Below are 72,089 nucleotides of genomic sequence, written 5' to 3'. Positions count from 1 at the left end.
GATTGTTGGGTCCAGACTTGATTATTTACAGACCGCCGCCATATAGCTGGAATATTGCTGAGTGCGGCGTAAAACTAAACTCACTCACTGACTCACTCACTTTAGTCATCATTTCGTTAACTTGCCTAACTGACAGAACTTGACTGGGATGGCAGGTGCCCACCTGTTGTTACCTTGATAGTGAACGAGGGAATGAGTATTATTTTACGTTGTGTTGCAGTATGCATTCCAGTAACACTGGAAGATGGAGACCAGAAATGGGATTACATATTTTACTCATCTTTGGCATGACTAGCAAATGGTTTAGACACTAGTCTCATATGCTAGTCTACCTTGATAAGTGAGTGAGTAAGTGAGTTTAGTTTTATGCCATTTTTAGCAATAGTCCAGCAATATCACTGAGGGTGACACCAGAAAATGGACTCCACACATTGTACCCTAGACTAACAGCTAGTCTCCGAAATGAACATATTTTACTGAAAAAAAATTCATAGTGAAAAAAATAATATAATGAAATGGAACCCTGAGACTTTCTTCATTTTCAGAAGCTGAAGCTATGGAAATCTAGACTTGCCACATTTTCTACACTTGCGTGGGCTTTCTTGAATATATATACTTCAGGGTCTGTACGACAGACTAATTGTACCCATGTGGGGAATCGAACCCTGGGTCTTTGGTGTGACGAGTGAACGCTTTAAGCACTAGGCTACCCCACCGCCCTGCTGCCGTGATGAATTCTTCTGATGTTGTTGCAGGGTTTTACCAGACACATGGATCTTATAACTAGTCATAGAACAGACAGAAGTATTGTATGCAGTGTGTGTCACGTTGTATGTATTGACATTTCAGTTCTGATAAGAAAATACATGATCATAGCTGTGATACATGTCCAGAATCCCTTGATCATGGGGTAACCTAGTGGTTAAAGTGTTCGCTCAACACGCCAAAGATCCAGGTTTGAACTGGTCTTCTGAAACCCATGTTTGTCATAAGAGCCTACTTACAGGTATGGCTCAGTGACTTGGTTCACACGTCATCATATTTCAGTTGTGTAGACTGATGCTCATGCTGTTGATCATTGGGATATCTGGTCCCCTTGTACTGTGTCACCTTCACATTTGTCCACCTGTAACATTATTCCTAGTGCTGAGAAACAGATAGGTCAAGGGTGATTTATGATTTGCATGATGAATATCTCGGCAGCCGTACATTGTGCATATATTTCAGCTGGTGTACCTGGATTATGGCATGAAGGACAAGAATCCAATAGAGAATGTCCGCTTTTATAACAAGTCTGACCCAAACAGAGCTGTTGAGGTCCGCAAGTCAGAGGTATGACATCATTGTTTGACATATACACTCTCTGGTAATACTGTAAAGGACATCTGTAATACTGTCTATGGACATCTGTAATACTGTCTATGGACATCTGTAATACTGTGCATGGTCATCTGTAATACAGTCAGTGGACATCTGTAATACCGTGCATGGACATCTGTAATACTGTCAATGGACATATGTAATACTGTACATGGTCATCTGTAATACTGTCAATGGACATATGTAATACTGTCTATGGACATCTGTATTAATGTCTATGGATATCTGTAATACTGTCTATGGACATCTGTAATACTGTCTATGGACATCTGTAATACTGTGCATGGTCATCTGTAATACTGTCAATGGACATATATAATACTGTACATGGTCATCTGCAATACTGTCGGTGGGCATCTGTAATACTGTACATGGACATCGGTAATACTGTCTATGGACTTCTGTAATACTGTCTATGGATATCTGTAATACTGTCTATGGATATCTGTAATACTGTCAATGGACATCTGTAATGCTGTGCATGGTCATCTGTAATACTGTCAATGGACATCTGTAATACTGTCTATGGACTTCTGTTATACTGTCTATGGATATCTGTAATACTGTCAATGGACATCTGTAATACTGTGCATGGTCATCTGTAATACTGTCAATGGACATATGTAATACTGTCTATGGATATCTGTAATACTGTACATGGACATCTGTAATACTGTACATGGACATCTGTAATACTGTAAGTGGATTTCTGTAATACTGTCTATGGACATCTGTAATACTCTAAATGGTCATCTGTAATACTGTACATGTTCATCTGTAATACTGTACATGGACATCTGTTATACTCTATATGGACATCTGTAATACTGTAGGTTGACACCTGCAGTTTTGTTGGTTGATACATTAGATAGTGTTGTTGGGCATACTGTTGTGCTTAGGTTGATCATGTTATAAAGCGGAGAAATTCAGGACTGATGTTAACAAAATGTGCTTATTGTGTATCCTAACCTTATCGGTTTTCAGATGCCTCGAGATATTTTCTGTATTAATCACATGAATGGTGGAACGTCATACTAGCTTTCAAAAGGCAGCTCTATCATAAAGACATGATATCAGCTGAGTAAACTCTGCCATCTTTAAAGGAACACTGTTGGGAAATACCTACCTAGATATCATTTCATTAAATTGAATTAGACCTCTTCGTTCAGTAATAACTGTTTTAAGTAACATTGGTGAAAATGTGTGGGAAAGGGCATGCTTGTCTCGCATGTATGTGAATCATAAACTGATTTTATTAAATAATAGGTAAGTTGTATTTTTCTGTTGTAGGTCTCACAAATGCTTCCTGAGAAATTTGCTGAGCAAATGATTTTGATTTACTGTAAGGATCCCCAGCAGAAGGCCAAACTTGGCATTGCTGCTCGGTGCTTTGAGAACTGGTGCTCTAAACACAACATGGAGACCCCTAAGGTAGACCCACATTGTTACAGAAAGTCTGAGCTGCTGACATTGTTGATTAAGACAGTTAGGTAGCCAAGTGGTTAAGGCATTTGCTGTCCACAACAAAGACCCAGGTTTGATTCCATGCATGGGTACAATGTGTGAAGGCCACTTTTGGTGTTCCTCGCCATTGTATTAACGGCATTGTGCCTATAATTGGCAAAAAAAGCTCACTTTCTCAGTCACAGACTCTTGTAATCGTCCACCTCTTGTGTCAAGATCGTTTAGTTTAGGTTCAAAATCAGCTTTCAGTCATCTTGTAGAAATAACAATAAGGAACTGATGGGTGTCATAAGTGGTGATCAATAGGCCAATCACCCATGATTATGTTTAGATGAAGTTTTTATTGATTGCAAGCGATGGTATCATAGCAATCTGAAAAGCAGGCAGGTGGGGTACACCAAAGTATCCAGCCTTGTCTAGATATATTGTACTGTGAAACATTTAAAAAAAAATCTTGAATCCTCGCAATGACACGAGTGCCTGTGGGTTTTAACCCAAATCTACCTTTTTTGTTTCCCTTCCTCAGACACTACTTTGATTTGGGTGCCAAGTGGAAAATGTCTACAATAAGCCGAAGAGAGCTGCTACATTTATCAGACATGTTATCATAGACATACACATCAAAATGTTTTGAGTGTAAAGTACTTCTGATTAACAGCAGTATGAGTGCCGTATGGGACTGCTGTCCATTGATCTTTTATGTGTTTTGCCAAGTGGCCCACAAGTACCAAAAACTTTATAGCTGCTCCATTTCTGCTGTTTTAATGGGGCTACATGTGTACTACTGTCCACTGTGGAGTTTCAGCCAGCTATCGTTTGTTTGTTGCAGCATTTTGGATGGGAGTTGACTCCAGTTGTGAAACGTGGTGCCTCCCAGGATCCTGCCTCCACCCCGCAAGACAGTCGATGCCCAGATCAAGGGACAGAGGTCACACCTCACAGTGCTGGGAAGTTCAAGCAAAGACTGTCATTTTAGGGGCTCTGAATTACCTAAAGAGTTATTGGAATGAAAAACATTCTCAATTTTATGCATGCATTGTTTCATGATACAAGGTGTGGAAAAAAGATAAGTAGAGGAAATTCATGGTCTTTTGACTCGTTACAACTCAATACCAAACTTTTACTTAAGAACTCTGAATACTGTTAGTTTATATGATTTACTCATTAAAAATGGTATAGTAACAGAGCCTTGTATGTCAAGTAAATGACATGTCTTGAAAATGATGACCAACAAAGCAGGCTATATTTGAGTAATTGCCAATATTTCAATGGAATCACAACATTATGATAAATTATGATGAGTTAATTTTCCATACCTGTTACTTCTAGAGCTGTAGAAAAGTAAAATGTTGATCTCTGAAGACATCTCAACAGTTCATGCATAATGCTTGTATATTTCCATCTCATAATATGCTTCTTCCCAAGTAGGCCCGTGAAGGTACGCGGTAGAATAGGTCTTCAGCAACCCATGCTTGCCGGAAGACCCCTGAAGGTCCCGGGGAAGAATAGGTCTTCAGCAACCCATGCTTGCCGGAAGACCCCTGAAGGTCCGGGGGTAGAATAGGCCTTCAGCAACCCATGCTTGCCATAAAAGGCGACTATGCTTGTTGTTGTAAGAGGCGACTAGCGGGATTGGGTGGTCAGGCTCGGTGACTTGGCTGACACATGTCATCGGTTCCCAATTGCGCAGATCGATGTTCATGCTGTTGATCACTTGATTGTATGGCCCAGACTCGATTATTTACAGACCGTCGCCATATAGCTGGAATATTGCTGAGTGCGGAGTAAAACTAAACTTACTCTTCCCAAGTAGATTAGTTTTTCATGTGAATAAGCTGGTGATTGGATGGTCAGGTGATCACTGGTCAGTCCTGTAACTGGCAGGTGTTATATCATCGCTATGAGTGCAATATGTATTAAGGATGTCTGATAGTATGTTTGAAGAGTATTTAACATATACTATTCCAAAAAAGTAGGGGATGTTCCAGTTTGCAAGCATACCACCAGTCAATGCCAATGTATATGACAAAAAGTAATAAATATCCATACAGATGAAATATTTCTAAAGGAATGGAACAAACTGTCACATTTTCCCTTAATTTCTCTTCATCATTTGTTTCCTCTTTGACTTCATCATTTACATTTTATTAATCTTGTAAATCATCCAATATCCCCTACTATTTTTTATTGGTATTTTTTGTTGAAAAAAGGGAATAGCTACAATGCTTTCCACAATGCGAGACAAACTTTGATTAATTCACCACCTCGAGAACATTATACTATGGTATCATTGATAGTAAAAAGAAGATGGATGGGTAAAACATTGATCTTGTAGAACACATTATAATGTCTATATGTTGATGAATGCTTGGGAAAATTGATTTGATGATGAATAATTAGATCAAATCTGTCTTATATGCAGAGATGTGCACTGATTTCATAATACCATGCTCCAACTACATACCCTGTCAGAGACTAAGGCAGTGATGTCACTGGTGAGTGAACATTGCAGCTTTTCTCTGATTCTCAGCAATTTTTCAATAATGTAAGAGTTGTTTGTTATGTTCATTCACACGTAATGATATGATCTTGTTTTCTTACTAGTCACCTGAACAAAAAGTTGGCGAAAGTGTTACAGATAAGCAGCCCCTTCTACAGGTTGTATTTTTTTTTGTCTTCAACATTCTACTAATTTACAGTACTATACGATAAATAAAAGTAATTTGGTCCTTAGAGTAAGATCCTCTAAAGTTCTGCTTCATACAGGTGAAAGTTGAATTAAATCAAAGCATTCTTGTACATACAGTTTGAGTTTTACAGAATATGTATTGGTAGACATCATTAACTGAAGGTGATTATGAAAATATTATGTGTTGAAAGGAAATGTGTTAAGATTTGATTATGTCACTGCATTTAGTGTGTAGGCTTGTTGGTGCATAGACTATGGTGGCAAATATGCATCCATAATATATATTTTACTTGGCTTTGACAAGAATGTTTTTAACATCTTTTATTAGAAATACTCACCATATTTGCATCCACAGGGCTTAGAATGTTCAATGTTGTATTTACTCGTATTTGAAAATGTTGATGACATTGGTATATAATCCCTAATTTCAGTGCTGCAGCCGGACTGTATAATTGTGGGATTCGTGCTAATTGTACCTATCTTGGTGCTTCATTTATAAATGTATGCAACAACAGTAGTTCAAATTTACTGTTTGTGACACGTTTTTTTTATGTTTTTGGGCAATTTCCAAATGTGACTATTTTTATTGAAAGCAATGTCAAACATTAGGTAATCAAAGTCAAAACTCTTGACAAACTTAACACTTCTGGAAATGGAAATGAGTCTTCCTGAGCTCTGCACATTTCTAGTGCATCTATTTACATATGATACTATAATACTATAGTCACTGTAAAGAGCTTATTTCATTGTACAGAGCTAGACTTCATGTACAGAGTTTATCATCAAATCTTTCGTTCTGTCAAAATGTCAAAGAGAATGCTAACAGATTTTTCACTTTTGGTTACTGGTGCACATTCTTTAAAGGTAAGGGACAATGAGATCCTTCAAAAAAAGTCCCACCTGCAGCACTGAATTTTAATTCCCCGTTTTACAGCACAATGTGTTTGTGTCTCCTGAATATCACATTGAACTCAATGTGTCAGCGTGGCACAGAAAAATGCCAATGTACTTTTACATTTGCTTGTTACAGTGTTTTCGTTCACTCATGTAAGCCATCCTGTTTCTGTTGCTATTTATAACTCTTGTTGCCATAGTGATGCTTCCAGGGAACACACTATTGTTTGTTAATGTTGGTCAGGTGACAGTTATGTGAGATACTGTGTCATTGTGTATGTGTTGTTCCTGTGACTGTATTCCACCCATGCTGTGATGGAGATGAAGGTCAGGGTGGTCCACTTGACAAAGGTCAGTGCAGTTAACTGTACAGAGTTGTCTCCCTGTGGCAATGACACTGCCATTATTTGTGCAGAGTTATGTCCCTTTGACATGTCGCAAACCTAGGATTAGGTGTGATTATTTTATTTGACGCATTATCAATGCATGAAATGAGGCCTGTCCAACTGCAAGAGATGGGCTAGATTTCAAACAGACAGTCTAAATTTATTGCTGTCCAGTCTGGCGGTCTGGTGCAAATATTAGATGTTCCATACATCTGAGTGAATTCTTGCTGTCTGGTCTGGTTAGATCCATTTGGGGCTGGTAGCATTTTGAAGTTACCAGCCCTGTCTGGTTTTGGCTTATTTCATGCACTGGCATTATGTGTGTAGCTTAGTACCATACCCATGTTCCTGGAGTTTCCTAAAATAGTAGAAGTTGTCAAAACCATAATGGCCGTGATCTGGCAGATGTTTACAAATGGCATTGTGTTCAGTCAAAATGTAAAGGAAGTTGTTGCAATACTGACATGCTGTGCCTACTTAATAGTAACTTTATCTTAGCTACTTCTTGTTAGTTTGTTTAAACTGCTGTAGTCTTTGAGTGTTGCCCAACCAGACATCTTAGATTCAATTTGCAGAGCGCTGTGTATGTTGATTGATACACACAGTGCAAGAGGCCTTATCTTTCTGATGATTGAGAATATGCAGTGTATAAACCTAATATTGTTACAATACATTAGGTTATGTCTCAAATGTACTTTTATGAATGTAGAGATGTTGGGCTGAAGTGACCTGTTATCTGTAGTGTATATGCCTTATGTGTAAGAGCTTTGTGTTTATAATACATGCCATAATGTTGTTGGTAAACCAGTGTCCCTCTGTAAATGTATGGAAATAACAAAAAAAATAATGAAATACGGTGTACCCTGGTTATAATGCCATGTTTGTCGAGGAGAAATTATGGCACTATGTCCAGGGCAGCATTATAAACAGGTAGGACAGACCAATGCAATAAACCAAGTGATTGAGCTGATCAGTCAGGGGTTGCAGGTTACCTGTTGTTGCAGAGGGCAGGAACTGTATTATCACCTTTGTAATACTGTCTAGGAAAGCAAGACTACAATTTGTTTGAGTCATGTCAGTTAACCAATTAAAGTATGTATACTACACGCAGCCAGTATAATTGGCATTAGAACGAGGGTAAATTGACTTTTTGTTCCAAAAGTTTTAAACAACTGGCATTATATCCAGTTTGGCATTGTAACCAGGTTGATAATTTGGCAGGAAATCCATTCATTACATTGAGTGTGACATTACAACCAGGAGCATTATATCCAGGGCGGCATTATATCCAGGGTGGCATTATATCCAGGGTGCACTGTAATTTCCATTTAGGAACTGAGGAAATAATCTGTTTTAGACAATGTGCCAGATTGCAGAGCTGATGATAAATGTACAAGCCAAGGAAGGGACTTGGATTTTATGCCAATGGTTAAACCTGCCAGATTAGACTGATGCCGGTTTTGACATCTTCCACTGTATTCGACTCTGTACTGAACAGAGAATGTGTAACTTCACGTATAATATGTTGCTTTGGAACACTTTCTGAAGGTACAGTGTATTGATTACTTTTGGCAATGGAAGGCATGTGAGTTTACCCTTATCACAGAGGCACACAAACCATGTGATCTGTATCATGAGTTGTCTCACTTCCATATTTGTTGAATCGGAGCCGGCTAAGTGGGTTAGATCACTAGCTTTGTGTGATGGCATTTCAGTGCTTCTCTATGAGAATGAGGGCAAAATTTCATTGGACGGTTTGTGCAAGCTACCTTCTGGATTGTCTGGTTCAGACTCTATTATTGTTAAACAGCCGTCATAAAGCTGCTGAGTATTGTGTTAAACATCATGCAACCTTGTATGTAATATTCTGACTGCATAGTCAACAGACCAGTGATGTCATGTTTGTAACCTCTAATTGTAGCTGTTACTGACATGTCTTGTTTGCATTTTTAGTGAATACCGTATTAGCTGCCAATATATCCTGCCCAGAAATCCACCCATTATAGGATATTATTATTATTATTATCAAATCCACCCAATATATGATCAGCAGTCATATTTCTCAAATACACGGTGCTTTGGAATCAGCAATACATCAGCAGTGTTGTCCTGTATTATATACTACTCCACAGAAGTTAAGGACACAGATTCTTTCATATTTCTGTAGTTAGTGTCTCCACAGCTGATGAATGTTTAGACATGCATTTCTGATTACTAGGAACCTATGGTGATCTCTAATTTCTTTGGAGTGGTATACAATGTTTTTGACTTCTTTATACAGAAGCCTTGCATAACACCCCAACGTAGTTCCATAGAATTATTATGTACAGGTGTTTAGCAACTATCATCCATTCTTTAGGGGCTGTGTGGGTAGCCAAGTGGTTAAAGTGTTCACTCGTCACCCCAAAGACATGGGTTCTATTTCCCACATGGGTACAATGTGTGAAGTCCATTTCTGGTGTTCCTGCAATGATATTGCTGGAATGTTACAAAAGCTGTGTAAAACTAAACTCACTTCTCAGTCCATTACCATTTCTTTAATTTATTTTGGATATCATTAGTTGAAGTTGTAGCATAAACTAATCATTATATTGTGTGAAATCAACCCAGTGGAAAGTCTAGATTTGAAGTTGTCTGCTGGTAATATGCGTATTTGGTAGACTGGTTCAGTGACTTGGTTCAGTTTCATCTTACCCACACAACATAGATAGCTGCTAACAATTTGTAACATTGTTGTATGCAACTAAATATCATTAGCAACATGTAAAGATTATATTGGCATGCTGCAAGTTTATCATTTTCTTGAAAGAAAGAAAATCTCCAAGAAATCCTAAACCCAGACTACCTCATCCATTTCAGTTTGACCTGAAATAGCAATTAGCAGCCATGGCTCTGGTTATTCTCTTAGCATTCTGTGACAGTGTATGGGCATATCAGATTATCCCAATCAAAAGTTGAGTAGTATAATTCAGGGCCTAGTATTCACTATGCATCCTCATAGTCAGTGTGTAGATCAACGGTGGTGGCAAGGATCTGCACTGTAGGTTAATATGTCAAAGCTTAATATAGCCATGTGTCACTGCCAACAGTTTGTTGCAGGTATGCTGATATGAGAAAACTCATGAGTGATTGAAAATGAATTGCTGATTTTACAAATATTGCTTACACATGAAGATAATCAAATGTCACGTGGTTTTACAGTCACAATATTTGCCTTTTTTGTTTTATTATTTTATAGTGATGTTCTTATGTGTTTTATGTAAGAAATCAAAATATCATTTTATGTATTGGAATGAGGGAAATAGTCCTATAACATGCTTGGAATAACTTGAAGTTGTATTTTTAGTGTTTTGTTTCATAGTATTTGACATCTGTTTTTATGATTCATACACGAATGGAGTTTTCATGAGATGACTCTTGAACACTGTTAACAGAGAACTCATTTTAATTTAATGTTATTCTCATTGACATAATTTCTTTAATCCATAATGTAAGGGAAAGGAATATAATGACTGACTGTTATCCCACAAGATGTAGTCAGTCTGTATGCCTCCTGTTTATTGGCACTATTAGTTCAAGTTGTATTAAGTGGCCAGAACTGATGAAGGTCTGGGGTAGAATACGCCTTCAGCACCCCATGCTTGCTATACAAGGCGACTATGCTTGTTGTAAGAGGCAACTGACAGGATCAGGTGGTCAGACTGGTTGACACGTCGTCATCGGTTCCCAATTGTGCAGGTCGATGGTCGTGTTGTTGATCACTGGATTGTCTGGTCCAGACTCAATTATTTACAGACCACTGCCATATAGCTGGAATATGAGTGCAGTGTAAAACAACTCACTCACTCATTCATTAAGTGCCTGGTGTCACCTTAGGGCATTTAACTGATGTAATGTCAATATTGATTCTATTTGACCCAGTCAGATTTTAATGTCAGTATAACAACTGTATTGACTGCTATTTTATTTGTTGTGGATCTCCCAAATCCATTGTTTTGTGAATTTCATTGAAAAAATGTGTATTATTTATGATGATCTTTATTTGAAAACATGTGTTATTGATAATGTTATTAATATTGAAAATATAAGTGCTATTAATAATGTATAGATAAAATGTATCGGTGATAGGTTTTATGACTAGGTAAACTGACATCACACCCAGATTTTGCTCATAATATCAATCACTGGATTTTCAGTTCTTGACTTGAATATTTAAAGACCACCTCCTGGATTTTGTTTGTATATTGTACAACAAACAAATTACCTATATACCAGCTGTCTCTACTGGCAGACCATTTTTCGTTTTTCTTTGCTTGCATACTGTATTGCTAAGTGGATGGTACTATAAGACTACAACTTGATGTCAGTGTCCTCCTCATGAACACACTGTTGGTTTGTACCATTGTAGGGCTAAATGAAGACTATGTTGATCTCATCTTCATGCAGTTCTTTTGTAAATGGGTGTTATGACAAATATGCACATTGTGCTCATGTAGAAATGCCAACCTAAGTGTTGCAAATAGGAGTTTCAAGAATCAAAATTAGTAGTTCGACCATAAAATTAGTTGTCAGTTAAATACTGAAAAGTTGTGATGGGATTCTGAGAAAGATAATATGACACTAATCAAGAGTGAAGCTTTAATGTCTCATACCTCCATCAGCAGATTTCCAAATTATCAGCATTACATTTCTTTTTCATGTTTTTTTTTAATGAAACATGAACATATATGCTTTTGTCTATATTTATCAAAATTTTAATTAATTTCATAGACTCTTTAGTGTAATCATATTGACCTATTCTGAGTCAATAATTCATAGGGACAACAATCAAAATTGTTAAGGTTGGCGTCTCTGCTCATTGAGGCAGAGGACAAGTATCTTGGTGTAACCCATTTTATGAACAGGATGACACCACAACTGAAAATATATCCTAAAATGCAAGCGTTAGCTTCAGGGAGGTTTTGAAAGTTGATTGCATCAATGTTCAGAGAGTCCAGAACACTTGGTTCATGTGAGCTGTATTATCTGGAACTGATTCTCCGATTCATGAGCTACCTCTTCAGACTTGCTCTTGTTGAATCTCTTCTGTAAAACCACCCACCACTCCACAAACTGCCATGGGCCAGTATCCTCCAAGGGTGGGTAGAGGTTTTTGGTTAATCTGGCATTTGTATAGATGAATGTGTTGCAGAGAAATGCAGCAAATTAAGAAACTTGTAGTCAGGCTGTGCATTTGTAATCATAAACATGATATGTAAATGTAAATGTATATTTTGCATACCTCATTTGTATACCTTCACACACATAGCCATTCTCTGTTGGTGTGTGATGATTACACATTCTTGTTAATGTAGAATTATTATTCTGGTAATTCAGGTGACTGAAAATTGTCAGGATCATTTGGTCAGGATCGGTGATTTGGTTGATGCCTGTTATGTTACACAAGTTGACCAGGATTGTTGTTCTCTTTGATCTAGATTCTGTTACTTGCTTATTGTTGGTGTTTGGCTGGAATACTGCTGACTGCAGCATTGAACAAATCAGTCCTAGATTTGTTATAAGGGTCAGAACATATCTTTTTGTTTCTGTTTTGAAGTTTAATTGTATTTCTGCATTTGACCGTATGCAATAAACTGTTTTAGCGTTTACTTGTGTTCTCAGTCCAGCTTTATAGTTAGTATGGATTCAAAGTTACAACAGGTATATACGGGTAATCTTTCTGTGACAAGATGGGGGCAGTGATGATATGTCTTAATAATTGTTTTATGTCTTGCATAGTGTCATATAGGATATTTATATAGCGCACATATCCATGCACTAGTGCATGCTTAAATCGCTGGTATATTACCCTCGATCATTGGATGTCAATTTCAACAGCACATCGTATTCAATCTCAACTCCCTGGGGAGTATACAACTCTTGCTACCACTTGGCGCACCGAGTTTATTGAGGCTCTCTCATCCTATCGAGGTACCCATTAACAGCTGGGTGGACTGGGACACATAGTCACAGTACTTTGTCCAAGTTCACTGCACGTTGCTGTACCCGCAACTGGGTGTTTGCACGTATTCATGTGGCCAACATCTGGTCATTTACCAACGGATTCGTGGGTACTTTAAGTGCACAGTGTTGTATACTGTACACTAGGGGTTGTGACAACACTGAAAGAGTTTATAGACAAAAGTGACTACAAGGATTTTACACCCGGTAGAATAGGCCTTCAGCAACCCATGCTTGCCATAAAAGGCGGCTATGCTTGTAAAAGTCGACCGACTATGGGATCGGGTGGTCAGGCTCGCTGACTTGGTTCGCACTTGCCATCGGTTCCCAATTGCGCAGAACGATGCTCATGCTGTTGATGACTAGATTATCTGGTCCAGACTCGACCGCCGTCATGTAGCTGGAATATTGCTGAGTGAGGCATACAACTAAACTCACTCATTCTATCGTTGGGGGCGACTGGGTAGCCTAGTGGGTAAAGGGTTCGCTCATCATGCCGAATATAGAGCTGGGTTCGATTCACCACGTTCGTATAATGTGTGAAGCCCATTTCCAGTGTCCCCAGCAGTGATATTGCTGGAGTATTGTTAAAAGCGCCGTAAGACTAAACTCAATCACTCATTTTTCGACGTAAAATCTTCCCTCATAGTGTAGAGAGTCAGTCCTTTACCTTTCAACTTGGTTTTCTCAGGACAAGACAGCCCTTGCATTTAGTATTGTGTATGTAATTTAGAAGGTTTTAGCCGTTTGGCACGTTGTTTAAACAAATTTTATTTTGATATGATATTTAGTTAACTCTCAAACACGGGACACAATGAACCCCTTTTGGTGAAGTTCCAAACAGGTATTAATTGACCTCACTGTGCACTCAAACTGCCAAGTGCAAATTCCTTTACATTCGTTTTCAATGACTGAGTTGACTGGTTGCTATGGTCACTGAAATGTATGATGCATACGTGCTATTGAAATGACTAAAGGGTTAAGAAGTTAATAGAACAATATGTTTATATGCCGATGAATGCAACAGTAATAATGATAATAATATATGGGGTTGAGGCTCCTTCCTTTCTCGAGGCGGTGGGGTAGCCTTGTGGTTAAATCGTTAGCTCCTTACGCCAAAGACGACATGGGTACTATGTGTAAAGCCCATTTCTTGTGCCTCCCCGGCTGTGATATGTTGGAACATTGCGGCGTAAACCTAAACGCACTCACTGGTTATTTCCTTTTCCACTCCTATGTAGTGAACACCGAATTTTAGGGTTGGGGTATGAAAGCTGTAGCACAAAAACACGAACTGCGCCTCACCAAGTGCAGCAGGCCGAGTCAAACGTTCCTGATTCCTGGTCAGAAACACTCTCTTCGTGAGAATTTACATTATTCTGAGGCAAACTAAGCCCATTAGTTTACAATATTTTATTTACAAAGTACAAAAGGATCGGGGACAAGATCTTGCAACTGACAAACCCTTCTGTAGAAATATTTACAATGGTAATCTTCAGCGCAAGCAATCATTAGAAACATACACAGAGGAAGATGGAAAGGAAATATACAGCAAACATTAAGTATGGGAACACCCTAAAATATGATAGTCATGTATGAACTTAAACGTGGTGAAGTCATTTATACTCTAAGGTAAATCGTAAATCCTCCACCATGATATTGCTGGAATATTGCTAAAAGCAGCATAAAACTCACCCATTTGCTGATCACATTAAGATAGTGAGAAGCCCAGTTCTTTGTTCTTCCACCGTGATATTGCTTTAATATTGCTAAAAGCGGCTTAAAACTCACTCACTCACTCACTCGAAGTCTGACCAGGACAGTGGAAACTATCGTAATGGTTTGTCGCCAAGTGACAAATTCTGAAAAAGAGTCATGACCCGTTAGCATTTCTCAGTACAATATCTTACGCTTATGTTTTAACACTATTACAAGCTACATAAAAGTCAACATGCGGTGGAGTAGCTTGTGGAGCCCATTTCTGGTGTCCACCGGCGTGCTTTTGTTGGAATATTGCTAAAAACGGCGTAAAACTAAATGCACACACTCGGTACATACTGAACAAACCACGTAACAAACATGAACTGTGCGAGGACAGATGATCAGAGTCAGAGCCAAGCATCAGAAATATAGCGTATTTACATGTTGTAGCTTCATACCACAGACTGATGGAAAGTGTAACATGCATACAAACTACAACCTACTGTCATGATTAACACAGTGGATCCTCCCTTTGGTTACCAATATGGTGATTAAATCATATTTATACCCACAATATATCATGACTTAATTAGACACGCGGTTGTGATAAATTCAGAACCTTCACAGGTCTAGTTTGAAATGAAATGGTATAAAATCCATTGTTGGTTGTCTAACAGATGCTCTCATCATAAGCTCTGGTTGAATCTGACTGCGACGGTAATTCCATTTCGTGTGTCTTATTTTGAAAAGTTTTAATTCTATGTTGATACTATATCATGCCACGACTAAATGTTTGCTTATTGCACATTTAGAAGAAAACTAAGGTATTTGGAAAGATAATGGGTTTTTTATTGGCTACAAAGGCGTTTCGAGGCTATTTCCTTCATTCAACAGATAAAGGTGAGATAGAAATGAAACATCTGTTCGAACAATGATTGCGTTGCTGTCAAACTTTCATGCTGTTTTACTTCACCAACTTCCCGTAAACTTACTTCTTTTATCTGCATGCCACGAACTATTGTCTCCTAAACATCTGTTTGACATGAGGTGTCACCGGCTTACCTTGAACTATGACTTGATGCTTGCCTAGAACTATATTACTTGCTGCCCTAAACTATTACCTCCTTGCTCTAAACTATTGCCTCCTTGCTCTAAACTATTGCCTCCTTGCTCTAAACTATTACCTCCTTGCTCTAAACTATTGCCTCCTTGCTCTAAACTATTACCTGACTTTAACGAGGCGTTGCCTAGTGCCTTAAACTATTACCTCCTCGCCCTAAACTATTGCCTGCCTATACTGAGGTGTTACCTGCTTCCCTAAACTATTAACTGACTTTACCGAGGCGTTACCTGCTGCCCTAAACTATTACCCCCTTGCCCTAAACTATTACTTTAGGTGTTATCTGCTGCCCGAAACTATTAATTCCTTGCCCTAAACTATTACGTGGTCATCCTGACGTGTTACTTGCTGCCCTAAACTATTACCTCCTTGCTCTAAACTATTACCCCCTAAACTATTACCTGTTTGCCTTAAACTGTTACCTGCTGCCCTGAAGCATTACATGCTTGCCCTAAACTGTTACCTCCTTGCGCCGAAATAGTCTCTGCTTGCGCTAAAGTATATATTACCTGCATGCCCTAAACTATAACCAGCTATGCCTCAAGCATAATCTGCCTGCCCTGAAGTATTACTTGTCACCAAAACTGTTACCTGCTTGCCCTAAATTATTACCTGCTTGCCATGAACTGTTACGTGTTTGCTATGAAGCTCTGTTATTGCTTAGCAGTAATAAATCCAGAATGTATTCTGCCAACGCAAGTAGACTCCTATGAGTGAGAAAGTACGAAAGGATATTTTAACCGAGTCAAATTCATGAATAATATATTTATGAAGAGGTATCGCTCAACTGATTTCGAAAAAAAAAATCAAAATAATTGTTCAGTTCCTGTGAAGCTACCGCTGTCAACGTTAATATCACAAATTAATATGTTTGAACTTAAAATAGTAAACTTTAAGTGGGGCCGAATTTCCCTTCAGTGATATGGTCCAACTTGGCTTTACATTCCCAAAACAACTGGTACAACGTTTTTTTCTGCTTCTGTTCATTTTCAGCACCAAAACTGTGGATTTCTTGAAAATGGGAAACTTGGCTCCTAGTCCCGTCGATACTGCAGATGTCCAAAAGACCTATGACAGACTAACAGCCTTTGAGACCGATATCAACTGGTATGGATGTGATACATTTTCACGAACACCAAGTATCATCACCGAATTTCAGTATTCAATACTTTTACCCCCTGAACACCCGAGTTAGAATTGGTCTTCAGCAACCCATGTTTGTCGTAAGGGCCGGTAAGAGGCGACTGACTTGGTTGCCATATGCAATGGTATTCCAATTGATCCTCACGATGTTCATCACAGGGTTGTCTGCTCCAGACTCATTATGTACAGATCGCCGCATATAGCTGGAATATCACTGAGAGCGACGTTAAACACAAAACGAACAAAGTATCATGTTAATGTAACTTCTATTTTGCCACAACGAATCCTATGTCTGGGATAATTATTTATGGATATTAAGCGTTGATGTGCTGTGTTTCAGAAGCTTTCTAAGGTCTCCATCACATTAGTATTGAATTTAAGGTCTCCTCTCTAAATTCAGCATTACTGCGATGTATGATAGGCCAGATTATAGCATGAAATACATTTGACTAACATCTAGTCCCTGAAATGAACACATTTTACAGAATAAATACAGTTTCTAATTATAATCAAAAGATATAATGAAAAGGAACCCATAGACTTTCTTCGTTTTCAGAAAGGAAACTGAAAATTTAAAATTGCAATATATTCTAGACATGCACTGGATAAATTTCTTGGATAAATGTATTACATTAAAATATCTGTATATTTAAAGTTTATGTCCTATATCATCTTTCTTTGCTTTCTGTTTCACGTCCCACTCAAGAGTATCGTGTATTAGGACCCCGGTGTTGCTAAATGCAGTGTTCGTTCATTCTATTACAGGGTTTACCACCCCCAAACACACCGCCACGGCATATACAGTACACGTTTACAATGTGTGAGTGAGTTTAGCTTTACACTGCCTTTAGCAATATCACGGCAGGGTCACATGAACTGGGCGTCACACATTGTACCCATCTGGATTTTCGGAGTGAAGAGCGAGCGCTTTAAAGGCTGCGCGGGTAGATATACTGAACTGAAAGCAACCACGAATATTAGTTCATTATAATCTTTGTGCGTCGCACACATTTTCACTAACATACACAGCAAGAGGATAGGACCAACTGGTGGTTACATCTTACAGTTCATTGACCGACAGGTGGTTACATCTTACAGTTCATTGACCGACAGGTGGTTACATCTTACAGTTCATTGCAAACATGTTAGTTACATACATGAACTACCGGGCTAAAGAAAATTAAACTTTTTGAAGTAATTGTATAAAAACAAAAAAAGTTGGTACGGGTTTGAATCCAAGAAGACGATTTTCGCCCCAGACGAACGGGATACCTATAACATATCAGCTGTCCAATAACGTCAAAACGTAAACGGTGTAATTGTGTTACATTGGTACAAATCCACGTGCACGATTGTGGTATTAATACCGATTTTTGACAGTGCAAACTTTCAGTAACCAGAAAACCACAGCGTTTATACCAAGATATGACGAGACAGGGCGACCCGTATGGTAGATATGGCTGCTTCACAACGCAAGCTGGTAAGAATCTTCGACTGCAACTGAGCCACCATGGGCACATCGATAAACCGCTACCAGCAAAAAGGTCAGACCCATGACCGTCCCAAATTGGGAGAACCAAGAAACAAGACACCGGCCCAAGTCCGCTACCTCCGGCAGACCCACATCCGGAACAGATTCGAGAAGGCGATCTCAGGGGTGTTGACAGCAATAAGACACACCATCAGGAGACGAAGTCATACGACTTTAGTTAGTATACGAACCTACCGTCCCTTCCGTGGAATGACCTTGACACGTCTGCACCGTCAACGCAGACAACAATGGGCAGTGACAGCAATGTGACTGGGAGAGAGTTCCCCATGACTAACACAACTAAACATGTATAAATGCGGACTGGTTTTGACAAAACCTGATCCCGCTGGTATCTCTTACGACAGACATGGGTTGCTGAAGATCATGGGATTAATATAAATACATAGTGATATCGTGAATATTATGTCCTAATGATAGTTAGGTATTCTACGTTTAATCCACACCGACAGCATGCTTATGACTCAGACAAACATTACCCACGGTAACCCAAGCTGCCTTAATGATATTAATACCACGTGTCATTAAACAACAATAAATTTCATTCTTTCCCCCCAAATAAGCAATATCTTTAATCGTTTTTATTGTTTACCTGTTGACTTACAGGGCTGTGTTCAAGTTCGACAACGGTAAAATCAAAACCAGCGCGACGGGAAAAGACTTTAAAACATTTGTAGCTCAATTTTCAGGTAAGTTTCATGTTTGTTTGAATACTTTATTATTTTTGTTAAACGAGCGAGTGTATTTTGGCGTTAAGCAACATATCAACAATATCACAGAATATAACCCGAAGGGTCGTCTTCATGCATTGTAAAATTGTAGTCTAGATCACTTCACAGTTGTTTGTTTGCTTGTTTATTTATACTGATACTGTAGGCGTTATAGGTGGTCATTTATAGCTCTAATGGGAGTGAGTGAGTGTAGTTTTACTCCGTTTAAAGCAATATTCTAGCAATATAACGGCAGCGAACATCAGAAAACGGCTTCACGGGTTGTACCTATGCGTCGTCAGCATAACCCACCGCCCCTTCGAAAGGCGGGTTCGATTCCCCACATTGTTAAATACGTGAAACCCATTTCAGGTGTCCACAGCCGTGACATTGCCAATATTTTACTAAAAGAGGCGTAAAACCCAACACACTCACTCGCATAAGTTAACCAGATTAGAAAGATTTCATGTTTATCTATACAGTGAGTGAGTATGTTTTTACGTAGCTTTAGCAACATTCCAGCAATATCACAGCTTGGGACACCTGAAATGGGTTTCACACATTGTCCCCATGTGGGGAATCGCCGCTTTGGGAATAATCCAGTAACATCACGGCGGGAGACACCAGAAATGGGCCTTTGTACCCGGGGAGGGGTAATCGAACCTGGGACGAGCGAACGCATTAACCACTAGACTACCCCACCGCCCCTGTTTAAGCCTACATCAAATGATGTTTGAAATGCTACTTTGGTACCTCATTATTATTTTTTCCGTTATAGATGAAGAGGTAGCCATCGCCTACTATCGCCTAGAGTTCGGGGTGTACGTCCTCATGGTGTGGGTTGGACTTAAGTCATCAACAGGGGACAAAATAGCTCTGACTACGGCTACACCGTTTGTAGTGACCATCTTAAACGTATGTTGTTTGTTTGTTTGTTGCCCAACGCTGCAATATTCCAACTATATGGCGGCGGACTGTAAATAACCTAACCTGTGTCCCGTTTCACAAAGCTGTCGTTGTGCTGCGATTGTTGTAACCCCCTTGAGAGTCGTAGAGCGGAGGTCGTTTTGCGAAACGGGATCTTGGACCAGACTATCCGGCCGCGGTGATCAGCGAGAGGCTCCATCCACATACTCCATCCACATACATATGTCAACCAAATCACCTAAGCTGACCACCCGATCCCGTTAGTCGCCTGACAAGCATGAGTTGCTGATGACCAATTCTGACTCTGGTCTTCGCGACTCATAAAACTATGTGTTCCCTACTCAGATGCCGCCCGATTAAAGCGATTCTGCCATGAGCGAGTTCCCCCAAACCGTTAGAGGATGTTAATTGATGCTATCCTGACGAACACGTGGCATGTAGTAAGACACCGGGCATTTGAAAATTTGCCTGGATTAGAATGTTGTTTCCTGTAAAACCTGATATTTCTTCTATCAATTTCATGAGAGGGTGGGGGTAATTGTCGTCCCAATTTCAACATCGCGTTAACTGGTTTCGGAGTGGGATATCCAAGAGCATCTTCGTTGCTACACGAGGGCTATGCAATCTCACAGTAAGCCATTTTTCATTTGCGGCAGTAGCGCCAATTTTCCTGTAAGTAATCCATCAAGAGCCATCGCAAAATTTACAGGACGGAGTAGAAATGAGGCCTTTCTTCGTTATCCATAGTGCCAGTTATATTTTGTTTCTCAGTATGACCAGTTTTTGTAATAATAACATCACTTTAGAATATCAGTTTTGACGGAAGGTAAAATTTCATTCGTCACTACTCGTCCCTTTCCGCAACGTCCAAGAAGACACGAGTCGCTAATCGGTTTGTCCCGGAAAAACACGTGTTGGTCACGAATGTTCATACGTGCTAGAATATTTAGGATTTGTTAATTATTTTTTAGGGCTTTCAAATATCAATATTATAGTATATTACCGTCATACTGTTTAATGATATTGCTTTTGTTTTATTTTTCTTTTCAGACGTTTTCGTTCCAGTTTATGACCAGCAAAATAGCTGACGTCGACCTTGACCACATCACTGAACTTGTGGCCAAGGCCAAAGGTCTTGTCAAACTTCATTGAATCCATTACGCGTTGCAGTTCCGGGAAAATGGTTCACTTGAGAGCCAAGAAAGACGTCATTCTTCGACCACGAGCATGTACCGTTTACAAATAAACACTTTACGTGTCAATATTTAGCGCTTCGTTTGGTTGTTCTGGCAGTCAAAACGTTGCATTTGCTGCCTGGAAACTGGGCTGGGAGGTTGGGCATGTTGCAAAAATGTAAAGAACATTTTGACAATCACCATTCCCTGTTCGGTTTTTTTTCAGTATAAATCTGTATACTGATCAATCCAAATACATTCTATATAGAAGTCTGCAAACTATGAGGGGATTGGCCGGCATCACTGTGCAACACGTTGAAATGTTACATCTGTTTAACAAGCGGATTATCTCTCTTTACCTATTTCAACATATTTTAGTGGGTTAACAAATTAACGCGGATGATAGTTATCCCCCTTTGTGTCTCCAACATGCCATCAGACACCGACCATGCCTATCTGATCAGTATGTAGAGGAATCCTTAGCAATTTTTTGCCATCGACATTAGAGTATAATTAAAGTGTATGTGTTGTTTACCGTAAACACTTATTTACCGTATCAATATGTTTTCCCATATTAATTGGGATTTCTGTCATTAGCATTTCTTTTTAAAGGTTATCTTAGGAGTTCTTCCAGTCCTTATTTGAGGTATTATATGAGATTTCTTTTCTGTTTGCGCAATTGACAGGACTGATATTTGGATACTTGAGGACATATTGTTCAATGATAACCTTATCCTCCTTTTCTCATATTTTCCATAATAGACTTTTTAAAAGAGATTTGTTGTAAAGGATATAGAACTTATGTAAAAGAACTTTATAGAATTGGGGCTTATATATTTACAGCATTTTACTACATACTACAGACAGCGTTTCTTATTATTGTTTCATATAAGTAATGCAAGCGGTCCTGTGTCGACGGCTGCATTGCCAAAGTGCACAGATTGCACAGTAAAAAGACTGTCTCCTTCATCCTATTGGAATCGAAACATGTCACAATCATCTTCTGATCCACATGTACGTAACGAGAAAGTGGACAATAGCGCACTTGTGTCATCTCAAGACAGTTTGGTGAATGCATCATCTATGGACATTGAGACCCAGGAGTCACTGGAGGACTGTGCCTCCAAGACTTTAGCAAAGCGAAAGGTGCCACTCGTATGAACAATCTACAGCCTTGGGAACCTCCATCAGTGTGTTCAAAGGACAATGATCACATCGGCCATCACAAAATAGAGTCATTTCTGCGTCAGCATTGACAAACACTGAAGCCATTAAAATCCGTTCGTGTTCAGTTAAAATTTGCAAAGAAAGGAGAACTTTAGGATTTCATGGGACATTCAAACCGATATGTACAATCTCTTCAACAAAGAAACCACTTTCAAAGAGAGGAATTCTATCAACTGTCATCATGGGAATCAGTTTCGCATGAAACTAATGATGTAATTGGTCGTTGCAAAAGATTGGCTTTGTATCACGAGTAATTGAATAATATATAGAGCCAATACAAACCTAGGACCAGCTGACACTGCAACGAAGTGAGTTTCCTGAGTCAAAAATTCTATATGATATCGAGGTTGTAAAATGTTTCCTACCTGCATCTGATTGGGTTTTCCCTTATGACATACTGGCAAAAAGGGGAAATAATCACTGTGGACATTCTCGGATAGAGTAGGTTCCATTCCATGTCGGCCTTGACCAAATGAATTGGGTTGGTCAGGGAAGATGAAAAGATCGACAACGTGGCACCATATGCATCGTGTCAAGACATTGTGTATCGTGGTTCACTACAACAAGTACTGGACTGTCTGGTCCAGTGTGGACTATTTCAATAACGTGAAATATGATGAATGCAATGTTCAATAACAAACAAGCACACCGGATTATTGTTAAAGAACATAATTATGCATTTCTACCAGAGGATACATGCTGTCTGAATTTATTACCAGCCTACAACTGTAATGGCAATAGGTGACTATTGGTAAGCGTTAACTAAAGAATAGGATTGAAAATCCGTAAAAGCTATGATGTATAATTTCTAACTTGAGACTCATGTGCGGCCGATTGATGTTTTGGCTTCTATTGCGACAGTAAGTGGTTCAAGACACAACCGGGGCGGTGGGGTGGCCTAGTGGTTAAATCGTTGGCTCGTCACGCCGGAGGCCCGGGTTCGGTTCCCCACAAGGTCTGGTGTCCCTCGTTGTGATAAAGCTGGAATATTGCTAAAAGCGGTATAAAACAACACTCACTCCCTCGACACTACAGTGGCGAAATTAATAGCAAAATAATGAATTAAAGTGAAAGTGAAATTATTTAGGTTGTATTGTTCTGTCTGACAGAAAGTCAGGTGGACCTGTGTCTGCTTTTTCCGTAATCTTGTGTGTTCCACTGCTTCATCTTTACAGGGAGGTCATTTGAAGACACTCCAAATTTTGCCAGAAGTTCAAAATCCGACTTTCTGTTGGTCACCTACAAAACGCGAAGAAAACAAACAATTATTGCCATTATTCACGCCATTTTAGTTCAAAATATAATACAGTTTAGTATATGCCAGTCAAATAAAAAAATGACAATGATATTGATAATATTGATAACGTATATATGTAAAGATGGACTGAAATCTAGAAATTTAATGCCTGTTTTCAACTTTCCTGACTTGACTCATTCCTTACGCATAATAGATAAAACGAGCTAGATTGGTAGTGTCTTCAGATTTGTTTTGGATATTACTGAAAGATATCATATTTACTGGCAAACTGACTATCCCATTTCTTTATAAGCCGGACATTTCAACAAAACCAGATATTCATCTCCTAAATCTACTTTGCATGTGACCTACGTTATTCTTTGCACGTCAGACACCAGATCTGAATTTGATCAATATTTTACAGAGTTTATATTTCATATTGGAAATGAGATCATTCTGAGGGGTATAGGCTACTAAACTTAGAGGTAATTAAAGCATTACGATCTGCATGTAATTGGATACGAACTGTGCTATCAATATCACCAGGAACCATCTAGCTGAAATTCCGAAATTTGAAAACGTCGCCGATTCACGAGAAGAACGTTGACTGAGTGAAATCAAGTGGAATATTCTCAGTTTTATAGGTCGAAGTTCGCGATAAAGCCCGGCCACATTCCTGCCGTGATTAATTACATGCTCATGGGGTGTCTAAGTGTCCGTAAATTCATGTATTCGCGAAGAGTTCTTGTTCCCTAATTTGGCTAATATAACATTCTAGATCAATGAACAGACCCCAAACCATGCCCATAAATATATGAAGATTCGTCTTCGTTGGTTTTATGATTACATTTATATATATTTAAATATCGCACGAAACACAAACCCTGCAAGCATGAGTGCAATCCCACTTACAAGCAAGAGCATACTAAGCTGCTTTAAATGCGAACTAAATAAGTGAGAAGATGAATATACTTGGCTTTGCCAAGAGAACGTTTTACACAAACAAGGCTCTCAAGCGTCAGCAAACATGTTTTAGGAAATCAGAAATTTCAGAAAAGCATTCTTTCACAAAAGTTCACGTGACTTTGAGTGAGTGAATGTGTTTCGTTTTAACAATATTCCAGCAATATCACGGCGGGGAACACCATTCACACATTCTTCCCACGATTGATATCGAACCTGGGTCTTCGGTGTGACGAGCGAACGCTTTAACCACTGTGTTATGCCACATGCCCCAAGTGACTTTGGGTCATATGGAATAAACACGACCTACGATAATTTTCACCCCTATCAAGATCTGGTGTTGTTTCATTACATTCAAGATGGATGAGTCAATCGTAGACAGAATTTACAAACTTCAATTCAGCTCTTTGAATCGCCATTCAAAGCTAGTCACTTTCCTCTGTTGCAGTGGTAGACTAATAATAGATTCGAACTTCACAAAATCGTTTTGTGCAGAATCAGTGGCAATAACTTTCCTTTTTAACACTGTATGTAACAATATGCCATCAATATGAGAAAGGGAGACGCCAGAAATGGGTTCTCACATTGTACCCATGTGGGGAATCGAACCCGGGTCTTAAGTATGACGAGCGAACGTTTTACCCACTAGGATATCCCACATTTGACGACGAGGACAATGTGTCGGTTACATCGTCGAACATTCGAATTTCCAGGCTCGTCTATTTCATTCAGGCATCCCTGTCTTGTCGACATACTGTGTTCACCACACCACAGGCCAGCTGTAGCGCAAATGGGGTTGCGCAGCATAGAGAATAAAACAAGTCTTCTTATCTACGAACGAAGCTTCGCTCGCATGTAAAAAGACTGGACTGGTCATGTTCTCTATGCTGCGCAATCCATTTGCGCTACAGTTGGCCTGTGATCACACTTGGCGAACGAAAAACAATGCAAGACATTTGCACGCCTAGATTGTATGTATTTTACATTTTGAGCTAACAAACTTAAAAAACACACATGAAATGTTTACATGTTAGTTCGTAATGATACACGCTTACGGATAATGACTTGTCGTAGTTGATTTCATGGGGAAACAAGAAAAGCATATCCCCAGAAATCATTGTTATGGAATTCCTTTAGTAAGTCCTTTTGCTTTGTTGACGAGTTTAGTGATACTGTCAAGGTCGACTCCAGCCAATTTCCCAGTCATTAACTGATCCGCAAACGTCTGAAAGCAAATAAACAATCATGTGACTGAGGGATTTTCCTATTTTATGATTTTACACCGCATTTAGTAATATTCCAATATCACAGCGGGGGACACCAAAATTGTGCTTTACATATTGTACCAATGACAGTCAGCAGAAAGTCATTGGAGTCATCAAGTTTGGATCTACTACAAGGATATGTCATTCTCCTTTGTTCTGATTTGGAAGCGTTGTCAGGTAACTAATAATGTACGAAAGAAGCACAGACGCACTCGCATGCACGCACGGAAATATACTATACAGATACAATACGATGCTTTACCATAAGACAAATAAAGACTTTCAGACGTTTTACCAGACTATTAACTCATGTCAAAGCAAGGATTAGACCTAGTATGATGTACAATGTATTTAATCTTATTTTATCTTGGATATTTCAATAATTTTGTTCTCCGTGTAGCTTGAAGTGAAGTGGCTCCAGAACATCTGCCTGAACCTATCTAAATTCGCGTTACTGAGGTCAAGGGGAAAGGGGATCGACGTTGCGGTTAAGTCTGTATGATTTATGTAGCACGTGCTTGCACGTGACAGGGAATATGTAATAACGTTATAACGAATGGTAGGGCGTTGGGGTAGTCATGTGGATAAAGCGTTCGCTCATCACGGCGAAGACCCGGGTTCGATTCCCCACACGGGTATAATGGGTGAAGCCCATTTCTGGTGTCCTCTACAGTAATAATGCTGGGATGTTGCTAATATTGCTAACGGCGGCGTAAAACCATTGAAATAAAATTTAACATGGATAACCCATTCAGACACCGAAGACTAAATCCGAGTATCAGTGGTTTTACCCCCACAGGACCTGATCATCATTCTAACTTAGACGCTTCCAGTGTCTTAACACAGTCTGAAAGTCGACCTGTTAGCACAGAACCACTCAAGCATGATTCGACGTATCGGCACTGCTTTTAACCCGCTTTTAGCAATATTCCAGCAAAACCACGACAAGGGACACCAGATATGGACTTCACATAACGTATCCATGTGGGGAATCGAACCCGGGTCTTAAGCGTGACAAGCCGACGCTTTAATCATTAGTCTACCCCACCGCGCCGAGATATATCGAGGTAATTATGCTTCTCTGTATGCCTGATGTGAATGCCTGCCTTTATTACGGCCAGTAAAAACGGTGTTGCTGTAACCAGGGTTAACTTGTCTGTAGGCGATGACCTTTGCCCTGCCCACACAATAAGCAAGAACACGCCGGCTTCATGGCGATAGTAGCCAAATGATACTTCTTTATCTGCAAAGGGAAAGATGACTTCGTCCATATTGTCATCGAAACAGGACTCAAAATAGATGTAAAATTCATATTTTTAATATGTGAGTGTAGTGACCCAAATGATCGGATCTTACTCTGTTGACCGGATTTCAGCCTAAGGACCAACAATGAACAGGTCTTCATTGTGCATTCAAACACGAGTATACACCCGGAACACGTACATACACCCGAAACATGTACATACACCCGAAACACGTACATACACTCGAAACACGTACATGCATCCGGAACACGTACATACACCCGAAACACGTACATACACTCGAAACACGTACATGCATCCGGAACACGTACATACACCCGAAACACGTACATACACCCGAAACACGTACATGCACCCGGAACACGTACATACACCCGAAACACGTACATACACTCGAAACACGTACATACATCCGGAACACGTACATACATCCGGAACACGTACATACATCCGAAACATGTACATACACTCGAAACACGTACATGCATCCGGAACACGTACATACATCCGGAACACGTACATACATCCGGAACACGTACATACACCCGGAACACGTACATACACCCGGAACACGTACATACACCCGGAACACGTACATACACCCGGAACACGTACATACACCCGGAACACGTACATACACCCGGAACACGTACATACACCCGGAACACGTACATACACCCGGAACACGTACATACATCCGGAACACGTACATACATCCTGAACACGTACATACACCCGGAACACGTACATACACCCGGAACACGTAACTACACCCGGAACACGTACATACACCCGGAACACGTACATACACCCGGAACGCGTACACGTACATACTGAAGATTACCTGAAAACTGAGTTAATAATTTTGTAAAGTCTTTCCCCTTTGAGCTGGGCTTCATTTTACCGTTCTCAATCTTGAAAATCTCCCTGCAAGTCAACCGAAAAGAATACGTCACATATATTTTGTTTTTCTTAACGACACAATCAGTGTACAGTGTAATATGTAAGATATCATTCTTGATTTACAGTAATAAGATACCATTCTGTTATGAATATATGATAATGTTACTTTAAACAAAATATAATGTTAATCCAAATACTTAACACTGTATAGGGGGACCCTTACAAGGTGAGTGACAAATCAACACATTAAAGTGAATTAAATTCTTAAAAGAGTTAAGACATCAACGACCTGTAAAAGCACGTGTCCTTGATCCATTCAAAACATATTTAGATTTTTGCTTTCTTGTCATTTATTTATTATTCTTGTTATTTAACGCAAGCGATTAGAAATATTCCATTTATATCACGGCGGCCTGTAAATAATCCGGTCAGGGCATATGCATCGAGCATGTTGTTGATCACTGGATTGGTCCGGACTCGATTATTTACAGACCGCTTCCATATGACTGGAATATTGCAAACAGTGATGACTGTGTTTAAAAATGTGGGCACGGCATCCATACCAACTGCCACCACCCTGAACAGCTGATAATGTATCTGTTGCTTCTTTCTTGGCGGAACTAGGAATCAGGTTGCCCATGTTAAAGAAGTCGGTAGTTTTTTCCTGCATGTGAACAGAAACAGAAATATATACTGACAGGAAAAGAGTGAATGGGTGGCTGAGTTCAGTTTGACGCCGCCTTTAGCAACACTCCAGCAAAACCATGGTGGGGGACAACAGAGATGAGCATTACACATTGTACCCATGTGGGGAATCAAACCTGGTCTTCGGCGTGACGGGCGAACGCTTTATCCACTAGGCTACCCCCACCGCCCGATAAGGCAAAAGAAACGTCGCTGGGGACAGCGTAAACGTCCATTAGCAATGTTGTCGTTGATGCCTCGTTAACCTAGTCATAACTGCTATGTTCAGAAAACAAGTGAACGACTTCCAGTCAAGCCCGCAATTTATGCCTGAACGCATGCATAATGCACATGCATCTCTTCGATTCATACACGAGGTGTACGTAAGTATATTATAAGCGACATGATCCTTCCATAGTAGTGATTATATTATGATCATATGTTTGTTTCTTGTTTATTGCTTCAATCAGTCAGCAATATTGCAGATAGATGATGGAGCAGGTGCTGATGAATTAATATTTAATAGTCATGATATCAACTCCTCGCGAAAAGGTGAGCGCATCTGTCATTAACACATGCAATGGCTTGTCAATTGTTCTCCTGGAAAGATGGTATGGCACAAGTCCGTCTAACAAATTGCAACGCAAATCATTTTCATTACTGACGCGTCAAATGTTAAAATGTAACACATGTCTGTCATAAACGTTTTGAAAGTTTTACTGGGGAACTGAATGTTGTAGCTTTGATCTTACAACTTCTGAGCAAGAATTGCATGACTCTCTTTACTTTGGAATCTTGGTGAAAAGGACTTTCGAAATGTAAACACCAGGCGCGGGTGTCGACCTTAAAGGAAAGTTGACTATTTTACAGTTGTAATCATCCCTTTTGTCATACAACCTTGTGGCGAGGTCATTCACTGACAGGGCACCTGGTTACAGTGAGAGGAGTCTTTGTGATTGTTGCGACGGAAACTTTGCGATATGTCACAGAGTCTTTGTGATTTTGTGAGTTGAACTGGTCATTTGATGAGTATTGAACGATATATTACATATACCTAAAGGTGAAGGTCGTGGCCAAATTGCCTTGGCTTCTCTGGATGGCACCTTTAGAAGCTGAAAGTCAGACAGAACAAATATATATGGATGGCAACTTCTTTAATTCTAATTAAATTCTTTGATTTAATAACCTGTATCGAAATGTCGTGCTCTAGAATTAAAGTAGTTGTCATCCATATATATATACTTGCGCTATCAAATTACTTTGTTTTAATTTTGTTAACCCGAGCAGATAAGTCTGAGTAATAACCATAAAGAAATATAAAGATCCATGTGGACGGGTACACAATGGGTGCATATGGAACACCTCCTTTTTGTCTATATGTGTTATCCCAAAAGTTCCGAGTTATGAATGAGGACGCTATGTCCTTGTGTAGATACTTACACCTTTATCAAGGAAATATGGAATCCGAGAAGGGACATTGTCGCGTTGTCACCCTCTCAAAAACAAGCAAAATGAGGCAAAAATTAAGCAAAGCGCGACAATGCGACAACTCGACATTTCGCCCATTTGTCGTATTGTCGCGATGTCGCGTGTCGAGTTTTGATTAACATTTTCTCTGTTCCTCCAAAGTGCGACACGCGACATAGCGACAATGTTCAAGGTCAAAATATGTCGCTTTGTCGGCGTATCTAAGATATGTAAAACTTCACTAAAACGATGAAATGTCGAATTTAACGTGTCGCGCTTTATAAAAACACTGATCATAGTATGCATTATAACATACTGACTAAAACGCGACAACTACAATGCGACAAAATATATGTCGCATTGTCGCGCTTCATGGCAAGGGGATTATAGATCATAGCCAGCAGATAATAATTGATGACGACGGGATTACAGAACATAGGAAGTAGATAGTAGTTCATGGCAACGGCATTACAGATCACAACAGGTTGATAATAGTTCATGACAACGAAATTATAGATCATAGCCAGCAGATAATACATGTAGTTCATGACAACGAAATTATAGATCATAGTCGGCAGATAATAGTTCATGACAACGAAATTATAGATCATAGCCAGCAGATAATACATGTAGTTCATGACAACGAAATTATAGATCATAGTCGACAGATAATAGTTCATGACAACGGATTTATAGATCCCAACAGGTTGATAATAATCAACGGGATTATAGATCATAGCCAGCAGATATAATAGTTCGTGGCAAGGAGATTATAGATCATAGCAGGTTGATAATAGTTCATTGCAACGATATTGTAGATCATAGCAGGTTGATAATAGTTCATTGCAAAGATATTGTAGATCATAGCAGGTTGATAATAATTCATGGCAACGGGTTTATAGATCATATCCAGCAGATAATAGTTCATAGCAAGAAGATTACAGATCATAGCAACCAAATAATGATTAAAGGCAAGGGGATTGTAGATCATAGCCAACAGATAATGCGTGTAGTTCGTGGCAAATGGGTAATGGCAACCAGATCTTATTTTATGGTAAGCAGGTAAAATTTGACACGAAGCAGTTGATATAGTTCAGAACAAGCGAGTTATATGTCATGGTATTAGGTAACAGGTCATGAAAGGCAACCAGTGGTCTTCAGAATTAATCACTACATTAAAGAGTAATATGCATTTCAGACATGTATTGATCATTACTAACATGTATGTTCCTTTCTTTATCCTTGTAGTATAAATCCCTTTACTCCCAAGCTCTGCATCACTAATGAAAGTCCATTCCTACACATCAAATGATCTGTCCTTTCAATATAAAAAATACACACATCACGTATTCGTGGTTTATCTTGCAGTCTTACATGTGATACGTTGACATGAATCACTGTGAAATAGTGACGACACCAGGTGTTCGCGAGGAAGGTGAACCTATCCTGCTCCGCCAGTTGCACCAGTCACAAACACATGCAAAGTCTAGTCATTTATTCACACGAAATATGTCGGGAACGTATGGTGAAAGTCAAAACAGGGATTGCATAGGACAGTTTTCAACATTGCAGCTTATTTATAGCTGGTGATATGTTGGATTTCCCCCACTTCCCTATATTATGTGACTGAGTACGGTTTTACGCCAATTTTAGCAATAAAATCAGCAACCTTAAGGCATGGGACACCATACATGGTATATTTTCAGAAAAGTAATTAACATATGAATGATCCCCACAGCAGCGAGGTCAAGGCTGTACTTTTACATTTGTGCGATTTGTCGCTGGCATTTATAACACCCCAAGGCTGGATATACGTGCACTCTGACCCTGATAGACTGGGAGCACGTGTAAGTACATAAATGTATACATCACGAGGAAGTATGTTACTTGTACAAAATAACAAAAGTGGTAATATAGTGTTTGTTGATTTAGCCGTCTTGGGTTGCTCAGGCAGCACGACACAATGTCACCTTTAGCCAACCTCTTAAGGCTGATTATCTCACCAATAGTTTTGTTTGTCCTTAATCAAAACATCGGAGCTCAGCGACTTCACACTGAGTCCAGCGTCAATCCAGGAGCGTGTGAGTGAGGGGGTTTTGTATTACGCCGCACTCGGCAGTATTCCAGCTATATGCGGTCTGTAAATAATCGAGTCTGGACCAGACGATGCAATGATCAACGGCAGGAGTATCGAGCCTGAGCATCGCGCATTTGGGAACCGATGACATGTGTCAACAAAGTCAGCGAGCTTGACCACCCAATGCTCTAAGTCGCCTTTTACTCGTCAGCCCAGGAGGATATCACAATGGACTTAAGATTTGCTATTTTAATTTGTCTCAATATAGTCATGTTTTCTCTTTCCACTTTATTTCAACGTAGCATTATATTTCTCAACATATTCCTCAAAGTTTCCTCAAAACTGGTTGGCTGTACATGTATATTCTACTTGTGAATTCAGAATCCATAGCCCATTCTGCGAAACAAGCACTATCAACATGGCCGACAAGAAACACTTTTTAACATACAAAACGTGCACATACCAAGTGGAAAAACAACATTATGGTAATTTTCACGTTCTAACTTTGCATCAGAACATCAAAATATACATCCCACTGACAAAATTTTCAAAGCAATTTTTGCATATTATGTTATGGTTTACAAATTTTAAAAACGATTCATCTCAGGCAGAAAACTCTGCACAGAAACAGTGACTCAGAGAGCAGGATAAACATGTCCCCTTCTAAACAAAAATAGAGGCATTTTCTTTCATGTTCTCATGTTCATCTAACTACTTATTGCCTATCCAAGATTTTATCAAAACATACCAGACAATATTATCAAATCTCTGGGAAACGTTCTATTTCAACAGACGCGATAAGAAAACGGCAACGCTTCCATATATAGAATTGGATCTTTAGAAGAAATACATGTAAGTGCATAAGTAGTTTCATTACCTTCACAGTTGGGTTCATCCGGGTCCCTCCCGAGGTGGTTCTGCTGCTGGGTCTGTTGTGGACCTCAGGTGATAAGAGTGTCGCAGGCAGTAAAGCTTTCTATCTTTCCATTTCATTCAAGATGGTGCTTGGATCATTCACAGAGGTGTGACTTTTTCTGTCAACATATATCAAAAGGGCATTAATGTGGTTTAAGGATCTCATTTGTAATCATATGGGACATTATCCGTACTAAATTATGATTTTATGGTTATATTTAGTAAGCATATAACCTGATATGTCAGTCTTGGAAAGTAGGGTGGAAAGAAGATGTCAACTGAACACACATCTTGTGTGTTCCACATTTTCGGTGTTCCACTCATTATATCCTTTAACCTTTCACATACTTCCAGAAGTATGTGGTTGTAAAATGTGTTTGGTCATTTCGCGCAAGTTCATGGTTGATATTTTGAAAATTTAACGTGCACATCAAGGCGCCAAATGACTCCAAAGAGAGGGATGAAGTGGGGATGGGGAGAAGGGTCGAGTCCCCTCATTGGTCTGCCCTGACATTGCTTGAATATTGAAGGGACGTATATCATTGGATCTGTTGTATCAAATGTGTTTGCTAGTGTCACAACGCAGTAGTGACCACACTATCAGGTGATCGATGTGTAAACTACGATGGCACGTTATCATCAAAATCACCGACCACTAAATCCATTTCCGAGCGACATGGTTTGGGAAGCTAATCTAACACTCAATTTCCACGAGATCGTGGGCTAGATCACCTTTAAATAATGTCCTTCATCACTCTGTTCCACAGTTAATGAATGGAGTTTTATTCTGGTTTGGATAATACTTCAATGGGAAAAGCCGAAGTGACGCAGCTAGCAACTGTTTTACAAGTACTGGAAGCGATGGTCATGACAAGACAGAGATGACACGAATGATCTGTCATTAAAAAAGCTGAATCTTGTCAATACTTTGGCCACTTTTAAAACCAATCTCAAAACCAACCTTTTCTCCAAGACATACGCCTAGACCTAAAAGCGCTTTAAAGCAGTTATGGTGACTGGGTTATTGCGCTATATAAGTTATTACTTGATGATGATGATGATGATGATGGTGGTGGTGGTGGTGGTGATGAAAACCCTACGACTGCATTGTCTTTCCTGAGTTTTTTTCATAAATGATTATTTTCTCCTCTTCTTTCTGAGAATTGGTGGACCATGGTGTTGCAAAGTGTGTTCTGGGGAAAGCTCAAATACAGTCTACCTGGAAAGAAAATAAGTCTAGAAGTTCTGACAACCAGATTGCCTAAGCAGCAGTTTTGAAATCTTACGAATTGGTCCCTGGATCCTACTGGAAAAGGTTTGCTAAAAAGGAGGATGCGTTTCTTAAATAAGTTGTGTACTGTAAAAGATGTCTGTGGTAATTATGACAGTATGATGCAGTTTTGCATGTAGATTTTGAACAGTGTGTCTCGGGAGGCATTGAGACTTTTCTTGATGAGCAGAGAGTGAGTCAGTTGCTCCAGACTGCTACTTAAGCTCTTAATTTAGTTCTTATTCGCTAATTAAAAAGGGTTAGTTTTAGCTATAGGCAGTCAAGTTTTAAAGCCACATAGTATAGATCAGGAAAGGATAACTCAACCTCTCCTATTCCGCGTTTATTGACAAATGTTCTAAAATCACGTTTTACTCCAGTTAGTTCTAATGTTTCTGGATTTCCGCCTACTTATAGTTTTTGCTGTAAGCGAGGACATATCATATCTGAGTGTAGAAATCTTGCTTTCATAAACGGTCCTGTGCGAGTGAGTGTGTGATTGAAAATTGATCTTCAGTAACCATTCTTGTCGTAAGAGGCAACTAACGGGATAGGGCTGATTTGGTTGACACGTGTCATTGTATCCGAATTACGTAGATCGATGTTCATGATGTTCATCTCTCGATTGTCTGATCCAGACTCAATTAAACACAGTCCGATGACATATAGCTGGAATATTGCTGAGCGCGGCGTTAAACAACAAACAAACCAGAAGAAATCATTGCTGTTCGTTGACTTACACGGGTTCTGTTACTGATTTATTCACTCGTAAGGTTTAGTTTCACTTTTGGAAATAACCCGTTCAATGTTATGGGAGTTTCCAGATTTAACTTGATTTCATGTCTAAATATAACAACCAACACCAGCACAGTTAGTTTCACCACATCTTTACAATGAATTATCTTGCAACAAAGGACATCGTAATTGTTGCTGTTCTGGATTCTGAGCGAGGCATTCACTGACCGTTTTATCAAAGTCTTCGTCTTTTGGGGTTTGGAACCCTTACAATCGTGATTCGCAGCGTCTTGATGCGTTTCATTCTACTGAAAAAATAGCCCCGCGCACCAACAACTATGCATGACAACTTATCAAGGCATTTGCTCGCTCATGTTGCGTCCGTGTATATTTGAACAAAACACATGGTACCAAATCAAATGCTGAAACTGTTTTACTTTTTTATTTGTAAATACTGCATCGGGATCAAAAACGTTTATGGCTTGACGTATTTCGTCTTAAGAGGAATCAAGGGAACTATCTTCCATGGTTATCTTCCAGGCTTTTATGGACTCATGTAGTTCCCTTTGCCTCCTTCAAGAGTTTAACAAGGTGGTCCTCGTTGATATCAGCTTTCTTGCTGGTTGTATACTCGTATGCAAATGTCTGAAAACACAATCCCATGTAACATTCAGTCATGAGGCTTTATATAGGTTTATATTCGTGTAAGTGGGAACTGCTGTCAGATACTAACAATTCATTTTCATTCAAACCAAATTCGGAAAAGCTGATATTTTCAAAGATATTTTCATGAAAAATAGAAATGCTGTACTGTTTAGAGTCAATAATAAAAATCAGAATATTGCCCGTGACTAATGATTAACGTCAAGGTGCTTTGAACTGCCACGATGCATAAGATATTGAACCTCAGACACTGAACACTGAATCCGAGCCCTCAGACACTGTACACTGAATCCGAGCCCTCAGACACTGTACACTGAATCCGAGCCCTCAGACACTGTACACTGAATCCGAGTCCTCAGACACTGTACACTGAATCCGAGCCCTCAGACACTGTACACTGAATCCGAGCCCTCAGACACTGTACACTGAATCCGAGCCCTCAGACACTGTACACTGAATCCGAGCCCTCAGACACTGTACACTGAATCCGAGCCCTCAGACACTGTACACTGAATCCGAGCCCTCAGACACTGTACACTGAATCCGAGCCCTCAGACACTGTACACTGAATCCGAGCCCTCAGACACTGTACACTGAATCCGAGCCCTCAGACACTGTACACTGAAACCGAGCCCACTAGTGCTTACTGATGCTCTAGCATCTAGGCCCCGTTCCACAAAGTGTCCTTCGACGAAACAAGCTTTAATATGGTTAACTCTAACTACCATTCTTGAACATTGCACTAAGGTTACCTTAGTGGTTTACGATCACCTTAGTGCTTTGTGAGATTGTTTATCAACAAACGAAATTGTTGAGATCATATCGCCACTGGCTGATTCTAAACATGCATCTGTGAAGGTATATCTAGTCTCCATACAAAACCTCACATTATCAAACAGTCTTCAGAAGCCAGGAGTGGCAACAGGAAGCATCATCATTTCACGGCTTTCCTAATGGTGGCTGGGATTGAATAAACTATGGAACTTCTAGTAAAGTCTCCTTTAAGAGTGAGTGGGTGAGTTTCACCACGCAGTCAGCCATATTTCAGCTATATGGCGGCGATCTGTAAATAACTGAACCAGACAATCCAGTGATCAACATCATGAGCATCGATCTGTGCAAATGGAAACCGATGAGATGTGTCACCACCCGATTCCGTTAGCCGCATCTTGCGGCAAGCAAAGATTACTGAAGACTAATATTCTAACCAGGACCTTCACGGATGTCTCCTGTATAGGAAACGAGCCGACTCTATGTTTGTATGGACACATGCCTTTATGATGGCCTGTATAAACGGTGCCACTGCAGTCGCCATTAACTTGTCTGTCTGTTGTGATTTTTCACCTATCCACAACACGAAAACGTTGTCGCCTTTAAGGCGAAGGGAAGCAAACGCTACCTCGTCATCTGTAAAAGAAACGTGATAATGATGCAAACTTCAACATCATGAAATTTGAAATATAGGTGGTGATATACGTGGTCAGTTCGTGATAACATGTCATTTGCTGTAATTTATCTACACTATAAATATTTCTTTTTTTGTGTGTGTTGTCATCCTGGTTTTGACAAACAGACAATGCAATATACTGAACAAATAAGATAAATTTCTCTCATATTCGGAAAGTCTAGTGGTTCGGGTTCGAGACTGGATAGATACAATAAAGTCGTTCCTGGCGGCCATATTTTAGAAAAGCAGAAACGTTTATAAAGGTAAAAGAATATACTTGTTCATTGAACTAAGTCAGAAAACGTGTCTGTGTGCAAACATGTACCTGAAAACTGAGCTTGAAATGATTTGAAATCTGTCCCTGTTGATGTGGCCTTGATTATACCCTTCTTGAACTTGAATACAGCCCTGTAAAATAAACAAGAAACTGTATTTTCAAATTGAAGTGCACTCATTTATAGTTTATGGGACGTGACATAAATATAAATATAATACAATGTATGACAATTTGGAAAGACTGCCGCCTGTGTAACATTGAGGAAACGTTCTTAGAGAGTCGTTTTTACAAGTTTGATATTTGTTTCAGCATGTTAAGGTACAACTAAAGAAACATGACAAAACTCCTAGTTATCAGATTAGAAATATACTGAGTCAAAAAAGAAACTTCACATTCTTTCTTCAGGGCACTATAAAAGAACAAGAATTTATCTTCCGTAACCCATGCTTGTCCTAAGAGGCGACTAACGGGATCGGATGGTCAAACCCGCTGACTAGGTTGACATATGATATCGTATCCAGTTGTGCAGATCGATGTTCATGATATTGGTCACTGGATTGTCTGGTCCAGATTTAATTATTTACAGACCGCCGCCAAATAGCCGGAATATATCTGAGTGCGACGTTAAACAACAAACGAAAAAGACCAAGCCAGCGAAAGGCGAAGTGTATCTAAGCAACATGTCTCCACTGTCCCGTGAAAAATATTCCTTTCTTAAATAAAGGTGGAAATGATATGAATGATCACTGCGAATCAGAGATGACACCCGGTGTTCAGAAAAGGGGTAAACTCGGCATCCATACCAAAACATACTGTTCTCAATGTCTTTTATTTTCTCATGTGCGGCTTTGACATCCACGGCATCCACAGAACTTGGAATCAGGTCGCCCATCGTGAGGAAATCCGAAGGTATTGTCCTGTATAGGAACAGAGACAAAAATATCAGTTGTATAGTGAATACCAGCTAATATGAATGCCGTACATATGTGCATAATATTAACTAGGCAGTCAGTTTTACCACATTTATTTAGGCGAAACTCTAGTTCGGTTTCCAAAACGCCAGCAATTCGAGTTTATATATGTATCAGGTGATTTCAACACTGTTTGCTAGTAATACTACAAGCGGAATTGTTAATCTTGAACCATGGAGTGATTTCCATGATGCTTCTGTTTGCAAATTGACATCAATAAATGATGAAAATGGTTGACATAATCAGTTTCTAGTAACTCAAATGCTTTTCTCATGCAGTCATGGTCAACACAGCAATTAAGATCTGTCTTTCAGAGGCATTTTAGAAGCTGTAAGGTGAAGGAAAAACAAGTTCTATGGATAGTCAAGTTCTTTATTGCAATGAATGCGACGTTTTCGGTGTAGGAAATGACACCGTTATCATCACTTGCTTGTACACCTGAACGTCGCACGCCTTGCACTAAAGAAGTTGACTATCCACAGAACTTGATTTTCCTTCAGTAAATATCTAAAAGATCGAAATTTATCTTCAACCATTATATTTATTTCTTGCAACCTAAGGGTACATGATATTCAGATGTATTTGACTATGTCTGGGAACAAAATTCCGTAATTACATTTTCGGGGTTCTCCGTAAACATCCAAGATTTGCCATGTTATAAATACCCTAAATGTTCGAAAGCGTGGAAACTACCAAATTCGGAGTTGACTTTCTGGTCATATATGTCTAAAGAGATCCTTTCGGTCACGCGTTTGCCTCGTAAGCATTAAGGAATCAATATTTGTTAGTATATGTAGCTTAGGCTGTACTGGGAAAATTATAGCTAGTTCGGGAAATGGAAGACGCCATTTTAAGGACGAGGTGCAGGACATTGAAACAGGGAGTTTCGCAAATTTTGTGCATTTTCCCATGAGAGATGTGAAAGGTACAATGCTTAATATCTGTGTTTGAGAGGCATTTTAGAAACAGTGCGAAAATAAAGTTGTGTCTCTCTCTCTCTGTGTCTCTCTCTCTCTCACACACACACACACAAACACACACACATACAAACACACACACACACACACACACACACACACACACACACACACACACACAATCCTATCCATAAATTATGAACGATCCCTTAATCATTTTCGAATAGAAAATTTAACTCTTCAGATGTACGAGTAAGTACATTACAAACTTACAGTGACAGTCAGGGTCAACCAAGTGTGTCCCAGGTGAGTCTGCCAGAGCGACCTGTGTGTAACGAAAAGCGTTGGAAGACAGTGAGACAATATTCCATTTCATACATTTCCAAGAAAGGTTACTGGATGTATCACAGAGGCGTGACCCTTTATGTCAACGTACATCAATGTGTGCATAAATATGCAATAACCATCATGTTAGTCATCAGCGGGGCATTGTATTTACTAAATAATGAATATTTTGTATGCACGTCACATGTTCCGTCACTCGTAACTAAAGGAGGAACAGGTTTTGATGTTTGCCCTTAACTCCAAATGGGAATTCTTACCGTCAGGCTTTTGTATTTGTTCAGGAGAGTCCTCTTAAGTGACTTGTGTCGGTGGGGAAGTCTAGTGATAGATGCGTTCGCTAGTCACGCTGAAGACCTGTGTTCGATTCCCCACTAGGGTACAATGTATGAAGCCCATTTCTGGTGTTCCACACCGTAATATTGTTGGAATGTTTCTAAAAGCGGCGCAAAAACATACTCATTCCGTTAAGTGGCTGATAAGCTGTAAGATTAGAATGTTATACCCAATGATACCCATAAACGTATCAACATCCAGACATCAAGGAAGTATGGTCTTGGTTTCTTCCACTGTTAGACAACGTTGTGAATGGTGTTACCGGCACGACAGGAGATGGTTACCATGGTGAACATCAATGATTCATTTCCCTAATTTCCAAAACTTTTTTCCGTGTTTTTCTTGTCGTTTATAGTATCTTAAAGCAATGCATGTGGTGTACCATTGATGTGGCGTTTTAAAGTGTACAGTCATAGGTTTCAGTTCACTGTGATACACAGTTTCATGATGCACGTGCATTTCATGTGAAGCGCGCTTGTAGCGATACACTATAGATGTGAGGGTACCTTTATGTTTTTGTGCAACGTTTCTCAGATGATATGTCGTCGCCAAGTATTCCCCGATATATATTCCCCACATCAACATGGACTAGATTGTGTCAAATATAGTCCTAAAATTAAAAATGCATCTTTGACACAGGAAACGTACAACAAACCCATTCATGAGAATTGCGGTTATTTCATGACAGAACTGATGCTATCACTGTTTGGTAATAAATCGAGGGATATAGAACAAGACAACTGGGAGTAACAGAATCTGAAAGAGTTAACGTTAACTTACCGACGGTTAGGTACAACATGAGACCGTGGAATGGTGTAACTTTAAACGAACCAGAAATATTGTAACTGGACATGTGACAAGGGTGGACAAAGCTCGAACACTTTAAACAGATACTGTCAGCACTAGCAAGTGGTGTGGGTTTCAAAGTCAGAGGAACGTTCGCATCGCGATCGTTGCAGTTCCACTTCTGGTAAAAGAGCTTGCCCTCTTCAGCCCGGAGCACCTTGTAATGAAGAGAGGGATCGAGTAAACGTATGTGAGTATAGAACCTGGTGTTGAGTTATTCAATGTATATCGGGGTGCCAGTACACGAATGTGTGCACACACACACACGCACGCACGCACGCACGCACACGCACACGCACACGCACACATACACACACACACTCTCTCTCTCCAGTCATGGAGCGGCCTTATTAACTGTTACTGTTAATACGGTGTACTAACGCCCAGTCGGCAGTAACGACACATTCGTCAACACCCGAGGATATTATTTCTGTTAATTTCTTAAGTCTTTTGTCAGCATAGTACTGGTAGGTATTGACTGGATGTATTTCTGTGTATCTGCCAGTGGCACTGACAAGCTGTCACTGAAAATATGAAATCTGTACTTGGCAGTTTTGGTCGCAGCCGACTGAGATCAACGTGATTTGGAATGGCGTTATATAGGATTTTTATACAATATAAAGCCATATGCCCTGTACATTTAATGCATAACAGACAATGAATAAAATGATCAACGTGATTTCGAATGGCGTTATATAGGATTTTATACAATATAAAGCCACATGCCCTGTACATTTAATGCATAACAGACAATGAATACAATGACGTCATACGCAGAATTCGAATTGCAGTTCATTTGTACTGCACCGTATACGGTCCCGCTAATGCTGGGCCAAGATTGTCGAAGCTCTCTTAGCGCCAAGATCATCGTAACTTAATGTTAATGTTTGGCACTTACGACTATCTCAGCGCTATGAGAGCTTCGAAAATCTGGGCCCTGAATAGGACAAGACCATCCTGGTTCCCGGGTCTTTCATGAGTGTGGAAGTCCGGGAACCAGGATGAGGACAAGCCCAGATTTTCCCAGGTCGTCGCTGGAGCTCATTTTCCTAAGCGTTAAGTGAAATACACATGAACAGTATCAAAATATTTCCTTCTCCACTCATCCTCTGCAGTACAGCAATACTGTTCAACTAGAAGAGTACTCAACAATCTACATGGTACACAAATACTGCCACTACTCAAAACACAAGAGAAGATTATTTTAGAAAATGTTAGTTTTTGTTTTGGCAAAAAGGACAAATAATCACAAATTTACGCTTATCTACGGAAATGCCAATTTCCTCTGAGCACAAATGGTGGAGCTGTGTCCTGGAAAGTTTCTCAGTATGGTTTTTGTTTTGGTCATGCTTAAAATAACATTATAATTTAATGCCCACATTTGGATGTCATCACTGGAAAGAACGCATGTCCCCTTGTGTGTCTTCATTGGTCTATGGACCTGAGAAGATCCGAGTTCGAAATGGTCTTCAGTATCCCATGCTTGTCGTACGAGGCGACTAACAAGTAAGGGTGGTCAGGCTAACAGACTTGGTTGGCACATGTCATCGTATCACAGTTGCGGAGCTCAATGCTCGTGATATGTTAATCATTGGGTTGTCTGTCTCGAGGATCTACAGATCGCCACCATATAGGTAAATACTGCTGAGTGCGGCGTTAAACAGCAAACCAAACAACCAATCACTGGCCTATGCGATGGGGATTCCAAAGATACGAGTGAATTTAGTGTAACGCCATTTGTCAAATCAAGGTCAACGTTTAATGTCGCACAGAAACGAAAACCCGAAAACAGAATTCCAAACCTCGCAATGCAACAGGCATGCATCGAGTTTGAGCAACTTCCTAACAGTGATGCAGTTGCGATGCTTCATACCACTTAAAACCAATGTCCAGCAGACGGACAAATAATGCAAGGTATCAACTCGCATATATTGTATACATGGGTATTTCAGTCTAAGTAAACTTATCCTCAGTCCTTTTCGTTACACTCCACCACCGAGTCTAACGAAACCTTATGAGAGGTCGCGTCAGGTAACCTTTGAGATTGACCAATCAGAACACAGCTTACCAAATCGCGAAAGTGCACATTCGCACATACCTTTTGAACTTTTTATCTCGAAAAGGTTCGTATCCGTAAGATTCCGAATGCTACTTAGCGTACGCTTGCTTCCGGGTGATGCACACGGCGCACGTTACAACCATGACAACGGTGAGTAAACAGTCCCTGAAAATAGTGTTTTTGGCAATATTCAAGGATGTCATCTTGCGGAAATATTGGCTAATGGTAACCATGTCAACAGAACCCCAAAGCGTATATACAGCTGGTCAAATAACTGTATTATATACAGAGTTTTGTTTGTGGAGAGATCTGTGTCGGTGACCTGAATATTTTGAAAGTCCCTCCGATCCCTAAATAGTAGCCGTTGTTTGATTGGTTAAATCTATGTAACCGTCTCGCGTTTGATTGGACGCTTATAAGTCGATCAAAGGTTACCTGACGCGACCTTCCACTAGGTTTTGTTAGACTCAGTGGTGGAGTGTAACGAAATACACTGAGACTAAGTTTACTTAGACTGATGGGTATTTTGACCAGATACGTGGCACCAAATATTGGAAACACACATGAAGTGTTAAAGTTTTATTTCTGACTATAATACAAGGTACCAAAGAACCGCTCATCTTATCTGGCCTGTGGAAATCATGTCCTCAGAGTCCGTATAACTATTTAAAGGCCGCCTGAAATTCCCTTTGCGTTGTCCACGAGTTTGGCAATGTTGTCTGGGCTGACGTCGGCTAATTTGCTGGTTTCCAGTTGGTGGGTGAACGTCTAAAACAAATCAGCAATCAAATGTGACAGTCGAGTGAGTGAGTAAAGACGATGGTTTTGGCAATATTCCAGCAATATCACGACGGGGAACACCAGAATCGACCACAAGTCAAAGGAACGCATAGCGAGGCGAGAGAGCGCTATGACCATTAGAGTTTGTGGGATTGTGGGAGTTGGTACATAGTGGTACAACAAAATGCTTCTCCATAATTAGGAAGGGCTGTCAGCTAACTACTAATTTATTTATGACTGACATACAAATAGGGCAAAATCTTAAATATTTGGCAGGTGTCTGTTTACAACTAATATTTAATTATTATGTCTGTTAAACAAAGTCTAAAATTTATTACAGTATTTCTACGTTTCTTGCTTGTAATGTTTGATAAATATCTCTAAAGTTCAAGTGGCTCTATTCACCTAGCAGTGACTGGGTACCCGGTGGGATAAGTACGATGACTTTTACTTTTAGTCTTATAGTGTTAGCGCTTTGTGCATTCACAAGTGCGTGGAAACATTCGCTTCATAAATAACCATTGTTATTATTTACTATGTATGTACATCAAACCTATAACTTTAATTAACTTAACTATCCAATTCTTTTATGAAATTCGTTCATAAAGAAATCATTCATTACCTTGGAATATCCACACAACATACCAAAGCAGTTACCTTATATTTGCTGCCCATGGTATATAACCAAGATAATTGTGATTGTATCAGTAGAGGCTATACTTGGAACAGAACACATACCTTAATGATGGACTGTAAAAACGGCTGCATTGCCGTGGCGGCTACTTTGTCTGTGGGTGGTGCCTTTTCCCCTGTCCACAGCATGAAGACATACACGCCATGCTCAAGACGATAGTAGGCAAATGCTACCTCTTCGTCTGAAAAGAAAAGAAATGAATTCTTTGATGACGTCACGAAACCGGTGACATGGAATAAACGTTTTATTCAACATCAGGGAACGTTTAATGAAAGCTCAATTAGTGTAGAAGTGAGCGAGCGAGTGAGTGAGTATGGTTTCATGTCGCTTTTAACAATATTGCAGCAATATCACGACGGGGGACACCAGAAATGGGCCTCACACATTGTACCCATGTGGGGTATGGAACCCAGGCCAACAGCGTAATGAGCGGGAGCTTTAACCACTAGGCTACCCAACCGCCCCCTCATTGTAGTAAATGTCAGTCACTAAAATTACCCTGCTGTGTCGGTATTAGCTTGGAGTCGCTTTGTGCATTCATCCTGGGGTTGACATACAAATGAATTATAACACTTAGTATACAAGATGTGTTTAAAGGGTCCCAACCAGGCTGGATATTCAAAATGTACACATGATAAAGTCGTTTTTTGTTGAGATTTGCAGCGAATTTGCTGATATGTTGCTAATGGCAACTATTACTTGCTTGTTCAGCTAACGTATAAAGCAAGTCTTACAACAAAGTCTGTTTACCTGAAAACTGAGCCTTGAATTTTTCAAAGTCTTTCCCCGTAAGACTGGTTTTCATTATACCGCCCGCGAACTTGAACACAGCCCTAATAAGACAGTCAGAAACAGTGAGGTAATGGATTTGGGAAAACTTGAAATCTATTCATGTTTATAGCACACATCATATGGATATATGTATAGCATGTGAAATTTAAGCTTAACACATATTATATTTGAGATTCTAATACTTTTGGTTGGGTTGAGTCCCATTCGAGATTCGAACCCACACCCTGGCACCTAATCGCCATCAAACAAAGTCAGCCGTCGAACCTACTCAGCCCCCGCAATGATTGCCCTACTCTGGTCAACAATACATGCAATTACTTTAAAGGAAAGACAATGGATTTGCACGAATATACACATCGAAGTACATCTAATTCTTTAAAAACGTCCTTTCTTCAGAACGTTTTTCAAAGGCGTATCATCAACACTAGAACAACCAGGATATATTATACCACAATTCCAAATTCATTTCCAAAAACGGTGAAAATGCTGACACCTGGTGTTCACATAAAGGTAATTATGGTAAACATACCATTTCACATCGCAATCAATGGCTGTCATTTTATCATGTGTTGCTTTGACATCCTCTGCGTCGACGGGATGGGGATTTGTCTCTGCGTCGACGGGAGGGGGATTTGTCTCTGTGTCAACGGGAGGAGGATTTGTCTCTGCGTCGACGGGAGGGGGACTTGTCTCTGCGTCGACGGGAGGGGCATTCGCCTCTGTGTCAGCGGGAGGGGCATTCGCCTCTGTGTCGACGGGAGGGGGATTTGTCTCTGTGTCTACGAGAGGGGCATTCGCCTCTGTGTCAACGGGAGGGGCATTCGCCTCTGTGTCGACGGGAGGGGGATTTGTCACTGTGTCAACGGGAGGGGCATTCGCCTCTGTGTCGAGGGGAGGGGCATTCGCCTCTGTGTCAACGGGAGGGGCATTCGCCTCTGTGTCAACGGGAGGGGCATTCGCCTCTGTGTCGACGGGAGGGGGATTTGTCTCTGTGTCAGCGGGAGGGGCATTCGCCTCTGTGTCGACGGGAGGGGCATTCGCCTCTGTTTCGACGGGAAGGGCATTCGCCTCTGTGCCGACGGGAGGGGAAGTCGCCTCTGTGTCGACGGGAGGGGTACTCGCTTCTGCTTCGACAGAAGGGGTATTCGAGCTGTCCATCACGAAGAAATTGGCAGGTTTTGACCTGTATATGAACAGACAAAAACAGCGTTGTAGAGGCTGTAAAGGGAAAAGGCCTACCAACCAATATAGCTCAGCGTATATGATCAAAATATCTCATTATCACATTTATATATAACGCTTTGACGAGACATTTGTAAAACAATACTGACGTCTGATATAATGTCCGAATTCACGAGGGCGATGAAGTAGCCTAATGGTTAAAGCGTTCGCTCGTCATGCCGCTTTTAGCAATATACCAGAAATATCACGGCGAGGTACACCAAATAGGGGCTTCACACACTGTACCCACGAAGGGAGCCGAACCATGGTCTTCGGCGTGACGAGCAAACGCTTTATCCATCCGACTATCCCACCGCCCCGCTATAAGAATGAAACCTTGATAAGATAACGCACGTGAGCGCACGCAGAATGCGATTACCGTCACAGTGAGGTTCACCCAAATACGTCCTGTGGTGATTCAGGTAAAATGGCTGTTTGGCAACTAAACTGAAAAGAGGTGAAAAGCCTGCTTTATACCATTCGTGTCAGAACAGACCATTATCAAAGAGGCGTGACACTTTATGTCAACGTATATCAATGTGTGCATAAATATGATTTAATTACCATATTCGTAATCAACCGAGCACCGTCTGTGATATATAATGATTATGGCTTGGTGTTTTGTATGCATGCAACACAGTCTGTCTCGGTGAGCATGGAAGGAACCCATGACTACAGAACGCCCAGCACGTAGGATATTTTTCGAATGTTTCGCCTCGATTTGTTCTCGCAATGGGTCATAAATTTTGTACATGGCAAGGGGGCGGTGGTACTTACTTTGTACATCACATTTAGGACACGCGCGCGCACGCGCGTGTGTGTGTGGAGGGAGTATTGGTGTGGCAGTCATTCACATTGTACATACAACTCAAAAAAAAACAAAACTTCCCCGCGTGCCATAACTTGTGAACGGTCCCTAAACCACTTCTAGTTGTGTCTTGACGTGTTTGGCTGACGTCTAATTCTGAATGCAGAGTTGCTTCCCTTGGGTGATCCATGGGCCTTTGGTACGTTGTGAGTTCAGGACTTGAACAGATTTTGATCCTTGAATTATCAAAACTATACTGATGCTATTAGGTAAACGTGGTAACGACCTGAACGTCGAGATTCCACAACACGTCATGGTAACAGGCCGAGATATGTTTGATGTTTTGTCGTAAAACGACGTTGAAATATTATCTACATTTGATATATGGGTTGTTATGAACTGGTCTGTCATATAGATGCGTTTCCTCAGAAGTATGCCATTAATTAATCAACACAGTGTACACAGATTTTGGAAACAGCACTGTACTTGTTTCCGTATCGTAAGCATTCGTGATATAAACGTCATTATCCATTGACTCATGTACGTGAGCAAGGTAGAGTCAAACTGAGGGAGAATATTTGCTGAGTCAGCAGTACAGACCTGCGTGCCTCACAATCAATAAATCTTTATTCAGTACTCAAAACCCACAGCCTATGGTACAAATATAGGTGTACAATGTAGAAAGGTGTATAATAAGGTTTTGATGTTACGTTTTCATACAATTACGACGTTTAGACGATGCTGGACGCTAATTATTCATTTCTGAGTGTCATAATGTATGACAACATAGTAACATTCTGAATCATACCATGGTTGTTGCAGTTTAATAATGACAATGACATATCTATAGATGGATTGGCACAATTAACTCTTTAAGGTACTTTGTACGTGGTGTATCATATAACAGCCATACGAACAAAACGTGGCATTTGCTGAGTCAGCAGTACGCAGGTGCGTGCGCCAAATAACAGGACACTCTGGTCACGTGATCGAATCCATAATTCACTCTGACTTGGATCCTTGGCGCATCTGCTATACAGCCAAGTGCTGGTTCTTACGTCATACAATCTTAAATATTGTCCCAGCATATCATAACCTATGACGCAAGGTTACCATACCGTGGGGAGAAACCCCGAGATGACTGAAGTTTGTTTTTGTTTGTTTGGATTTTCGTGAGTGTATCTGTTTGGGTGGTTGTTTGGGTTTGGTGTGTGCGTGTGTGTGTGTGTGTGCGCGTGCGTGCGTGCGTGCGTGCGTGCGTGCGTGCGTGCGTATGTTTGTGTGTGTTGTTATTTTTTTATGTTTAACGCAACACAGTTTCAAGCTAAATGGCGGAGGTCTGTGAATAATCGAGCCTGGTCCAGACAATCCGGAGATCAACCGCATGGGCATCGATCTGCGCAGTTGTGATACGATCATATGTCTTAGCGAACCTGACCACTTGATCCCGTTAGCCGCACTCTCTTACGACAAGCATGAGTTGCTGAAGATCAGCTCTAACCCGGATCTTCTTGAGTAGAGAAGGAAGTAAAACTGATATATGCTTATATTCCTCCATAGGACAGTACATTGGATTTTTTTTAGATTGTAAGAGAAATAGATATATGTCAATTTAAGTATTTACAGAGTTGATATCACAGGATTTTCATAGGTTAATGAAGATCAGCTCTAACCCGGATCTTCTTGAGTAGAGAAGGAAGAAGATGTTATAATCAGTGACAATCTGGGATTCGAACCAATATGAACGGGGGTTTCAAGCACGCCTAAGGTATGTAATGCGCATAGCATATCGTCACTGGCAAAGATCTGAACGTGTGTCCTTTTTCCGAAATCCTGAATAAACAAGGAGACAAAACGTCTAGAAGCGGCGTAAAATCCCTTAAGCGGTCGTCGAACATCATTTTGACAACGTGTCAGATTCGTCTCAGTGAAGTATGGCGTCACGAAAATCTATGAAATTTCCTGACCTGGGCACCAGGAATGGATCCAGTTGCACCAGTGTGGAAATCGGAACTAGACCTCAATGTTGCAAGACAACAAATACATTTCCAGCAAACAAATTGTAACAAAAAATGGGCTCGTGATTGTGGGACGGAACTCGTGCTGTGCAAGGTACTTTAGTTTCAACAATGACGACTGAGGCCTTAGACCCCATTCATTCACTCACTCGAACACACTGATTTGTGACTTGTTAAAAAGATATGCAAATGTGTAAGACGAGTGACATGTAAATAACCTACAGTCCAGTGAACCGTGTCGCAATCGGTGTTACAATACGTGGTGGCGGAACTCAACGAGATAGACCGCTGTTATTAATCATATTCAGCCACGTTCAATGCAAATATAACCTTTGATATTGACGGGGCCGCGTTCTCCACACACCTGTTAAGTATTCATCCATGAAATAGGTTAACCTCACCGAGCTCTCACACAAGGTTCACTTTACTTCCTCACCAACAGGAATCAGAAATCACAGTCTGTGAGAATATCTCCCCGGTATTGTTACTCTGTCAAAGCGGACTTCACTCTTTTCATGTTCCTTTTTTCTGCGTTGTTATCTCTTGAATATTATTATGTTTTCAAATACAATGAATTAAATTACCATTCGCAACCTTTCTCCAAGCCGCCACGTAAGAATTAATGAACACAGATCATGAGAATACCATTCAGAGAGTCCTAAATACATATAATCTATACATATATGGCATGAGAGATTTACCGTCGTAATATCGCAAGATTGGTGGGGTGTTCCTTCTTGGGGTAGTAGAGCGTTACTAATATAGGGATGTTTCTTCACCCTGTGCTCCCCGAGATTGAGGATGCGGGTATCGAATGTATTTGCGTTCACTGTTAATGTGCATTTACATTCAAACGCTTGCTATTATTAACTGCCCGTTCGCACTTGTGCACTTACGCTTTTCAAATATAAGATTTGGTACATACGTTTGTAACTATAATGTACTGTTATGATTTATCCCCTTCTTGTGAAGAATTTATCTCATCAACCCCTGCTTATTCTAAGAGGCGACGGGACGGTGGCGGGGGAAAGCCCTGTGGTTAAAATATTCGTTCGTTACGCCAAAGACCCGGGTTCGATTCCCCATATGGGTACAAAATGGGAAGCACATTTCTGGTGTCTTCCGCTGTGATATTGCTTGAATATTGCTAAAAGCGGCGTAAAACTAAACTCACTCACTCAGTATTCAGGAATTACACAGATAATATTACCGCAGTAGTCTTACCTTCAGACTGCATTGGGAAATATTGCTAAACGCGTCGGAGGACTATACTTACTCCCCTGTAAAATACGGCTATAAGGGGATCGGGTGGTCAGGTTCGGTGACCTGTTTGATCCATGTCACGTACCCAATGCTCATGCTATCGCCCATTGGGATATATACAGACAGTTGCCACGTGGCTGGAATATTTCGGAGCGAGACTTTAAGGCTAAGCTAACAAAAAGAAATAATATTTTCTAATAGAGGAATGGTTGGCAATAATACTCGCGAGCTAAACGAGTGAGTTTTAGTGAGTTTAGTTTTACGCCGCATTCAGCAATATTCCAGCTATATGGCGCGAGCTAAACGATATGCAGATACTACAATGTGTGTCATGATAAGAAGTGGGAAGTACATGAGAATACAAATATGGCGATCGAAATACCAACACAAGTGCGCTGATGACGAGGGTCGGCGTTTGAGTACATGTATTGTACACGAAATTTCATTTTCAAAAGTTGCTACAACATACCAACAGGTGACCCCTGCTTCGCCCGTGGTTGTGGGCTGAATGAATTACATCAGAACATACGTGTTGTGGACAAAAGCACTTACAACTTCACAACCCTCCCGCCTGTGGTGACTGTACAAATCGTCTGCTGTGTATTCAGTCAATAAGAAGTTATAGGCAAACATGCACAGCCCTGGGTTTCGGCTTGGGATGTCGGATAGAGTATTTGTTGTAGCGAGATTTGCAGTAAAATATGTTAGCCTCACACACCATGCTGTCACGTGGTACAAGCATTTAACAGCGTAGTGGTCTGTAGTGGTGTATGAGAGCTTGGTAGCGTACAGGGCCTTGATTCTCGAAGCTCTCTTACCGTTAAGGTAGTCGTAAGTTAATGTTAATGTATGACGCTTACGACCACCTTTGCGCCAAGTCAGTTTTGAAAATCTTGGCCCAGATCTGTAGTGCAGAACAAGAATATATCAGCTCCATGATTTGTAGTGCAGAACAAGGATGTAGCAGCGCCATGATCTGTACTGTAGAACAAGGATGTATCAGCGCCATGATTTGTAGTGTAGAACAAGAATGTATCAGCGCCATGATCTGTAGTGTAGAACAAGGATGAAGCAGCGCCATGATTTGTAGTGCAGAACAAGAATGTATCAGCGCCATGATCTGTACTGTAGAACAAGAATGTATCAGCGCCATGATTTGTAGTGTAGAACAAGAATGTATCAGCGCCATGATCTGTAGTGCAGAACAAGGATGTATCAGCGCCATGATCTGTAGTGCAGAACAAGGATGTATCAGCGCAATGATTTGTAGTGCAGAACAAGGATGTATCAGCGCCATGATTTGTAGTGCAGAACAAGGATGTATCAGCGACATGATTTGTAGTGCAGAACAAGGATGTATCAGCTCCATGATTAGTAGTGGAGCACCAGAATATATCAGCTCCATGATCTGTAGTGCAGCACAAGAATATATCAGCTCCATGATCTGTAGTGCAGCACAAGAATATATCAGCTCCATGATCTGTAGTGCAGCACAAGAATATATCAGCTCCATGATCTGTAGTGCAGAACAAGAATATATCAGCTCCATGATCTGTAGTGCAGCACAAGAATATATCAGCTCCATGATTAGTAGTGCAGCACAAGAATATATCAGCGCCATGATCTGCAGTGCAGCACAAGAATATATCAGCTCCATGATTAGTAGTGCAGCACAAGAATATATCAGCTCCATGATTAGTAGTGCAGCACAAGAATATATCAGCTCCATGATCTGTAGTGCAGCACAAGAATATATCAGCTCCATGATCTGTAGTGCAGCACAAGAATATATCAGCTCCATGATCTGTAGTGCAGCACAAGAATATATCAGCTCCATGATTAGTAGTGCAGCACAAGAATATATCAGCTCCATGATCTGTAGTGCAGCACAAGAATATATCAGCTCCATGATCTGTAGTGCAGCACAAGAATATATCAGCTCCATGATTTGTAGTGCAGCACAAGAATATATGAGCTCCATGATCTGTAGTGCAGCACAAGAATATATCAGCTCCATGATCTGTAGTGCAGCACAAGAATATATCAGCTCCATGATCTGTAGTGCAGCACAAGAATATATCAGAGCCATGATCTGTAGTGCAGCACAAGAATATATCAGCTCCATGATTAGTAGTGCAGCACAAGAATATATCAGCTCCATGATTAGTAGTGCAGCACAAGAATATATCAGCTCCATGATCTGTAGTGCAGCACAAGAATATATCAGCGCCATGATCTGTAGTGCAGCACAAGAATATATCAGCTCCATGATCTGTAGTGCAGCACAAGAATATATCAGCTCCATGATTAGTAGTGCAGCACAAGAATATATCAGCTCCATGATCTGTAGTGCAGCACAAGAATATATCAGCTCCATGATCTGTAGTGCAGCACAAGAATATATCAGCTCCATGATCTGTAGTGCAGCACAAGAATATATCAGCTCCATGATCTGTAGTGCAGCACAAGAATATATCAGCTCCATGATCTGTAGTGCAGCACAAGAATATATCAGCTCCATGATCTGTAGTGCAGCACAAGAATATATCAGCTCCATGATCTGCAGTGCAGCACAAGAATATATCAGCTCCATGATCTGTAGTGCAGCACAAGAATATATCAGCTCCATGATTAGTAGTGCAGCACAAGAATATATCAGCTCCATGATTAGTAGTGCAGCACAAGAATATATCAGCTCCATGATCTGTAGTGCAGCACAAGAATATATCAGCTCCATGATTAGTAGTGCAGCACAAGAATATATCAGCTCCATGATCTGTAGTGCAGCACATGAATATATCAGCTCCATGATCTGTAGTGCAGCACAAGAATATATCAGCTCCATGATTAGTAGTGCAGCACAAGAATATATCAGCTCCATGATCTGTAGTGCAGCACAAGAATATATCAGCTCCATGATCTGTAGTGCAGCACAAGAATATATCAGCTCCATGATCTGTAGTGCAGCACAAGAATATATCAGCTCCATGATCTGTAGTGCAGAACAAGAATATATCAGCTCCATGATTAGTAGTGCAGCACAAGAATATATCAGCTCCATGATTAGTAGTGCAGCACAAGAATATATCAGCTCCATGATCTGTAGTGCAGCACAAGAATATATCAGCTCCATGATCTGTAGTGCAGCACAAGAATATATCAGCTCCATGATTAGTAGTGCAGCACAAGAATATATCAGCTCCATGATCTGTAGTGCAGCACAAGAATATATCAGCTCCATGATCTGTAGTGCAGCACAAGAATATATCAGCTCCATGATCTGTAGTGCAGCACAAGAATATATCAGCTCCATGATCTGTAGTGCAGCACAAGAATATATCAGCTCCATGATCTGTAGTGCAGCACAAGAATATATCAGCTCCATGATCTGTAGTGCAGCACAAGAATATATCAGCTCCATGATTAGTAGTGCAGCACAAGAATATATGAGCTCCATGATCTGTAGTGCAGCACAAGAATATATCAGCTCCATGATCTGTAGTGCAGCACAAGAATATATCAGCTCCATGATCTGTAGTGCAGCACAAGAATATATCAGAGCCATGATCTGTAGTGCAGCACAAGAATATATCAGCTCCATGATTAGTAGTGCAGCACAAGAATATATCAGCTCCATGATTAGTAGTGCAGCACAAGAATATATCAGCTCCATGATCTGTAGTGCAGCACAAGAATATATCAGCGCCATGATCTGTAGTGCAGCACAAGAATATATCAGCTCCATGATCTGTAGTGCAGCACAAGAATATATCAGCTCCATGATCTGTAGTGCAGCACAAGAATATATCAGCTCCATGATCTGTAGTGCAGCACAAGAATATATCAGCTCCATGATTAGTAGTGCAGCACAAGAATATATCAGCTCCATGATCTGTAGTGCAGCACAAGAATATATCAGCTCCATGATCTGTAGTGCAGCACAAGAATATATCAGCTCCATGATCTGTAGTGCAGCACAAGAATATATCAGCTCCATGATCTGTAGTGCAGCACAAGAATATATCAGCTCCATGATCTGTAGTGCAGCACAAGAATATATCAGCTCCATGATCTGTAGTGCAGCACAAGAATATATCAGCTCCATGATTAGTAGTGCAGCACAAGAATATATGAGCTCCATGATCTGTAGTGCAGCACAAGAATATATCAGCTCCATGATCTGTAGTGCAGCACAAGAATATATCAGCTCCATGATCTGTAGTGCAGCACAAGAATATATCAGAGCCATGATCTGTAGTGCAGCACAAGAATATATCAGCTCCATGATTAGTAGTGCAGCACAAGAATATATCAGCTCCATGATTAGTAGTGCAGCACAAGAATATATCAGCTCCATGATCTGTAGTGCAGCACAAGAATATATCAGCGCCATGATCTGTAGTGCAGCACAAGAATATATCAGCTCCATGATCTGTAGTGCAGCACAAGAATATATCAGCTCCATGATTAGTAGTGCAGCACAAGAATATATCAGCTCCATGATCTGTAGTGCAGCACAAGAATATATCAGCTCCATGATCTGTAGTGCAGCACAAGAATATATCAGCTCCATGATCTGTAGTGCAGCACAAGAATATATCAGCTCCATGATCTGTAGTGCAGCACAAGAATATATCAGCTCCATGATCTGTAGTGCAGCACAAGAATATATCAGCTCCATGATCTGCAGTGGAGCACAAGAATATATCAGCTCCATGATCTGTAGTGCAGCACAAGAATATATCAGCTCCATGATTAGTAGTGCAGCACAAGAATATATCAGCTCCATGATTAGTAGTGCAGCACAAGAATATATCAGCTCCATGATCTGTAGTGCAGCACAAGAATATATCAGCTCCATGATTAGTAGTGCAGCACAAGAATATATCAGCTCCATGATCTGTAGTGCAGCACAAGAATATATCAGATCCATGATCTGTAGTGCAGCACAAGAATATATCAGCTCCATGATTAGTAGTGCAGCACAAGAATATATCAGCTCCATGATCTGTAGTGCAGCACAAGAATATATCAGCTCCATGATCTGTAGTGCAGCACAAGAATATATCAGCTCCATGATCTGTAGTGCAGCACAAGAATATATCAGCTCCATGATCTGTAGTGCAGCACAAGAATATATCAGCTCCATGATCTGTAGTGCAGAACAAGAATATATCAGCTCCATGATCTGTAGTGCAGCACAAGAATATATCAGCTCCATGATTAGTAGTGCAGCACAAGAATATATCAGCGCCATGATCTGTAGTGCAGCACAAGAATATATCAGCTCCATGATTTGTAGTGCAGAACAAGAATGTATCAGCGCCATGATCTGTACTGTAGAACAAGAATGTAGCAGCGCCATGATTTGTAGTGTAGAACAAGAATGTATCAGCGCCATGATCTGTAGTGCAGAACAAGGATGTATCAGCGCCATGATCTGTAGTGCAGAACAAGGATGTATCAGCGCCATGATCTGTAGTGCAGAACAAGGATGTATCAGCGCCATGATTTCTAGTGCAGAACAAGGATGTATCAGAGCCATGATTTGTAGTGCAGAACAAGGATGTATCAGCGCCATGATCTGTAGTGCAGAACAAGGATGTATCAGCTCCATGATCTGTAGTGCAGCACAAGAATATATCAGCTCCATGATTAGTAGTGCAGCACAAGAATATATCAGCTCCATGATCTGTAGTGCAGCACAAGAAGATATCAGCTCCATGATCTGTAGTGCAGCACAAGAATATATCAGCTCCATGATCTGTAGTGCAGCACAAGAATATATCAGCTCCATGATCTGTAGTGCAGCACAAGAATATATCAGCTCCATGATTAGTAGTGCAGCACAAGAATATATCAGCTCCATGATCTGTAGTGCAGCACAAGAATATATCAGCTCCATGATTAGTAGTGCAGCACAAGAATATATCAGCTCCATGATCTGTAGTGCAGCACAAGAATATATCAGCTCCATGATCTATAGTGCAGCACAAGAATATATCAGCTCCATGATCTGTAGTGCAGCACAAGAATATATCAGCTCCATGATTAGTAGTGCAGCACAAGAATATATCAGCTCCATGATCTGCAGTGCAGCACAAGAATATATCAGCTCCATGATCTGTAGTGCAGCACAAGAATATATCAGCTCCATGATTAGTAGTGCAGCACAAGAATATATCAGCTCCATGATCTGTAGTGCAGCACAAGAATATATCAGCTCCATGATCTGTAGTGCAGCACAAGAATATATCAGCTCCATGATCTGTAGTGCAGCACAAGAATATATCAGCTCCATGATTAGTAGTGCAGCACAAGAATATATCAGCTCCATGATCTGTAGTGCAGCACAAGAATATATCAGCTCCATGATCTGTAGTGCAGCACAAGAATATATCAGCTCCATGATTTGTAGTGCAGCACAAGAATATATCAGCTCCATGATCTGTAGTGCAGAACAAGAATATATCAGCTCCATGATCTGTAGTGCAGCACAAGAATATATCAGCTCCATGATCTCTAGTGCAGCACAAGAACATATCAGAGCCATGATCTGTAGTGCAGCACAAGAATATATCAGCTCCATGATTAGTAGTGCAGCACAAGAATATATCAGCTCCATGATTAGTAGTGCAGCACAAGAATATATCAGCTCCATGATCTGTAGTGCAGCACAAGAATATATCAGCTCCATGATCTGTAGTGCAGCACAAGAATATATCAGCTCCATGATTAGTAGTGCAGCACAAGAATATATCAGCTCCATGATTAGTAGTGCAGCACAACAATATATCAGCTCCATGATCTGTAGTGCAGCAGAAGAATATATCAGCTCCATGATCTGCAGTGCAGCACAAGAATATATCAGCTCCATGATCTGCAGTGCAGCACAAGAATATATCAGCTCCATGATCTGTAGTGCAGCACAAGAATATATCAGCGCCATGATCTGTAGTGCAGCACAAGAATATATCAGCTCCATGATCTGTAGTGCAGCACAAGAATATATCAGCTCCATGATCTGTAGTGCAGCACAAGAATATATGAGCTCCATGATCTGTAGTGCAGCACAAGAATATATCAGCTCCATGATCTGTAGTGCAGCACAAGAATATATCAGCTCCATGATCTGTAGTGCAGCACAAGAATATATCAGCTCCATGATCTGTAGTGCAGCACAAGAATATATCAGCTCCATGATTAGTAGTGCAGCACAAGAATATATCAGCTCCATGATCTGTAGTGCAGCACAAGAAGATATCAGCTCCATGATTTGTAGTGCAGCACAAGAATATATCAGCTCCATGATCTGTAGTGCAGCACAAGAATATATCAGCTCCATGATCTGTAGTGCAGCAGAAGAAAATATCAGCTCCATGATCTGTAGTGCAGAACAAGAATGTAGCAGCGCCATGATCTGTAGTGTAGAACAAGAATGTATCAGCGCCATGATCTGTAGTGGAGAACAAGAACATATCAGCTCCATGATTTGTAGTGCAGAACAAGGATGTAGCAGCGGCATGATCTGTACTGTAGAACAAGGATGTATCAGCGCCATGATTTGTAGTGTAGAACAAGAATGTATCAGCGCCATGATCTGTAGTGTAGAACAAGGATGTATCAGCGCCATGATCTGTAGTGCAGAACAAGAATGTATCAGCGCCATGATTTGTAGTGTAGAACAAGAATGTATCAGCGCCATGATCTGTAGTGCAGAACAAGGATGTATCAGCGCCATGATCTGTAGTGCAGAACAAGGATGTATCAGCGCCATGATTTGTAGTGCAGAACAAGGATGTATCAGCGCCATGATTTGTAGTGCGGAACAAGGATGTATCAGCGCCATGATTTGTAGTGCAGAACAAGGATGTATCAGCGCCATGATCTGTAGTGCAGAGCAAGGATGTATCAGCGCTATGATTTGTAGTGCAGAACAAGGATGTATCAGCGCCATGATTTGTAGTGCAGAACAAGGATGTATCAGCGCCATGATTTGTAGTGCGGAACAAGGATGTATCAGCGCCATGATTTGTAGTGCAGAACAAGGATGTATCAGCGCCATGATCTGTAGTGCAGAGCAAGGATGTATCAGCGCTATGATTTGTAGTGCAGAACAAGGATGTATCAGCGCCATGATCTGTAGTGCAGCACAAGAATGTAGCAGCTCCATGATCTGTAGTGCAGCACAAGAATATATCAGCTCCATGATCTGTAGTGCAGCACAAGAATATATCAGCTCCATGATTAGTAGTGCAGCACAAGAATATATCAGCGCCATAATCTGTAGTGCAGCACAAGAATACATGAGCTCCATGATCTGTAGTGCAGCACAAGAATACATCAGCGCCATGATCTGTAGTGCAGCACAAGAATATATCAGCTCCATGATCTGTAGTGCAGCACAAGAATATATCAGCTCCATGATTAGTAGTGCAGCACAAGAATATATCAGCTCCATGATCTGTAGTGCAGCACAAGAATATATCAGCTCCATGATCTGTAGTGCAGCACAAGAATATATCAGCTCCATGATCTGTAGTGCAGCACAAGAATATATCAGCTCCATGATCTGTAGTGCAGCACAAGAATATATCAGCTCCATGATCTGTAGTGCAGCACAAGAATATATCAGCTCCATGATCTGTAGTGCAGCACAAGAATGTATCAGCTCCATGATCTGTAGTGCAGCACAAGAATATATCAGCGCCATGATCTGTAGTGCAGCACAAGAATATATCAGCTCCATGATTAGTAGTGCAGCACAAGAATATATCAGCTCAATGATTAGTAGTGCAGCACAAGAATACATCAGCTCCATGATCTGTAGTGCAGCACAAGAATATATCAGCTCCATGATCTGTAGTGCAGCACAAGAATATATCAGCTCCATGATTAGTAGTGCAGCACAAGAGTACATCAGCGCCATGATCTGTAGTGCAGCACAAGAGTACATCAGCTCCATGATCTGTAGTGCAGCACAAGAATATATCAGCTCCATGATCTGTAGTGGAGCACAAGAATATATCAGCTCCATGATTAGTAGTGCAGTACAAGAATATATCAGCTCCATGATCTGTAGTGCAGCACAAGAATATATCAGCTCCATGATCTGTAGTGCAGCACAAGAATATATCAGCTCCATGATCTGTAGTGCAGCACAAGAATATATCAGCTCCATGATCTGTAGTGCAGCACAAGAATATATCAGCTCCATGATCTGTAGTGCAGCACAAGAATATATCAGCTCCATGATCTGTAGTGCAGCACAAGAATATATCAGCGCCATGATCTGTAGTGCAGCACAAGAATACATCAGCTCCATGATTATTACTGCAGCACAAGAATATATCAGCTCCATGATTAGTAGTGCAGCACAAGAATATATCAGCTCCATGATTAGTAGTGCAGCACAAGAATATATCAGCGCCATGATCTGTAGTGCAGCACAAGAATATATCAGCTCCATGATCTGTAGTGCAGCACAAGAATATATCAGCTCCATGATCTGTAGTGCAGCACAAGAATATATCAGCTCCATGATCTGTAGTGCAGCACAAGAATATATCAGCTCCATGATCTGTAGTGCAGCACAAGAATATATCAGCTCCATGATTTGTAGTGCAGCACAAGAATATATCAGCTCCATGATCTGTAGTGCAGCACAAGAATATATCAGCTCCATGATCTGTAGTGCAGCACAAGAATGTATCAGCGCCATGATCTGTAGTGCAGAACAAGGATGTATCAGTGCCATGATCTGTGGTGCAGAACAAGGATGTATCAGCGCCATGATTTGTAGTGCAGAACAAGGATGTATCAGTGCCATGATTTGTAGTGCAGAACAAGGATGTATCAGCGCCATGATTTGTAGTGCAGAACAAGAATATATCAGCTCCATGATCTGTAGTGCAGCACAAGAATATATCAGCTCCATGATTTGTAGTGCAGCACAAGAATATATGAGCTCCATGATCTGTAGTGCAGCACAAGAATATATCAGCTCCATGATCTGTAGTGCAGCACAAGAATATATCAGCTCCATGATTAGTAGTGCAGCACAAGAATATATCAGCTCCATGATCTGTAGTGCAGCACAAGAATATATCAGCTCCATGATCTGTAGTGCAGCACAAGAATATATCAGCGCCATGATCTGTAGTGCAGCACAAGAATATATCAGCGCCATGATCTGTAGTGCAGCACAAGAATATATCAGCTCCATGATCTGTAGTGCAGCACAAGAATATATCAGCTCCATGATCTGTAGTGCAGCACAAGAATATATCAGCTCCATGATCAGTAGTGCAGCACAAGAATATATCAGCTCCATGATCTGTAGTGCAGCACAAGAATATATCAGCTCCATGATCTGTAGTGCAGCACAAGAATATATCAGCTCCATGATTTGTAGTGGAGCACAAGAATATATCAGCTCCATGATCTGTAGTGCAGCACAAGAATATATCAGCTCCATGATCTGTAGTGCAGAACAAGAATGTAGCAGCTCCATGATCTGTAGTGCAGAACAAGAATGTATCAGCGCCATGATCTGTAGTGCAGAAGAAGAATATATCAGCGCCATGATTTGTAGTGCAGAACAAGGATGTAGCAGCGCCATGATCTGTACTGTAGAACAAGGATGTAGCAGCGCCATGATTTGTAGTGTAGAAGAAGAATGTATCAGCGCCATGATCTGTAGTGTAGAACAAGGATGTAGCAGCGCCATGATTTGTAGTGCAGAACAAGAATGTAGCAGCGCCATGATCTGTACTGTAGAACAAGAATGTATCAGCGCCATGATTTGTAGTGTAGAACAAGAATGTATCAGCGCCATGATCTGTAGTGCAGCACAAGAGTACATCAGCGCCATGATCTGTAGTGCAGCACAAGAATATATCAGCTCCATGATCTGTAGTGCAGAACAAGAATGTAGCAGCTCCATGATCTGTAGTGCAGAACAAGAATGTATCAGCGCCATGATCTGTAGTGCAGAAGAAGAATATATCAGCGCCATGATTTGTAGTGCAGAACAAGGATGTAGCAGCGCCATGATCTGTACTGTAGAACAAGGATGTAGCAGCGCCATGATTTGTAGTGTAGAAGAAGAATGTATCAGCGCCATGATCTGTAGTGTAGAACAAGGATGTAGCAGCGCCATGATTTGTAGTGCAGAACAAGAATGTAGCAGCGCCATGATCTGTACTGTAGAACAAGAATGTATCAGCGCCATGATTTGTAGTGTAGAACAAGAATGTATCAGCGCCATGATCTGTAGTGCAGCACAAGAGTACATCAGCGCCATGATCTGTAGTGCAGCACAAGAATATATCAGCTCCATGATCTGTAGTGCAGCACAAGAATATATCAGCGCCATGATTTGTAGTGCAGAACAAAGATGTATCAGAGCCATGATTTGTAGTGCAGAACAAGGATGTATGAGCGCCATGATCTGTAGTGCAGAACAAGGATGTAGCAGCGCCATGATCTGTAGTGCAGCACAAGAATATATCAGCTCCATGATCTGTAGTGCAGCACAAGAATATATCAGCTCCATGATTTGTAGTGCAGCACAAGAATATATCAGCGCCATGATCTGTAGTGCAGCACAAGAATGTAGCAGCGCCATGATCTGTAGTGCAGCACAAGAATGTATCAGCGCCATGATCTGTAGTGCAGAACAAGGATGTGTCAGCGCCATGATCTGTAGTGCAGAACAAGAATGTATCAGCGCCATGATCTGTAGTGCAGAACAAGGATGTATCAGCGCCATGATTTGTAGTGCAGAACAAGGATGTATCAGCGCCATGATCTGTAGTGGAGAACAAGGATATATCAGCGCCATGATTTGTAGTGCAGAACAAGGATGTATCAGCGCCATGATCTGTAGTGCAGCACAAGTATGTAGCAGCGCCATGATCTGTAGTGCAGAACAAGGATGTATCAGCGCCATGATCTGTAGTGCAGAACAAGAATGTATCAGCGCCATGATCTGTAGTGCAGCAGAAGAATGTAGCAGCGCCATGATCTGTAGTGCAGCACAAGAATGTATCAGCGCCATGATCTGTAGTGCAGAACAAGGATGTATCAGCGCCATGATCTGTAGTGCAGAACAAGGATGTATCAGCGCCATGATCTGTAGTGCAGAACAAGGATGCATCAGCGCCATGATTTGCAGTGCAGAACAAGGATGTATCAGCGCCATGATCTGTAGTGCAGAACAAGGATGTAGCAGCGCCATGATTTGTAGTGCAGAACAAGGATGTATCAGCGCCATGATCTGTAGTGCAGCACAAGGATGTAGCAGCGCCATGATCTGTAGTGCAGCACAAGAATGTAGCAGCGCCATGATCTGTAGTGCAGAACAAGGATGTATCAGCGCCATGATTTTCAGTGCAGAACAAGGATGTATCAGCGCCATGATCTGTAGTGCAGCACAAGGATGTAGCAGCGCCATGATTTGTAGTGCAGAACAAGGATGTATCAGCGCCATGATCTGTAGTGCAGCACAAGGATGTAGCAGCGCCATGATCTGTAGTGCAGAACAAGAATGTAGCAGCGCCATGATCTGTAGTGCAGCACAAGAATGTAGCAGCGCCATGATCTGTAGTGCAGAACAAGGATGTATCAGCGCCATGATCTGTAGTGCAGAACAAGGATGTATCAGCGCCATGATTTGTAGTGGAGAACAAGGATTTATCAGCGCCATGATTTGTAGTGCAGAACAAGGATGTAGCAGCGCCATGATCTGTAGTGCAGAACAAGGATGTAGCAGCGCCATGATCTGTAGTGCAGAACAAGGATGTATCAGCGCCATGATTTGTAGTGCAGCACAAGAATGTATCAGCGCCATGATCTGTAGTGTAGAACAAGGATGTATCAGCGCCATGATTTGTAGTGTAGAACAAGAATGTAGCAGCGCCATGATCTGTAGTGCAGCACAAGAATATAGTACCCCCTGGTCTGTAGTGATGTAGCGCAGTGCAATCACTTTATGAAACATAGCTGATGAGACGTTAAACGATAACTCACTTACGTTAGTGCAATACTGATACTCTGTACTCAGTACTATAGGCAATATCAGTATTGATAGTTTACAATGCTATCGTGTATATCGATGTTGAGATTTTGAGACGTTGTAGTCCGTGTTTATATTCATAATTGTCATTTAGCACATGCAGTAGCTGTGCTCAAAACACTATCATTCAATCAGCTAGTGACAACTGAAAATGAGCAGTGTCCATGCTGGTTCAATAAATAGATAGTTAAGGTAAATGGACTTGCCCTTACGGCTATATGAGTGGCTATGTATTGTCAGTGTGAATATATATTATCACACTCCCATCTGCACTGACCGCGCTGCACCTTGAGCGACCCTTGAATTACATAATAAAGAAAGTTTCGGAATTCCAAGCAGTTATCAACACGTACGCTTCTGTATAGTTGTTACTGAAAATGCGTGATACCATACCACCCCGCCGGCATTTCTACCGTCGCCTGTGGTATAACAACCTATATTAATCACTCATAATTCCGTCCAATACATACGCGACAGATAATTACCGTCACATGGTAAAAATTTGAGCCGGAGGGGCGTTAACTTCCTTATTAGGAAAGTTTACCGTCAGCCCACTGCTGATTGGTTCAAATGCGTCGTCTGCTAGCTATCTTGCGAGCTCATTTATTGATCGCGGTGATGTCACAGGGCGAAGATTGCAAGGATTGTCGTTGCGAGTAAAGACGGGAGCATTTGTTGAAAGAAGCCGGTGTCGTACCTGGGAAATTACCGAGTCTGCTGTACCTATCAACCTCTAGACATCGCTCCCGTTTGTCGTCTGCCCGCTCTCACTTGGTGACCAGACGAAATCTACGATTTCTTCCCCTTCAAGCTCAAACACCTGTCTGTGTTGATATTCACAGTGAGTAGTATGTCGACCACACTGAGCAAAGAGGACGTCAGAGCCGCCTACAACGACGTAAGGGACGACACAACATCCACCCTATGGTGAGTCAAACACTGACAACCGCTTCGCCATATGTTCGAAACTGTCCTAATCCTTGCTGAGTGATCAATCGGTAAGCTGATCCTAATCTGCTTTATCAGCTTAAATCTTTCTCTTAACATTTGCTTGAAATATTTAGTTTGTAGCGTGTCGTTTTCTTAACTGATTTTTACAGCGTGTCTGTAAACTTATCGGGGGTACCTAAACAAAGGCACGCCCACCACCCTGATACTTTATCGGTGTCTCATCAGTATCGCGGTGTTTTATCAGGAGTTTTGACTTTTCCCAGGGCTGTGTTCAAGTATGAAGGAACTGTTCTTCAGAGGAACACTACTGGGACCGATTATGACGATTTTCAGTCACAATTTGGAGGTATGCCACATCAACATGAATAACTACTGCACCTTATACCATTATAACACTAGAATGTACTTATGTCGCTATCACAGTCAGAATAACTGAATGCATGCTGCGTTAATAAGAACCGGCTCATAATTTATGGCTGAGAGGGTGTAGACTGGTATGGAGAATCATGTACAGAGTGAATGCAAGCCAAGCCCCCCCCCCCCCCCCCCTCTCTATAATCATCACCATCACCCCACCCCAAACCCATAAGTTATGAACGGTCGTTGATTAAGTATGATAATTTTCAAAGGTCATTTACGCCATTCGGTATGCCACGGTGCCTGTTATGTTATTACCCTGATTGTCATACAGATGCTAATTGTTTGCATACGTTGTTCTATCGATTGCTTTGCATCATTTGCGTTGTGCTCTTGCTTGTATGAATGACCACAGTCTTTGCGTATGCTATTCTGTATTTTTATGTCTTTTGATTTTGCCATTGTATATTTTTTCGATTCCCTATTCGACGCATATATGTATATATTTCAGATGATGAAAGGGCGTTTGGTTTTATTCGTATTACTACCGGCGACGAGATGAGCAAACGATCAAAATTTGCTCTTGTCACGTGGGCCGGTCCCCATTTATCAGCATTAAAGCGGGCAAGGCTGAGCACGGACAAGTCCCTTCTAAAACAAGTCATCCAAGTATGTATTAATGAGACGTTTCACCAATGACTTTAACCCTTGTTATGACATTTCTTTACACAACCCACGACAAAACAAATTAAGACGTCTGCATCAGTTTGTATGTTTAAGGGCATCCCGTGCACTCGTTAACTTGCAAAAGTGCATGGACTTCCCACAAATTATCTCTCAGGTGTTCATGTGTTGAGAGGTGTGTCACAGAAATTGACAGGTGAATTTTACACGGCACACAGTATGAGGCTATGACACAGAATTGGTGTCTATAGTCCTCGGTGCGGGTGCTGCATTGTATCTTTGTATTTCATATATGACACATGGATTTCAGTGTTCTTGTCTATCATCGACGTATTTCCTCTTCTTTTTGATTTTGTGTGTAACATGTAGATACATCCCCCCTTTCTTGGCGTACACGTCTCTATATGGCATTCTCTCTGACGTATGCTGTGTCAAATACTGCCACATCCGTACTCCCCATGCCTTCATTCTGCCTGACGTATGCTGTGTCAAATAATGCCACATCAATACTCCCCATGCCCTCATTCTGCCTGACGTATGCTGTGTCAAATTCTGCGACATCCGTACTCTCCATGGCTTCATTTTGCCTGACGTATGCTGTGTCAAATTCTGCCACATCCGTACTCCCCATGCCTTCATTCTGCCTGACGTATTCTGTGTCAAATTCTGCCACATCCGTACTCCCCATGGCTTCATTCTGCCTGACGTATGCTACTTCACATAGTGACACATCCGCACTCCCCATGCCTTCGTTGTGCGTGACGTATTCTGTGTCACATACTGACGCATCCGTACTCCCCATGCCTTCATTCTGCCTGACGTATGCTATTTCACATAATGACACATCCTGAACGTATTTTCACTGCATGTTAAAGAACTCCGTATGAAATGTGTGTTTGCATGGTCACCTGGACATGTGTCCGTGGTATTTCTTTTCGAAAGGTCATTCAGGTTAGAGAGCACTTTCCCTGTCAATGCTGGGGTGTTGTCTGCGTGTCACGTGAGGCCTAATGTATATCATATCTATAATACAATAGCGTATCACGTGACAGTCCGAGATGTAAATGATGCCGTCCATTACAACAGATACGTACGGGTCAATAGTTCACTGACAGCACATGGGATTGCACGCGGTTACGTTTTCACACAGCATCTCAAAGCGAAATACACTGAAGTTGTTGTCACAGTGTGCTTGGGTACAAAACCACAGCATTTTAAACATCTGTCGCTGTTGAAAAATGCAGATAAGTTTGTTCTACATACAAACGGCGTTGATCGATGATATAGGAAACTTGTCAGGGCCCCGTTTCACAAAGCTCTCGTAAGCCTAAGATCTCGTAACTTTTCTCGTAGCATTCGTACCTCCTATACTGTAACATAGGAAGTAGGAATGCTACGAGAAAAGTTACGAGACCATAGGCTTACTAGACTTTTGTGAAAGGGGCCCCAGGTCTATCGGGTCCGTGAAATGATATGTCAACACACTGGACATAATGAACACATTGAAAGATAATCAACTATCTATGTATTAGTCGGTTATATCTTTGACCTCATGGAATTTAACCAGGATAATTGACAAAATCATTTAATGTGCAGTGCGAATCCCTTGTCGCGAATCCCTGTAGTTTACGTTAGTCACCCAGGATATTACGAATTGACCTATATAACGAACAGGTGAATATAATGAACTGACGGATATAACCATATATCTTGTATATATATATATACAAGAGTAACGATGTGCCTGTTCAGCGCATTATGGTAGTAGTTGGTGTGTTAGTTTTACCAGGTGCACCTAGAATGCCTCCAATAAAGCTAGAGGCTAGACGTTGTTGGATTTCGTTTGTAGGCCCAGTTTTAGATAGTCTTGATCGCCTTTCATGGATTGTGTGAAATATATGAACATCAGTAATTGGGTGAGTGAGTGAGTTTAGTTTTACGCCGCACTCAGCAATATTCCAGCTATATGACGGCGGTCTGTAAATAATCGAGTCTGGACCAGACAATCCAGTGATCAACAACATGAGCATCGATCTGCGTAATTGGGAACCGATGACATGTGTCAACCAAGTCAGCGAGCCTGACCACCCGATCCCGTTAGTCGCCTCTTACGACAAGCTGAGTCGCCTTTTATGGCAAGCATGGGTTGCTGAAGGCCTATTCTACCCCGGGACCTTCACGGGTCACATCAGTAATTAATGAGTGGCACAGGTGTACATCTCATTGAGGATGACTGACAACCAAGGCACAATACAATTGGGATTTACAGTGGGATTATCGTCATATGAAGAATTACTGTTAAACAATGGAGACATCTACTGGTATTTATCCCTTGGAATTTAATATTCACTGTGACAATGCTTTTCCGGAAGTGGTCGCTGTGACAAATATTTGGAAGTAAGCTGTCTGCCCGTTTATCTACAGATAGATCTGATTAAATATGGAAATTATACCTGTAGCTGTCGTTAAGACTGAATTGTTCGTTACAATGGATTTGAAACCTCCGTGGTCGCATCGATGTAACGTAGATTTCTACTAGTATGTAAGGGCGGGGTGGGGAGTAGATTTTAAAAGGTGTTCACCTGTCACACTGAAGAGAAGGGTTCGATTCGGCACTCGATCGGTGTCAACAAGTCGTGTTGTTGACGTCTTCGCCAAGCGGAGCATTTAACAATCGCTTTGTTCAACACGATGGTCTACTCTACACTGCAGATCAGCATGCCGTTTACCACGTTTAGGTCGGGTTTCCTGGTTACGGCAGTTTTAAACATGCCAGTAGGGAAATACTGACGCCGTGCATTGTTGCTTATAGCAATGTGTTATCAGTTTAACCAAAGCATTGTAAAATAGATATTTGTTTACAGTGAGGAAGATCACAAACAACTACGTAAAAGTTTTCTCTGTTTTCGCCTCTCAGTTTACCGTTAAAATAGGGATTGGACGTGTCCAAATTTTCTACCCGGGTGCCTCTCTCTTGAATAACATCTTTATTCAATCAGAATGTAGGCCCCCTTCCCATGTTCACATAACACATAAAGATGTTATTCAAGGGTGTCTCACTCCCAATTACACTACCCTCAAATCTGTAAGAAATGGCAATATATTCTTCAGACCGGAGGCAACACAATTTCCAGGCTTTCAGTATTTTAACCGTGCATTTTTTGAAAACAGGTGACTGCACGATTATATCTAAATCTTCAAAGACAACCCTATAATCATGAAAGAATAACATATTAACCTGTTTAATCTTCATGTGATCATAGCGGGTTCTGAAAGTTAATACGCCATAGCGTAACTGAAATACCAGCATTACACTCAATCACTTTTGTATTTATCAAGATCCCTAATGTTGCGACATGAGCATTGACTAGTAGATGGACACAGGCCCCTGTAAGAAATGACCCTTATTAGTTTAAGAATTATCTCATTGCAGAACTTTGCCGTGGAAATCATGACCTCTGAACGGGACGAGATTCAGATAGATTACATCACGGATGAGGTGAAGAAAGCTGGTGGAGCAAACTATGGAACAGGTCAATGATGACAATGACATTAGCGCAGTTGAACAGTTCTATGTATGTTAAATGTGAATCGCAAGGATTGAAACTGTGGATTATGAACAGAGATCTTTAAAGACTGGAATAGTGCGGCGTCTTTGACAACTGTCCTGGGTGTGTGAATTTTGGAAACTGTGTACTGTGGCAGCAAGACAGAATTGGGGGACAGTTTTTGAAGAGGCCGCATCTGGACCTACCACTCCACATCTCAATCTCTCAACATTCAGTCATTTTCCGTAAATATTTTCAGTAATATTTTCATGTACTTTTGTGAGCAATGAGGTCTCAAACAGTGTGTGAATGCTACACATCATTGAAGTGCCTTTCAAACAAACTACTTGATGTTGTATTGTAAACCCAGACTAACTTGTAGACTTAATTTTCGTATACAGTTTGTTACCCTTTCAAGCGAAACCATGGAGAGACCGGATTACCAAATCTGTGCAATTAAGAGCTGACTCAGAAATGCAATATATACACGAAGATCACCTATGCAATGACTTCATGCAGTCACTTCATGTGTTCAACCGTTGACTGGAGGATCCAGAAACTGTGACTTCTTACGACCACAATGGCATTGATTCAAACTGATTTCATACATACACTATATCGGTGTGCGAATAGTTTGCAATTTGTGCATGCTATGCCTAGCTCAAAATTATGCCTCAAAGTTACTAGCCCACAAAATAATTCACTAGCCCGAAATTTGGATGTAGAAACTAAGCAGAAGATTTTAAAAATAGATGAGAATAAGATATTGTCGGCCATGAGTTTCATCATTAACGTGAAAATTTACTGGTCTGATTTTATTTTACGGGCTACCGGACCAGTAACTATTTTGCATACTGTATTAGCTATTACATATATGACCTCAAACATCTGCCTAAATGAGTGTACATGACAGATGGTAAACATTCGTATTTGTAGAAGTATGTCATGTCATTGGCGGCACAGGGCTAGTCACAGGCGCCACAACTGTTTGTGCTGTGACAGGACCTAGACCTGCTGCCTGCCTTAAACCTACGATCGTGGGTTTGAAGCCAAAATTCGCCCCGATTATTGTTTCTGGGTTTGTCAGCACCAAAAGAGTGCTCGTGGGTTACACCAGGGAGTAACCGTCTGTGGGGCGTCGGCTTTTGTTCCATTAGACGTCGTGCGGCAAAACAACGTTAACCCTGAACCCATTCACTGACTCACTCAGAACCCACATGGATACAATTTGTAAAGTCAATTTCTTGTGTCCTTCGCCGTGATATTGCTGGAATATTGCTAAAAGCGGCGTGAAACCCAGCTCACTCGCCACTGTACCTGATTAGTCTTCTCGTTAACAGTAAGCACAAACTTAAAACGCCATCTGTCAACGTTAAACTAAATTGAAGTGTCGACTTTCAGCAATTTCCGTATCACAGCTATTTACTCCCGCCATTGTCCTCATTCTGTAGCTCCATAAGAATGTGAAGCCGTGGTGCCCTACTATTTGTTAAAGGTTCCATGTATGTACAGAAGATAAGCTAAAACTGTTGGGCTCACGGAATGCAAGGAATAAACAGTCCATACGAACAAAATCAAAATGTTCTACCATGATGACAGAACAGCCTAATGTTAATGTGTAGGTGATACGGTATTGAATTTATTCCATAAATGATGCGTTCCCTTTGAATTTCATGATATCAAAACTCTACAGGAAGAAAGAGTTGATTGTCTTCAAGGGGGTTCACTTCCGTTACGCAGTCTTATCTAGGATTCTCAGCTTCTGACTGAAGGTCAAGGTCACGGTCAAGGTCGATGTGTATTGCCTGTGTTCTTGTTACTATGATATTCTGCTGTGTGCAATTCGCAAATGTTTTGAACAAACCTTTAAAATGTGATTTTACACATGTTATGTTTCTATTTATTGGTATCCGCTAAAAGCAAAACGATTTAACTAGATTTAAGATTACAGACAGCAACATCTTTATGCAACAGTTGTTAAGAATGTCGCTGTTGGTTGGGCATTTAAATCTGAATATATGTCATCGGATTATCATGTGCGGTTTCATTAATTCGTCATCTTGCCTTAAAACATACAACTCACTATGAACAACATGTGCAGTAACAGATATGTGTTCCTTTATGTAAGCTTCAACGGTTTGATTCTTTCTCCCAACGTAACGTTAAATTCAGACTACAAATGACCACGTACGAATTTGTGATACAGTAGTATGTCTCTGCCATTATACAATGTGTAAGCATGAAGCAGGCAGTGATTGTTGAATGATGTATATGCTTTTAACTCGTCTCAAAATCATGAGTTAAAAGCACATGCATTTTACTCATTGGCACAATGACTGAGAACAAGAATATATATGTTTGGGCCTTGCTGTGTGACACAGGGTTATATATCATACTCTACAGCTCACTGTTGTATTTTACGAAATAAATTATTTTTACAAGTTTAGGATGTCGCATATGTCTTTATTTTTATAATTAAATCTAATCAGGCGTGGTAACGAATTAAGATGGAATATTTATTTTCTGTAATGACCGTGTTGTAAGCTGTATCTGGCTACGGGTGACCAATACCTCTGTCCTGCAGAGTTGCGGGCTTCAGGATCCGCTGCTTGAGTGTTCGAATCCTAGGTATGTAAGCATCACACCTGTGCTGATTTCTTCAATGAGGGGCGGTGAGGTAGCCAAGTGGTTAAAGCGCCCGATTCGAGTGAGTGAGTGAGTGAATGTAGGTTTACAGCAATATCACGTCGGGGACGCAAGAAATGGGCTTCACACATTGTACCCATGTAAAGAATCGAACCCGGGTTTACCGGACAAGCCGCTTTAACCACTTGGCTATCCCGCCGCCTGGAACACTGATGGAGCCGATGTAAGGGATTGTCATTATTTGA

The 72,089-nt window shown here is 40.8% G+C and overlaps 6 protein-coding genes across 6 annotated transcripts in view; 4 read left to right on the top strand and 2 right to left on the bottom strand.

Annotated features, from left to right (window-relative positions):
* The window catches only part of LOC137257832 (deoxynucleoside triphosphate triphosphohydrolase SAMHD1-like), a 20,256-nt gene extending 16,436 nt beyond the window's left edge, over positions 1–3,820 (top strand). The window contains exons 14-16 of the mRNA XM_067795307.1: positions 1,228–1,332; positions 2,671–2,811; positions 3,674–3,820. Coding sequence (XP_067651408.1) covers positions 1,228–1,332; positions 2,671–2,811; positions 3,674–3,820 — 393 coding nt within the window. The remainder of the gene's footprint in view (positions 1–1,227; positions 1,333–2,670; positions 2,812–3,673) is intronic.
* A 12,832-nt stretch (positions 3,821–16,652) lies between these two features.
* On the top strand, positions 16,653–21,115 carry LOC137258155 (coactosin-like protein). Its single transcript, XM_067795723.1, has 4 exons — positions 16,653–16,741; positions 18,933–19,015; positions 19,815–19,951; positions 21,014–21,115. The coding sequence occupies exons 1-4, from the start codon at positions 16,653–16,655 to the stop codon at positions 21,113–21,115; spliced, it is 411 nt and encodes a 136-aa protein (XP_067651824.1).
* Positions 21,116–25,685: 4,570 nt separating this feature from the next.
* Positions 25,686–38,425, bottom strand: LOC137257491 (uncharacterized). Its single transcript, XM_067794821.1, has 4 exons — positions 38,337–38,425; positions 37,582–37,664; positions 26,937–27,073; positions 25,686–25,790 (listed from the first exon to the last, which is right to left on the bottom strand). The coding sequence occupies exons 1-4, from the start codon at positions 38,423–38,425 to the stop codon at positions 25,686–25,688; spliced, it is 414 nt and encodes a 137-aa protein (XP_067650922.1).
* Positions 38,426–43,670: 5,245 nt separating this feature from the next.
* LOC137257490 (uncharacterized) lies at positions 43,671–46,428 on the bottom strand. Its single transcript, XM_067794820.1, has 4 exons — positions 45,800–46,428; positions 45,229–45,311; positions 44,523–44,659; positions 43,671–43,772 (listed from the first exon to the last, which is right to left on the bottom strand). Exons 1-4 carry the CDS (start codon positions 46,426–46,428, stop codon positions 43,671–43,673), a joined length of 951 nt encoding a protein of 316 aa, XP_067650921.1.
* Positions 46,429–55,835: 9,407 nt separating this feature from the next.
* LOC137257489 (platelet binding protein GspB-like) lies at positions 55,836–63,557 on the top strand. Its single transcript, XM_067794819.1, has 4 exons — positions 55,836–56,238; positions 57,904–58,758; positions 59,308–59,694; positions 60,928–63,557. The coding sequence occupies exons 1-4, from the start codon at positions 55,836–55,838 to the stop codon at positions 63,555–63,557; spliced, it is 4,275 nt and encodes a 1,424-aa protein (XP_067650920.1).
* A 684-nt stretch (positions 63,558–64,241) lies between these two features.
* LOC137257942 (coactosin-like protein) lies at positions 64,242–71,644 on the top strand. The gene is made up of 4 exons (XM_067795454.1): positions 64,242–64,585; positions 64,873–64,955; positions 65,478–65,635; positions 69,084–71,644. The coding sequence occupies exons 1-4, from the start codon at positions 64,509–64,511 to the stop codon at positions 69,189–69,191; spliced, it is 426 nt and encodes a 141-aa protein (XP_067651555.1). The 5' UTR covers positions 64,242–64,508; the 3' UTR covers positions 69,192–71,644.
* The last annotated feature ends 445 nt before the right edge of the window (positions 71,645–72,089 follow it).

This window comes from Haliotis asinina, chromosome 12, assembly GCF_037392515.1.
Source record: "Haliotis asinina isolate JCU_RB_2024 chromosome 12, JCU_Hal_asi_v2, whole genome shotgun sequence".
NCBI lineage: Eukaryota > Metazoa > Mollusca > Gastropoda > Lepetellida > Haliotidae > Haliotis > Haliotis asinina.
Note: the sequence above shows the minus strand (reverse complement) of the source record. Positions and strands in the feature narration are given on the sequence as shown.

What these genes read in the sequence shown, in the direction of transcription:
- LOC137258155 (XM_067795723.1), top strand. Translation starts at nt 16,653, where the DNA reads ATGGGAAACTTGGCTCCTAGTCCCGTCGATACTGCAGATGTCCAAAAG. An exon ending in TTTGAGACCGATATCAACTG is followed by an intron (nt 16,742 to 18,932) that starts GTATGGATGTGA and finishes GTTGACTTACAG; the next exon opens with GGCTGTGTTCAAGTTCGACA. An exon ending in TTGTAGTGACCATCTTAAAC is followed by an intron (nt 19,952 to 21,013) that starts GTATGTTGTTTG and finishes TTTTCTTTTCAG; the next exon opens with ACGTTTTCGTTCCAGTTTAT.
- LOC137257491 (XM_067794821.1), bottom strand. Translation starts at nt 38,425, where the DNA reads ATGGGCGACCTGATTCCAAGTTCTGTGGATGCCGTGGATGTCAAAGCC. An exon ending in ATTGAGAACAGTATGTTTTG is followed by an intron (nt 37,665 to 38,336) that starts GTATGGATGCCG and finishes TTTATTTTACAG; the next exon opens with GGCTGTATTCAAGTTCAAGA. An exon ending in ATTTCAAGCTCAGTTTTCAG is followed by an intron (nt 27,074 to 37,581) that starts GTACATGTTTGC and finishes TTCCCTTTGCAG; the next exon opens with ATAAAGAAGTATCATTTGGC.
- LOC137257490 (XM_067794820.1), bottom strand. Translation starts at nt 46,428, where the DNA reads ATGGACAGCTCGAATACCCCTTCTGTCGAAGCAGAAGCGAGTACCCCT. An exon ending in ATTCAAGGCTCAGTTTTCAG is followed by an intron (nt 44,660 to 45,228) that starts GTAAACAGACTT and finishes TTTTCTTTTCAG; the next exon opens with ACGAAGAGGTAGCATTTGCC. An exon ending in TTTTACAGTCCATCATTAAG is followed by an intron (nt 43,773 to 44,522) that starts GTATGTGTTCTG and finishes GATTTGTTTTAG; the next exon opens with ACGTTCACCCACCAACTGGA.
- LOC137257489 (XM_067794819.1), top strand. Translation starts at nt 55,836, where the DNA reads ATGATCTGTAGTGCAGCACAAGAATATATCAGCTCCATGATTTGTAGT. An exon ending in ATGTAGCAGCTCCATGATCT is followed by an intron (nt 58,759 to 59,307) that starts GTAGTGCAGCAC and finishes TCTGTAGTGCAG; the next exon opens with CACAAGAATATATCAGCTCC. An exon ending in ATATATCAGCTCCATGATCT is followed by an intron (nt 59,695 to 60,927) that starts GTAGTGCAGCAC and finishes TCTGTAGTGCAG; the next exon opens with CACAAGAATATATCAGCTCC.
- LOC137257942 (XM_067795454.1), top strand. Translation starts at nt 64,509, where the DNA reads ATGTCGACCACACTGAGCAAAGAGGACGTCAGAGCCGCCTACAACGAC. An exon ending in TTTTCAGTCACAATTTGGAG is followed by an intron (nt 64,956 to 65,477) that starts GTATGCCACATC and finishes TATATATTTCAG; the next exon opens with ATGATGAAAGGGCGTTTGGT. An exon ending in TTCTAAAACAAGTCATCCAA is followed by an intron (nt 65,636 to 69,083) that starts GTATGTATTAAT and finishes ATCTCATTGCAG; the next exon opens with AACTTTGCCGTGGAAATCAT.